Below are 67213 nucleotides of genomic sequence, written 5' to 3'. Positions count from 1 at the left end.
AGGGGGCTGTGGTCTGGACTGGGGGGCACAGGCAGTGCCAGCTCTAGGTTTTTTGCTGCCCCAAGCAAAAACATTTTTGGCTGCCCCCCACCCCAGCCCTGGGCTCTCCCCCCGTCCCCCAACTGCACCCTCCTGCCGCCCCAGCCCTGGGTCACTGGTAACTCGCTCCCAGGGCGGGTCCTTCAGCAGGAATTTTGGATGTGCACAGAACACAGACAGGATTGGTTCCCATATGGTTACAGAACTGCAGTAAAGTGGAACAATTTTCAGCTTGTGTGATTGAAGGATAGCTGGATGCATATTATAAGACAGTCCTACATAAATGAGGAAAAGTTGAGGTGCCTTCATTATTCTTTTGTTCCATTCTTTCTTTCTATGGGGAATTTGCCAATGCAATATTACTGTCTTCCTTTTAAACAAATAAAACTAAAACAAAACAAAACAAAAAAGCAATGGCTATTGAAAATAGCAATTCCAGTCCTAATAACCACTGGGAAGCATTTCTTGCTCAATTTTTCTACTTTTTCTACAGCAAGTTACAGTGGATCAGTATATTTGATTTGGGAGAAATGAAGTAACAGCTGCTCAAATTGAGCTTGAGCACTCCTGAATTTTGAGAGTGTTCAAATCTGGAAGGCAGCTGCTAGATTCCCTTTCTGAATATTAGCTAAATCTGGAAAAGAAAAGTCAGTTTCTGCTTCCATGGCTCAGAAGTGTAAATCCTCCTACATGCCCTCGTTCTGTATCTAAAGCTGCCCAGGTCCTAGTAGAGCCTCCCCTCCCTTACTTTTCATTTTAAATTCTAGTGGGATCTCCCTTGCTAGGCTTCAGATAGAGAGGTGCACTATCCATTTAGTCCACCTAATTCTTTCTTTGGGGGAGAGCCCAGGGCTGGGGCAGCAAGAGGTGTGGGGTAGGGGGAGAAGAGCCCAGGGCTGGGGTGGCAGGAGATGCGGGTGGGGGGAGAGCCCAGGGCTGGGACAACATGGGGGTGCAGGGGGAGCCCAGGGCTGGGGTGGGGGGCAGCAAAAAACCTAGAACTGGCTCTGTCCCTACCATTCATAGCAAGCTGCAGCATGAGGTTTCAGTTCTACACTCCTTCCCCCTCCTTTTCCTGTTAATTGCGGCCGAGGGAATGTTGGGAAATGTAGTTCTTTCCCTGCTCCAGGGCTGGCTCTATAGGCAGGGAGCTAACCAAGGAACTACAGCTCCCAGGGCCCCCTGTTGGTTCACAGCTCCCATGCTGGATTCTTGTGCCCCTGCAAATTTGCCGCCCCAAGCAACTGCTTGCTTTGCTGGTGCCTAGAGCTGACCCTGGTTTCTAGGTTAGGACTCGATTAGGAAGGTGCCGGTGGGTCAGGACTCAGGATACATCTACAGCTCAAACAAAGGTGTGATTGCTGCATGGGTGGGCGTTCCTATGCTGGCTTTAATCTACCTAGCACGGATAACAACATCAGTGGGGACATGCTGGCCTGGACTGCAGCACAGGCTGGTAACCAGAGTAGGTACCCAGAGTCCCTGGCGGATATTTCTGTGCAGCCCAGGTCTCTAGCAGGACATGTGCTGTTTGCTCCCCACCCATGCCCAGCCTGCTGGGCCACTACTTTTAATTGCCAGCTGTTGTGGAATTGTGCTGGTCCAATCGTTTGTGTGATTTCTCCTCCCACTCCATCTGAATGTGGCTTCACTCTATATAACCCACTCCAAGATGGGCAGGAGGATCAGGGTGAGGTTCAGCTCCACAAAGGCTGGGATCCATTGCTCTGATGACAGCGAAGGAAGAAGGACTTGAGTGAGTTGCAGGAATTTCCATGAGCCAGGAGAGAACAGTGTCACATGGGGCTGCAACTGCAAGTTTGTTTCTGGGAGGCAGCATGATCTAGTGGTTACAGAAGAGAAGAGGGGAGTCAGGACTCCTGGATTTACTCTCCAGCTCTGGGTGGGGAATGGGGAATAGTGGGTTAGAGGAGGTGGGGGCTGATCTTAGCTGGGCTCTGTACAGCACCTAGCACAATGAGGGGCCCATCTTGGTCATAGTCTAACACACAGGACACCTGGGTACTATCCATGGGTCTGGGAGGGGAGTGGGAACAGTGGGATAGAGAAGGGGGCCCTGATGCACCGGGCCCAATGGGATTGGAATAATGGGAATGGTTCTGGAGGCAGAGCTGGGTGGGAGGGGATCATAAAATGGGAAGAAGCCTTGGGAGCAGAGTGAGGTGGGAGGGGATGATGGGAGGTGCTACGTCCCAGGAGGTTCCATGGAGGAGGCAGATCCCCGCCCCATACTGTCTCCATCCATCTCCCTCCTCTCCTAATGCTGGTAGATCCAGTGACGGACATGGCCATGGCCATGAGGGGACCCTGCCCTGCACTCCTGCTGCCCCTCGTCCTGCTGGCTGCCTGCCTGGCTCTGGCCAGAAGGATGCCTTGGGTCAGTCTGAACAATATATTCAAAAAGTACCACGTGGACTTCCCACCGACCCCAGGATCTGACCCCAGCACCTACTGCAATGGAACGATGAGGGATTGGGGAATACACTGGAAGCTGCTCCACATCTTCATCCACATGCCTATCCCAGCCATCAACAGCATGTGCTTTGGGGACGGGACACCCAGCTTTGGCGGCCAAGGAAAGAGCATGAATTTCTTCCCCACCACCACCTGCGGATACAACCCACTAAGATTCTCCTACAGTGAAACAGCCATTTCCTGGAAACTCGTCATCGCCTGCTTGAATGGGCTTCCTCTGCTCTATGTGGAGAAGATGAAGGGCCAAGCCTGGGCATGGAGGGTGGCAGCGAATCCTCCTGCTTCCTGTAACCTGACTCTTTCCCTCCCACACCGGTCAGAGAACACAGCTCCTCAAGCGCCTCTAAACGCTGGTCATATTATCTAGATGTTTCTACCCCTCACCTCCTGCTGCCCCTAGTGCCCATTATACAGCATAGCCTCCCCTTCCCACACACCCTCTGCTGCCCCTAGTGGCCAATATACAGTATAGCCGCCCCTTCCCCACCCTCACCCTCTGCCACCCTAGTGCCCATAATACAGTAAAGCTGCCCCTTCCCCTCCCCCACTCACTGCTGCACCTAGTACCCTTTATATAGTATAGCTGCCCCTTCCCTGCCCCCACCCTCTGCTGCCCCTAATGCAGGGGAGGGCAAACTTTTTGGCCCAAGGGCCACATCTGGGTATGGAAATTGTATGGCGGGCCACAAATGCTCATGAAATTGGGGGTTGGGATGTAGGAGGGGGTGAAGACTCCGGCTGAGGGTGCAGGCTCTGGAGTGGGACCAGAAATGAGGCGTTCAGGGTGCGTGAGGGGGCTCCAGGCTGGGAGCGAGAGGTTCGGAGGGAAGGGCGGGGATCAGGGCTGGGACAGGGGGTTGGGGTGTGGGGAGAGGCTCAGGGGTGCAGGCTCCGGGCAGTGCTTACCTCAATCAGTTCCTGGAAGCAGCAGCATATCCCCCCTCCGTCTCCTACACGGAGGTGCGACCAGGCTCTGTGCACTGCTCCATCCGCAGGCACCGCCCCTGCAGCTCCCATTGGCCGCAGTTGCCATGGCACGCACGGAGTGGGGCAAGCCACCGACCTGGCTCCCCAGCAGGAGCTCGAGAGCTGGATTAAAACATCTAAAGGGCTGGATGCGGCCCCCGGGCCATCGTTTGCCCACCTCTGCCCTAGTGCCTATTATATAGTATAGCTGCCCCTTTCCTATCTTGTACTACCTGCTGCCACATAGATGGCATCTATAAACCAGTACTTTAATGAAGAAATATCCACCAATTCCACCTTTCTGGTATTGTGTATTCAGTGTGTCCGCTATCATTATTCTCTTCATTGTTTTGGAAATGTTGCCTTTTTCAGCAATTCTATGTACTGCCTAAACTCCACAGAACCTAATGCCTTGAAAGCAATCACTGGCTTGCTGTGTGAGATTCGGGATAGTGAGATCATGAACCACTAAATACATAAGGAGTGTGCTATAAATGTGTTGTCATTTTCCAGTGAGGTTCTCTGTGCTTTGAAGCCCCATTTCAGCCTTTTCCAAAAGGTTCGGAATAGAACCAAGGAGTCCTGACTGTTACCGCTGACCCTGCTCTAACCTACTAGACCCAATTCCCCTCCAATAGCTGGAAAAATAACCCAGGAGTCCTGAGTCTTCACCTGCCCTGTTTTAACCCACTGCACCCCACTCCCTTCCCAGGGTCTGGGTTAGAAATGAGGATTTCTGCTTCCCAGCCTCCCTTGCTCTAACCTGTTGTTCTTCTCTCATCCCAAATTTGGAACTGACACAACAGACATAAGTCTTCTTGCTTCTGGGCAGGAGCCAGTTACTAATTTAAGAAGGTCAGGAGCAAACTTTGTCTCTGAAAAAGTTTTCCTATTATTTCTCTCGTTGGCGAATTTCTTCCCCTGAAGAACCTGGCTTGTGTCAGAGACTGAGCTGGGTGGAACCTGGTTTGTGCTACCCTCAGACTCGTTGCTGAAAGCTGGGTTAGTAAAGCGGGGCGTCCCCTGATCCATCCCCAAGAGAAAGAGCATTAAACTGAGTCATTGTCAGTACTGGACTCCTCAGTGGTTGACCAGATACACCCCAAATGAGAAACCCACTGTGATGGACTGGGAATGTTCTTAATGTTCTCTCTGAATACTGAGTGTGTGCCTCAGTTTCCCCTATTACTCAAGTATCTAGGTGGTGGGATAAAGGTGTGTGATCATCGCAGAAACCCCTAGAGGGACGGTGTGCCTGCAGCCTATCTGCCTGAGCACAGAGAAGGGTTGCCACTCTGTATCCTGGCAACTGACGGCCAGGCCCCATCCTCTGCAAGGGGTCAGCGGAAGGGGCTGGAGAACAAAGAGACCAAGTGACCTCTTTGCCTGGGAAAGAAACAAAGCCCAGAGGCAGGGCAGCTGGGTGTGACTGAGGCTGGGCTGCGGGAAACTGGGTAGTCTCCTGGTTTGGGAGTCAGTGAGGGGAGCCCAGGGCTCTGGATCCCCCAAGATGGACTTTGCTGAATGTTCCTGCTTTCTGTGCTAACAAGCTCTGTTCTACTCTTTGTTCCCGATGACTAATAAGTCTTCTGTATCCCACGCTGGTTGGGAGTTACTGCTGACTGTGAAGTTGGGGGGCAGAGCACTTTGGGGGCCTGTAAGGCTTCCCCAGGTGTCCCATCCAGGGGGAACTGGCTGCAGGGCGCTCACGGGGTGACCAGGGTGCTAAACGCTCTGAGATCAGACCCAGGAAGTGCTGAAGCTGAGCAGGCTTCTTGCCCTGGTGACAGTTGCCCTGAGGGGAGACCCGCTGCACCAGAGTCCTGTCTGTACTTCACTCAGAGCAGTTCCAGATCACTGAGCCTCTGACTCCATGATACCTGCCCATAGATCACCAGAGACAAGAGTAGGACGCAGTGCCCATAACAGGGGAGCTGAGTAGTTTAAGGTGGCATGGGATCAAACCCCTCACCTATCAGCCACTCCCACAGCATTTATTGAAGGGGAGAAATGTGATGTAAGCAGAGTCAGGATGAGCTCTACCCTGACATCTGGTGGTGAATTATGGCGAGTGTGGAAAAGAACTCCAGGGGCTGATCTTGTTTGCATAGGCACACCCACCCGCCTGGCATGCAACAACAGCAACTCAAAGTGGTTACTTTGGCTGGTGTGGGATCCCCAGTCTTCTCTGTTATTGGGGCAGGAAGAATAAAGTTTTGTTACCCTGATTCTGTGAATCAAGGGCAGTGAAACTGTTGTATGACAGAAGGACTGAGTGAGTCCTTCACCATTACCTAAGTAGCACTTGCTTGACAAGGGGCATGGGTTACAAAACCCAGTGAATAGAGAGAGGATGGGGACAGGTATTTGTACCTGATGGTATGGGTGCTGCTCTGAGGGGTTGAAACACCAATTGCACTATCTCCTCTCTCCACTGTTGAATATCAGAGCTAACTTTGATTCTATTAGAAGTCTAGTTACAGACTGCTGAGCTGAATTCACTTTGGGCCAATGGTGCACTGGGGCTCCCCTACTCTGAGCTGAAATTGCTAAGAGCTGAAATCACAAAAGAGCTGAGATCAGTGAGGCTGTGTTAACTAGTGGGGGAGCCTGAAGCTATATTGCTAAGCGGCTGGCGGAGCAGCTAGCAGAGTGGAGCCTTGCGGGATGGTTGGAGTGGAGCTGAGCGACTCACAGGTCGGTGAGCAGAGCGGAGCGGAGTGGCTGGAGGAGCAGCTAGCAGAGCAGAGTGGAGCCTTGTGGGAGCAGCCCAAGGGACGGCTGAAGTGGAGCAGAGCTGAGCGGCTCACAGGTCGGTGAGCAGAGTGGAGCAGCTGCCAGAGCAGTTCGTGGGACGGCGGGAGCAGCTCATGGGACAACTGGTGGAGCGGAGCGGCTCGTGGTGAAGGCTGTGGCGGAACCCCTTCGGCCTCGGATCACGTAAGGTGCCCCTTAACACCCTGCGTGCCCCCCCCCCCCCCCGAACTCTGGGGCTGCACTGACCAGGGACAGAGACTTTGGGGGGTTGTTGGACTTTTGGGACTTTGGTGATCCTTGGGTTGCTGGTTTCAAGAACCCAAGGGAAAGGACACAGCCCAACTTGCTGGGGTGGGTTTTTGCTCATTATGAATCCTGTTTGTGGTGTTTTTCCAATTTAATGCTGATGTCATTTACCTCATGTTATTAAACATTTTCTGTTACACTCAGACTCCGTGCTTGCGAGAGGGGAAGTATTGCCTCTTAGAGGCGCCCAAGGGGTGGTATGTAATTGTCCCAGGTCACTGGGTGGGGGCTCGAGCCGGTTTTGCATTGTGTTATTGAAACGGAACCCCTAGATACAGAACCCGGCCCTTGTTGCTGCCAACTTAGATGGGCAGAAGGGTTACATTGCATTGGAAAAGATGGTGCCATCAAAAAAGCAGGATGCTCTAATGCACCTGAACTCCTATTGCCCCTTGACACCGCAATCCTGAACCCCCTCCAGCTCTGCCACCCCGTTGATACCCCCAAAGTAGTATCCTTCCAGGACTTTCAAAATCGCTCTCCACCTGGGCTCCTTTGCCCACCACCCTCTGCTCCTCTCTCTCTTTGTCTCCCTACATCTTCCTCACTGCAATTTGCAATAATTGTTCCTCTTTGCAAAAAACCTGCATCCATCAGGGACTCAAACCCAGGACCTCACACATTGGCTGTCAGAGCTACATGCCTAGACCAGTGAGTCTGGCAGCTGGGGTTTCCTCTGTGGTCTCACTCCTCTCAGATAAATCACTTGTCAGTCAGGCATCCCTGCCTCACTGCCATCTATGTCCTCCTGGCAGAGTGCATCACAGAGTATCTCTGCCCCAGGGTGATACTGAGGGGGGAGAGAACTCAGCCCAGTTCAAAGCAGTGTTTTCTCATTCACATGGGTAATAAGAACATCCTGAGTGGCTTTAAATACCATAAACAATGCAGAAGAGATCAGACACAGCTGTGAGCAGCGGCACAGGAGGCAGCAAACAGGGCTGCTAACAGGGATATTTGAGTGGGAGGTGGAAGGGGAGGCAGGAGGGCGCGGCGTGTTGTGTGTTCTGTGTCCCCAGATGCAGTGGGCAGAGACTGCAGCAGCCATGAACCAAGCAGCAGGGGTCACAATGCAGATGATTGCATGTGGAAGCTGCGGTATGTATATGGTGCTAGCAGGGGAGCCTGAACAGAGCTATGTTTGTATGAAGTGCCGCCTAATAGAGTTGCTGGAAGAAAAGATTTGAGGGTTGGAGATGCAGGTAGATACCCTGGTAGAGTTTAGAAGGGGATTTGAGCAGTTGATGGAGGAAAGGCAAGGAGGGGCTGAAGGGGAATGCTCAGGGGTTCAGGTGGAAGCAGGGGCTACAGTGTGTGAGGGGGGATTATCAGAGGGAGAACAAGGACACTGGAAGCATGTGACCATGAGAAGCAGGCCAAGGAAAAGGAGGGCCAGTGAAGGGGAAATAGAACTCAGGAACAGGTTTGGGTGTTTGGAGAACGAGAAGGGGGGGCAGCAGGTGGTATCTGAAAGTGGGAGGGTGAGGAAGAAGAGAAGAGCAGCTAGTCCCATAGAGAGGGGGGGAGGAGTTGATGGATACAGCACCAAATCTGGGCCCCGGGAGGATACAGAATGACACAAGGGGGAGTATAAGGGAAAATAGGAACAGACACAGGTTACAACTAGAGGAAACAGAGAATAGATTAGTAGATCGCAATGTCGCCAGGCAAAGGCAGGTTTACGTGATTGGGGACTCCATACTGAGGAGGTTAGGCAGGTCTGTGACAAGGGCGGACCTAGAGAACAGAAGGGTGTGCTGTCTACCGGGTGCTAAGATATGGGATGTGGACCTATGGTTGAAAAGGATCCTAAAAGGAGCAGGTAAGAACCCCTTGATAATCCTGCACGTAGGAACGAATGACACGGCTAGGTTCTCGTTAGAGAGAATCAAGGGAGATTATGCCAGGCTGGGGAAAACGCTCAAGGAAATGGAGGCTCAGATCATCTTCAGGGATTCTGCCTGTTCCTAGAGAAGGGCAGCAAAGGGCTGACAGGATTGTGAGGATAAATAGTTGGCTAAGGGAGTGGTGCTATAAGGAGGGCTTTGGGATGTATGGCCACTGGGAGGCTTTCGGGAACAGATAACTGTTCTCACGGGATGGACTTCACCTGAGTAGGGAAGGAAATAGACTTCTGGGAGGGAGACTGGCTCATCTCGTCAGAAGAGCTTTAAACTAGGAATTTGGGGGAGATGGTTGGGAGATGTCCAGTTAATCTCCATGCCAGATTCCAACATTGAAAAGGAGGGTGATGAGATAAGAACAGATATAGCCGGGGGGATGGGATTGGACATAAGAAGGAGAGGGGGGATGACCAGTAAGGGGTCCGTAACAAATTGCATAACTAATGGGAGACAGGCTAAACGGCATACATTAAGATGTTTATACACCAGTGCGAGAAGCCTAGGTAACAAAATGGAGGAATTGGAGCTCCTTGTCCGAGAAATGAAACCAGATATCGTAGGAATAACCGAAACCTGGTGGAACGGTAGTCATGACTGGAGTACAGGTATGGAAGGGTATGTGCTGTTTAGGAACGACCGGAACAAAGGTAAAGGTGGGGGGGTGGTAATGAGGTAAACTGTAAAGAAATAATAACTGATGGAATGGATAAGACGGAGTCTGTCTGGGCAATACTCACACTGGGTAAAAGAACTACTAGAGCCTCCCCTGGGATAGTGCTTGGGGTGTGCTATAGACCGCCGGGATCTACCCTGAATATGATCAGAGAACTATTTAATGTTTTTAGGGAAGTAAATACTAATAGGAACTGTGTAATTATGGGAGACTTTAACTTCCCAGATATAGATTGGGGAACAAATGCTAGTAACAATAACAGGGCGCAGATGTTCCTAGATGTGCTTGCTGATGAATTCCTTCATCAAGTAGTAGCTGAACCGACAAGGGGGGAGGCCATTTTAGATTTGGTTTTGGTCAGTAGTGAGGACCTCGTTGAGGAAATGGTTGTAGGGGACAACCTTGGCTCGAGTGATCATGAGCTAATTCGGTTTAAACTAAATGGAAGGATTAACAGAATTAAATCGGAGACTAGGGTTTATAATTTTAAAAAGGCTAATTTTAATAAATTAAGAGGACTGGTTAGGGAAGTGGATTGGGCTAACATATTTATGGATCTAAAGGCAGATGATGCCTGGATTATTTTAAGTTAAAGTTGCAGGAGCTGTCAGAGGCCTGTATCCCGAGAAAGGGAAAACGGTTAGTAGGCAAGAGATTTAGACCGAGCTGGATGAACGACCGTCTCAAAGGGGCGATTAAGAAAAAACAGAAAGCGTACAAAGAGTGGAAGAGGGGAGGGATCAGTAAGGAAACTTACCTTATTGAGGTCAGAGCATGTAGAGATGGAGTGAGAAAGGCCAAAAGCCGTGTAGAGTTGGACCTTGCAAGGAGAATTAAAACCAATAGTAAGAGGTTTTATAGCCATATAAATAGGAAGAAAACAAAGAAAGAAGAAGTGGGACCACTGAAGACTGTAGCTGGAGTGGAGATTAAGGATAATCTAGGCATGGCACAATATCTAAACGAATATTTTGCATCGGTCTTTAATGAGGCAAATGAAGGGCTTAGGAATAGTGGCAGCGTGACAGAGGGGAATAAAGGAGGGAAGATTACCATATCCGAGGTAGAAGCCAAACTTGAACACCTTAATGGGACGAAGTCGGGCGGACCGGATGATCTTCATCCAAGAATATTGAAGGAACTGGCACAAGAAATAGCAGGCCCCTTAGCAATAATTTTTAATGAATCTTTAAACTCGGGGGTGGTACCATTGGACTGGAGAATAGCTAATGTGGTTTCTATTTTCAAAAAAGGTAAAAAAAGTGACCCGGGTAACTACAGGCCTGTCAATTTAACATCTGTAGTATGCAAAGTCCTGGAGAACATTTTGAAGGAGAAAGTAGTTAAGGACCTTGAGGTCAATGGCAATTGCGACAAATTACAACATGGTTTTACCAGAGGCAGATCGTGCCAAACTAATCTGATCTCCTTCTTTGAGAAAGTAACAGACTTATTAGATAAGGGAAATGCGGTGGACCTAATATACCTCGATTTCAGTAAAGCGTTTGATACGGTACCGCACAAGGAATTATTGGTTAAATTGGAAAAGATGGGGATCAATATGAAAATCCAGAGGTGGATAAGGAACTGGTTAATGGGGAGACTGCAGCGGGTCGTACTGAAAGGTGAACTGTCAGGTTGGAGGGAGGTCACCAGTGGAGTTCCTCAAGGTTCGGTTTTGGGTCCCATTTTATTTAATCTATTTATTACTGACCTCGGAACCGAATGTAGGAGTGGGCTGATAAAGTTTGCGGATGACACAAAGTTGGGTGGTATTGCCAATTCGGAGGAGGATCGGGATATTCTGCAGGGAGACTTGAATGACCTTGTAAACTGGAGTAACAGAAATAGGATGAAATGTAATAGTAAAAAGTGTAAGGTGATGCATTTAGGGATGACTAACAAGAATTTTAGTTACAAGCTGGGGACACATCAGTTGGAAGTAACGGAGGAGGAGAAAGACCTCGGAGTCCTGGTAGACCGCAGGATGACTATGAGTCGGCAATGTGACATAGCGGTGAAAAAAGTCAATGCGGTCTTAGGATGCATTAGGCGAGGTATATCTAGTAGGGATAAGGAGGTGCTGCTTCCGTTGTATAAGGCGCTGGTGAGACCTCATTTGGAGTACTGTGTGCAGTTCTGGTCTCCCATGTTTAAAAAAGATGAACCCAAATTGGAACGGGTGCAGAGAAGGGCCACTAGGATGATCAGAGGAATGGAAAACCTGTCGTATGAAAGGAGACTCGAGTAGCTCGGGTTGTTTAGCCTAACCAAAAGAAGGCTGAGGGGGGATATGATTGCTCTCTTTAAATATATCAGAGGGATAAATACCAGGGAGGGAGAGGAATTATTTCAGCTCAGTACTAATGTGGACACGAGAATGAATGGATATAAACTGGCTGTGGGGAAGTTTAGGCTTGAAATTAAACGAAGGTTTCTGACCGTCAGAGGGGTGAAATATTGGAACAGCCTTCCGAGGGAAACGGTGGGGGCGAAGGACCTGTCTGGCTTTAAGATTAAGCTAGATAAGTTTATGGAGGAAATGGTTTAATGGGATAACGTGATTTTAGTCAAATGAACAGCGTGCCATCGCTGGTAAATAGTATCAATGGCCAATGAGGGTCTGGCTGGAGAATCTTGCCTACATGCTCGGGGTTCTACTGATCGCCATATTTGGGGTCGGGAAGGAATTTTCCTCCAGGGTAGATTGGCAGAGGCCCTGGAGGTTTTTCGCCTTCCTCCGCAGCATGGGGCAGGGGTCGCTAGCTGGAGGATTCTCTGCGACTTGAAGTCTTTAAATCACAGAATTTGGGGACTTCAACAGCAGAGTTAAGGGAAAGGGGTTGGGTCAGCTTTTGTGGCCTGCATCATGCAGGGGGTCAGACTAGATGATCATAATGGTCCCTTCTGAAAGTCTATGAGTCTATGAGATTCCTCCTGGCTTCACCGCTAAGTTACAGGAGTTAGGAACACCAGAACTAGACCCAGAAGCCGTCAGCCTACTGCCAAACATCTTGACTCCTACAGGAGATTCCACTATTTATGCATCCAAGGATTACATTTGCCCTTTTGGCTACACCATCACGCTCGGAGCTCCGGACTGGGTCAGCTAATTATCCACCATGACCCCCACCAATCTTTTGCAGGGTCACTGCTTCCCGAGGTAGAGTCCCCCCATCCCATCAGTATGGGCTGCATTCTTTGTTCCTGGATGCATGATTTCACATTTGGCGGTATGAAAAAAAGGTTGTTTGGTCAGATAGATTTTCAAATTGGTTTTTGATCAAATTGTGTCATCTTTGATAAAGAAGAGAACATTTTTGTCAAGGATATTTTTAGTAAAAGTCATGGACAGGTCATGGGCAAGAACCAAAAATTCAGCACCCATTGTAGCTTGGGCTCCAAGGTTCCACCCACCCACGATCGCTGAAAGCATTGGGTCCCCCCTGCCACTGGCAGCAACTTGGAGCTGTGGGGTCCACCCAGTGGTGGCTGGGAGCTGCAGGGAGACACCTCTAGCTGACAGCTCCAGCCCTGCTGTCCAGAGGCTGAAGCTAAAATGTCACGGCGGTCTCTGGAAGTCATGGATTCCATGACAAAATCTTATCCTTAGTGATAACTGTCCGCTTGACAGTGCAATTGGTTAAGAAGCCATCTCCTGCAGGATTTGAACCCAGGATGGCTCTGACCTAAAAGGAGAATAACATCTCCTAGATCAACTAGCCACCCAGGAATAATGTAGTGTAGTTGGCATGTGACCTCTAATTGTCACTACACGGTGCTCTCCTTGCATAGCCGGTAGATCTTTAGCACCTTCTGCTGCTGGGAATACATCATCAGCTCCTTAGGCCAACCACAGCTCAGGGCACCATTGCCAAAAAGCTGCTGTGAGCTGGGTTCAAATATAAAATGGAGAGATTCAAGCTTCTGCCTTGTAGGGGCAATTTTTACTCACCCAGGAGATGTGGGAAAGCCCCTGGGCCTGCTCCCTGTAGGAATATTAATATAGCAAAGTAATTGATTCATTGGTTGCTATTGGTGGGGGGGATCACAAAGCAATTTGGGCGAGAATCCTTGCTCAGGGCTTGGCCGAGGGTGGAGGGGATAAAATCACCAACGGGTGAAATAGACGTTTAATTAATTCATTTACTGAAGAACATCAAGAAAATATGAACTCACAATTCTTGGGTTATAAGAGCAGGGCAATAACCCCTAAGCCAACAGCCTTTGACTGCTGGGTTTCCCTGGCCTGGGTCACACCACGGTGCTCGGCTGTGATGCGATTCTTTCCTGGGAGTGTCACGTGAGGTCTCTGCACTGCAGACAGATTCATGGGGCTCCAGGGTGATGCCAGGGAAGGGGCTGTGGGTGCTGGTAAGGGAGGTAAACTCCACCCCCCCGCTACCCTCTTCCCGTAAAACCAGGACCCCTCCCTGATGCCCCCCACTCCTCCAGCCTGTGATCCCCACACTGCGCCCATTTCCGGCTGCTGATTGGGCCAAGGGGGCTGGGAGCCAGGTTCTGGTCCCAGCTCTGGCACTAACCATGGAAACTCCCCAGGCCGCAGAGCCTGCTGGGAGCTGGAATGCTTCTCTGGGCCTTGGGGGGTCTTCCCCAGCAGGTGCCCTGGGGGCAAAGAGACTCACCATCCAGGCCCCCCCCTCGTGGCTAGGCACCGCATTGCGGTCTTCTCCCCACTCCAGCCTTCTGACCCACCAGCCAGGCTGTGACCTGTTCCTCCAGCCAGGTCACTCTCAGCTCTCGCCCCTTTCGGGGTAATCCAGAGCAGTGGCCATGTAATACTTTTTATACTGGGGGTGCTGAAAGCCAGCAAAACTGCAAAGCCCCCTTTTTACCTCACCCCCCCTTACTCCTGTCCGCACCCCCCCAGTGCTAGGGTCAGGAGCAGGGCCGTGGGTCCAGGAGGGAGAGACAAGGACAGGGCTAAGGGGGCCAAGGCTGGGGCCACAGCTAGAGGCGGGCGCACAGCCCCAGCGCAGGTCCGGCAGCCGGGAGCCCTGCATAGAACCTAGGGGTGCTGCAGCACCCCGAACACCCCTAGTTCGCACGCCTGTGATCCAGAGTCCAGCCCAAACCAGAGGGAAACCACATGTCTGGTGGCCCCAATGCCAGGCCCTGTCCCTTGTCAGGGGCTCGTCGTTGGTGCCCCTGGCAGCCTGCCCTTCTCTCCCCGGTCTGGGGAGTGCTAGAGGAACCCAGACCCCTCCAGGCTCCAACCCACAGACCCTGGTTTGGGCAGTGAAGGATTGTCCCTTCAGTCCCCTGCTGCTTCCCTGGGCCGCCCCTACCTGTCCCTGCTCGTCAGGGCCTTCCCCAGGTCCCTGACCCACTGCTCCCATTGTGTTCTTGCAGCTTCTTCCCAGCTAGCTACAGACGAGCTTCTGCCAAGCTGCTCCCAGCCTCTCCGGCAGTGGCTGGGATGCATTTCACACAGTCCTCCAAGCCCCCCTAGGGCCCTTCTGGAGCGGAGATCATGCAGCCCCTCAGCCTCTCCCCGCAAGGCAGGAGCTCCCTGCTCACCTCCAAGAGCTGGAACCCTAATGTGGGCAGCTGTGGGACCTCCATGTGCGGCTCCTTCAGTGGTCCCCTTTCCCTGATTCGTCCCCAGCTCTGGGGAAGCAACAAGCCAGCCTTCTCCCCCAGCATCTCCCTCCCTATCTACCTCCCAGGCTGCTCCCCTCACACGGCTCCTCCTCCAGGTGTGCAGGGCCTGGCTGCTGTCCCAGGGCAAAGGAGAGAATTCAGCTAATATTGCCCACCAGCAGGAGTAGTTAGGAACCTGTTGGAGGGGAGGATGTGCCAGGATCTAGACAGTGAGATCAGTAACACAGCTGGATAGATAGATAGAGGGGGTGTATGGGGATAGATGTATCTGTCGATCAAGGGGTGTGCATGCGGATAGATAGAGGCTAGATTCACAAAGGGACTCCGGGGTTCTGAGGCCAAGTGTTTCGGCACCTAACTCACTAGTACCCAGGAACTCCCGGGGATTCCAAGGCCTGTTGGGCACCCCAGCTCCCTCTACCGTGAGTGGGGAGAATGAGGGTGGTGCCTGGGAACGGGATTGATTAGCCAACTGGGCGGTGCCTCACCTGAATTAGCTAATGGGAGATGACAGATGAGGGGCATTGCCTGAGCCTGCCCACTCTCAGGGTGGTTGGTGCCTAAACCCAGGCTGGAGGCAGGCGTTGTCTTTTCCTCGGAAGTCTCAGCTGGGAGCCCTCACCTGGAGTTAGGTGTGTTTCTGGCAAGAACCTGGAAGAGTGCAGGAGCTAAACCTACCTTGTAGCCCAGTGGTCAGGGTACTGTCCTGGGATGTGGAAGATCCTGTTCAAATCCTCCTCCAGCTGCGGGGGAGAAGAGATTTGAACAGGGTTCTGTCTACTCTCAGGGTGGTGCTAATTTAGCTGGAACATACAGGCCAAAGGTGTTAACAAAACCCAGTTGCTGTCCAACAAGATTAAACAAGTTCCTGGGTTTGGTACCCAGAGACCTCAGCCTACTGAGTGCGTTGGTAAATGCTCCATTCAAAATCCTTTTCACCTGTTATTAACCTGCTGTGAGTGCGGGGGACTGGACTAGAAGACCTCTCGAGATCTCTCCCAGTCCTACGATTCCATGATACAGAAAATAGGGGAAACAGTTAAAGCCTTTGAAACTTACAGTACTGAGCCAGACTTCATTTTAACTTGTTCCCTTTCCCTTGAGCTGGAGAGTTTTAGAAGGAAAAATCCCTTTGTCCAATAATCTCTTAGAAGGTATTGGAGATGGTGACAATGGACCTTGGGGGCAAAAGAGAAGAAGTTAGTTGAGATGGGCTGGAGCTGTTCTCGTTGTTGCTGTTGTTAAACCCTGATCTCGTTTCATCCCAAGTGGTGTTTGGGGCTCAGCGAGAGCTGGTAGGTGTGGCGATGCCCTCTGTGTCCCTCTCTCTGGTGAGGACATCTCTCAGGAGCAGGGTAGTGATGGCCTGGGCTCCCAGGAGATGGTGAGGGGGGCAGGTGAATCTCTCTCCTGTAGCCTCTGTCTGTTCTTCCGTCCTTTCCCCCAAAACTCTCTTGAAAGACCCACAAAGGGAGGGATGGGTGGTATAGCCCATCCCCTCGTGATCTGGCCTCCTAATTAGGCCTAGTATCCAACACAACCATTCTGGTTAATTAATTTCCAGTGTCACATGTTCTGTTTTTCCTAAGCATGGTTTCAACAGAGTCCTGTAATTATAATGATGTGACCTTTTCTGTTTTGACTAATTTAGTCTCTAGTTCTCTTGCACTGGTTTGCAACATTCTTTATTGAAAGTAACTTCCCCACCTTTTTCCATCAACATTTGTTATTGTAGGTTTTTGCGCAATCTGATGTACTTTTATACACTTTTGACAGTTGTGGTTACAATTTGGATAATTTTTTAGCCCTCTGGGCCGTGGGCTAGTCTAACATGGGATTCCCTCAGTCTCTCCGCTTGAAGCTGTACCACTTTGGATTAAATAATGAAGGAGTCATTGGAGCAGGAGGGCTCTTGGGTCAGATCTCTAACCACCAAGTTACAGAGTTATCCTCATGCTTGTGATTTCTCTGTCTCTCTCTCACACACATACTCAGTGACATCTATCTATCCCAATGGTCCCCAAACTGTGGGGTAACACTGAAGAACATTCAGGGGGGGCGCAGCGGGGCCTGGGGCTGCACCCTAGTGGGCTGGGAGGGAGCACCATCCAGCCCTGCTCTGCCCCCAGCTCTACTCCATCCCCAGACCCAGCCACAGGTCAGGCGTCGGCCTCAGCCACTGGCTCCCAGCCACAGCTCCACTCCTGGACACGGCCACTGTCTCCCAGCCCCAACCATGGCCCCTTGCTCCCAGCCATGCCTCCTGCTCCAACTGTAGCCCTCCTCGCAGCCAAGGCCTCAGATTCAGCACCAGCCCCCTCCCAACAGTGGCCCTACTCTCAGACCCGGCTTGTGACCGCAATTCCTGAGGGGGCATGGACAAAAAAGTTTGGGGACACTGAGCTATCTCCATGCACACACCACTTTGCTTATCAGTTTATTCACACCACTCAGTGTATCCCTCCCCTAGCTATCATATCTATCTGTACAAACACCTTGCCTACCCCACCCCTTAAACCTACACTCATCTATCTTTCTAGCTATCTATTCATATAGACTCCCTACCAACCCCACCCCTGAAACCTATACTTAGGCTTGATTTTTATCGGTAGATGTCAGTGAATGTCATTTCCCCCTACACGCAGAAACCATTGAAAAAATATTTCCATTGATGACACGGCAACGCCTTGCTCCCGGAGGATTTGCCATGGAGAGGGGGTGCTGAGGCTGTGTGCATTTGAGGACAGTGACTGTCCATGTGTTTAGCAGCTCCCTGGTTGTATAAACCAGGGGTCATGAGTTTACATCTCGCTGGGGCCTTCCCTGGTTGTACTGCTGGGTGAGTTTTGTACCAAGGAACATCACAGAATTAACCCCTAGGATTCCAAGCCCCCACCCAGAGTTTATCTTCACTATAGACCTGCCACAAGTGACTCAATCACTCTAGTGGTGCTTTTTGCATTAGCTTAACTTGTGTTCTGCATGTCAGCTTTACTGTCCTGCCTCCCTCCCAGCCCGGCCCCTATCCTGGGAAGTGCAAAGAGCTATTGGGGGGCATACCCCATGGCTCACAACATCACAGCAAGTTATAATGCCCTAGGATCACTTCAACAGGGTGTTAGAATAGAACATGTCTGCACCTTCTGGGGAGCAGGTGTGGGAACAGTACCAGGCGTGTGTGTACGTGTCACCCCAGCTGGAGAGAGAGAGAGAGAGTGTGTGTGTGTGTGTGTGTCCCTACTGCCTCCTGCTGGCGAGGATGGGCCCTGTTCTGTGTGTGAGTGCATGTAACAAATTTCCAAACCAGTCACATCTCACAGTCTGGACCTGCATAAACACAAACACGCTCTGCTGCTGCCAGCAGGGAATTTCAGCACCAACAGCCAATGCTCCCTCCACAGCAGCTAAAAGGAGCAATGACTTGAGCTATGCCTAAATAATCAGCTGTAGGAATTGCTAAAGCCAGTCACCTGAGGGTGAACACACACACACAGAGTCAGGCTATTAGAACAACATATTGAGGTTGCTAATTACATTGATGATCTTTCTTTCTTTCTGTACTCCTATGAACCCAGCTCTCTATCTCAGCTCTCTGTGCTCAGCCTGAATACAAGATTTAAACTCTCTCGGGCATTCCAATGGGAGTTACTCATATGATGCCAAGTTCAAATCACACCCAAGCTGCCTTTGTACTTGAAGCAGCAGCTGGTGAATGTTCAAATAGATGCAGCACTAAAGCTGGGAACCACAGCTCAGAAAAGCCAGCCCATTTCAAGGTTCCTATCACAATAGCAACTCAGTAACATTGCACGATGCTGTTACTACTGTGCCACCCGAACAAGAAAGTAAGTCTGATACTTAACAAAGAAAACAGAAATATGATCTAGGTTGAGTGTGGCCTTCTAAACAGAAGAAAGCTGAATGTCTTCCATGGCTTTATTGTTGCAAACTTTGCCCAGTGCTTAATTTGTGCCAGGGCTTGCCAGGCCTGAGCCCTGGCACCTCCAGGCTTCGCAGTTCAGAGCCCCGGCACCTCTGAGCCTGGCAGTTCAGAGCCCCGGCACCTCTGGGCCCGGCAGTTCAGAGCCCCGGCACCTCTGAGCCTGGCAGTTCAGAGCCCCAGCACCTCTGGGCCCAGCAGTTCAGAGCCCCGGCACCTCTGGGCCCGGCAGTTCAGAGCCCCAGCACCTCTGAGCCTGGCAGTTCAGAGCCCCAGCACCTCTGGGCCCAGCAGTTCAGAGCCCCGGCACCTCTGGGCCCGGCAGTTCAGAGCCCCAGCACCTCTGGGCCTGGCAGTTCAGAGCCCCAGCACCTCTGGGCCCGGCAGTTCAGAGCCCCAGCACCTCTGGGCCTGGCAGTTCAGAACCCTGACACCTCCAGGCCAAAACCGTCATCCTAGCATGCACAAGGTTGCCTCCCGTCTCTGGGCAAAGCCAAGGGGATGGACTCAGCAAGTCATAGTCCACAGGGCAGGTGGCAGCTGAGCAAGCTAGGGTTGCCAATTTTCTATGGGCACAAAACTGATCACCCTAGCCCTGCCCCTTCCTTGAAGCCCCGCCCCCCACTCACTACATTCCCCCTCCCTCAGTGGCTCGCTCTCCCCCACCCTCACTCACTTTCACTGGGCTGGTGCAGTGGGTTGGGGTGCGGGAGAGGGTGAAGGTTCTAAATGGGGATGCGGGCTCCAGGGTGGGGCCAGAAATGAGGGGTTCAGCGTATGGGAGGGGACTCTGGGCTGGGTCAGGGAGTTTGGGTGTGGCAGGGGGTGAGGGCTCTGGGTGATTCAGGGTGTTGGAGAGGGATCTGGGTTGGGGTAGGGGGTTGAAGTGCAGGGGGGTGATGACCCTGGGCTGGAGGTAAGGGCTCTGGGGTGCAGGAGGGGGCTCCGGTATTGGGGGGGCTCAGGGATGGGGGTTGGGAGGCATGAGAGGGTTCAGACTGTGGGCTGGGGGAGTAGACTCTGGGATGGGGCCAGGAATGAGGGGTCTAGGGTGCAGGGAGGGGGCTCTGGATCTGGGGCAGGGATTGAGGCTCAGGGTTGGGGTGCGGGCTTACCTCGGGTGGCTCCCGGTCAGCAGCGCAGCGGGGCTAAGGCAGGCTGCCTGCCTGTCCTGGGGCACCACACTGCATCCCAGGAGCGGCCAGCAGATCCGACTCCTAGGCAAGGGAGGCCAGAGGCTCCGCGGCGCGCGCTACTCTTGCCCACAGACACCGTCCCTCCCCCCTAGCTCCCATTGGCCGGTTCCGGTGCGGAGCGGGTGCTCGGGGCGGGGGCAGCATGTGGAGCCCCGTGGCACCCCCTGCCTATGAGCAGGACCTGCTGGCTGCTTCCGGGGCACAGTGTGGTGCCCCAGGACAGGTAGGGACTAACCTGCCTTAGCATCACAGTACTGCCAACCAGACTTTTAATGGCCTGGTCAGTGGTGCTGACCGGATCCACCAGGGTCCCTTTTCGACGAGGTGTTCTGGTCAAAAAATGGACACCTGGTCACCCTAGACCCAGCTGCAATATGAAGCTGAGATTTCACAAGACAATGCGTTCACCCACCATTGTAAAGATGCTGTGTCCTGTAGCCTATAAAACTAACCTGCTTGCTTGTATATATATATATCTTTTCTTATAGTTTAAGTATTTGATGTATTAGGCTTATAGATTTATATTAAAAGTAAGTATGGCTGTAATGCAAGATCTACCTACAGGCCAAAACCCTGTATGTTAAGCTAATGTGAAGTTAACACCTTTTGAGACCCTCACCCAGAAAAGTAAAATTAGACAAAACTCCCACGCAGATGTCTAGAGACCTTTACCTGGACCAATAGCCTTAAAGGGTGGAAACGGGTTTTTCCCACAGACTTAACAAGTACACCACAAGAGACTGATGTGCGTACATACCTGTCATCAATACGCACATACATACTAGCCTATGGGGTAAGTGTACCCTAACATTTCTGTGGGTGAGGAATAAAATTTAGGCATAAGAGAAGGAGGTCCGGCATTTGCCCTATAAAAGAGGTAACTCATCTCAATAGAGTATCTCCGTTCTCCATTATCTCCATTTTCTCCATTCTTACTTTACTCCATCTCCATTTCTCACTATCTCCATTCTCACTTTACTCTATTCTCATTTACTTCCTCCACTCTATCTATCTACGATGACTGTTACTATTAGTAGGCTGTACTTGTCCTTCTTAAACTTTAAATTTCAAGGGAACTAGGCTAAGCTTGGTTTCCCTAAGTTTTATTCTTAGGTTGATTATTAGGTTTTGATTTAAGTTTAAGTTAATCAAGTAAGCCCTAGTCAGCTTTGATAGCTCTTAGCATTTTCTAAGCACTGCATCCCTCACTCAGAAATTGAGAAACCTGAACTGCAAGGCTGGTCCTGTGTCTCTTACCACCAGGTTATCAAGGAAGGGTGTGAGTATATTAACCAAAGCTTTGTTACATATAATCCTATATTAGCATATGTATCTTTTGAATAGCAGTAATGCAATTGTAACTTTGTAACTCTGGATATTTTACCATTTACTTACTATTATTGATTTTAATAAAAAGTCTTTAATGCTATATCTGTCTCACTGTGAGCTTCCTGTCAGACCCCCGAGGGTCCTTTATAAATTCTGTGGAGCCTGATTCAGGACAAGAACTTTTATCTTCTGATCAAACAGATTGGCGAGCCTAAACCCATACTAATTAATATTAATAATAATTATTATTACATAAAATTAAATTAATAAATTAAATTCCCATATTATCCAAATTAATATTATCAGTACACACCAAATCAGGCTACAGTCCCTCCACATAAACCAGAACTTCTGCTTTAGGTACCAGACCCTATTCACTAGGGGAAAGGTAGAGTGAGCAGGGGCTAGGAACCAGTGCCTGTGCAGGTAGAGGAGAGGTCAGTGGGTAGAAGGGGAGCTGGAAGGCAGGACTCCTGGGTGCTCTCCCAGCTCTGGAGGGAGGGAGTAGGGTTAGGGGGCTGAAACAGGTACACAAGCAGGTGGGTCTTCACCATCTGGACGCTTCTCTTGGAAAGCCTGGCTTTGGGGGGATGGACTTCAACACAGTTCCCATGGAATTTGCTTGAACCAGAAAGCTACAGTCATGTATTGTGTAAAGCCAATTTCCCTCCCCTTCTGTCCAATCCTAACCCCATCCCTCCACTGCTCAACTTTACCCTCATCCTAACACTAAACCTAATCACATCCATCCACTTCAGATCCATAACCTTACATCACAAAGTTAACAAGTGCCATGAGTGCAGGGGACTGGACTACATGACTTCGCAAGGTCCCTTCCAATCTTACGATTCTATGATCATCCATGCACTGGCCAACTTTAACCTCATCCCAACAAAAGGAACATGCCCGAAGTATATCGCCTCCAGGTGACCTGCCTTAATGCCAAGCTCTTAAGAATATAATTTTAGTATAGCTACACAACTCCTTAAATATTATCTGTACACACATTTCACAGTGATTATGACAGCCAATGGGCTACTGGCTCGCAGTAGAGACCTCACATAAACCCTTCAATAAGCTATTACTAACTATCTGACCAGGGCCGGCTCCAGGGTTTTGGCCGCCTCAATCAGCCAAAAAAAAAAAAAAGCCTCAATCGCGATCTGCAGTGGCACTTTGGCAGGAGGTACTTCGCTCCGAGCGGGAGTGAGGGACCGTCCGCCAAATTGCCACCGAATTACTGGACGTGCCACCCCTCTCCGGAATGGCCGCCCCAAGCACCTGCTTGCCAAGCTGGTGCCTGGAGTCGGCCCTGTATCTGACCCACGAAATCCCTGTAAAACACTATGCAATCCCTGCGGCCTCGACCCATTAGCACCAAGAGTTCCTAGAGTCACAGCACTGAATCAGCTACTTCCTCGCAAGGACTGGTCATGTATCTCCCAAACCCTGCCTGGAAGCAGGACAACCAAAAGTCATTAATATTCCATTACTCTGTCCTAGTAGAACAATGGGTGTGCTAAGAAGTGGGGGTTGTGGTGGATAATCAGCTGAACATGAGCTCCCTGTGCAATGTTGTGGCCAAAGGGGCTAATGAGATCCTGGGATGCAGAAACAGGGGAATCTCAAATAGGAGCAGAGAGGTTATTTCACCTCTGGATTTGGCACTGGTGCAATTGCTGCTGGAATCTTGTGTTCAGTTCTGGTGTTCACAATTCAAGAAGGATGTTTATAAATTGGAGAGGGGTCAGAGAAGAACCATGAGAATGATTAAAGGGATAGAAAACATGCCAATAGTGATAGTCTCAAAGTGCTTAATTTAGTTAGCTTAACAAAAGGTGAAGGGGGTACTTGATCACAGTTTGTAATTACCAACATGAGGAAAAATATTGAAAAAGGGTTCTTCAATCTAGCAGACAAAGGTCTAACTTGTTCCAATGACTAGAAGTTGAAGCTAGACAAATAAGGCACATATAAGGGAAATAAGGTATAAATGTATAACAGAAAGGGTAATTAACCATTGGAACATTTTACAAAGGGTCATCATGGATTCTCCATCTGTAGGGGAAAGGTTACGGAAGCTTGGCAAGGAGCTAAGTGGCGGACCGAGTATGTGACTGAATGTGAGCGGAAGATGCAGGCTGTGCAGTTGAAGGCCATCAAATGAACCTTGTCCAGCAGATCCTGCCAAAATGTAGTTTAGTATAGTTCAGCATGTTTTTGTCTGTAAACAAGTTAGCTTAGATAATGAGTAAGATTTATGAATGCAATGAATGTAGCCAGCTGTTGACCCCATGTAACCTTGAGATAAGCGCAGGGGGACATAGCATTGCAGCGGACTCCCTTCAGTGGAGTCCTGCCTGGCCAGCTGTCCTGGATGGTCAGAATCCCCCGCAGCCCCTCCGCGCGCCTCAGGGACTCCCCACACAGCTTGGAGAGTAAGTTCTTCCTTCAGTAAAGCCTTGCTTTTTACTCTCAGGCACTGAGTGTCATTCTTTCACTGGTATCACGGCCCCCCTTGCGGGCACAATTGGTGTCACGAACAGGATACCAGCGTGAGAATACCTCTTTGGGGGAGGAAGGATAAGGGGGAGGGAGAGAGCCGCATCCCCGGGTGGCCCGCCACGGGACGGTGGGCTCCGGTGGCTCGTAAGCTGGTGGGGATGGTTGCCCCCGCTGCATGGCCGGAGCTTGAGCAGGAGCCGGGGGTTACCCCCGTTAGGCTGGAGAAGCTGATATCCAAGCTCTGGCTGGATAAAGCAGGACCCGCAGAGCGTAAAGCAGCGGGAGATCTGGGATGGGTTTTCCTGACTGCGCTCTGCACGGTGGACGAGGCGCTGCTGGTTCAGCGCCAGAAGATAGGACGGTTAGAGGCTGATTTGCAGCAAGCAAATGAGGCACATTCACTGACCCAGAAGGTCATCACTGGTACAGCTGAATGGGCCGAGCGGTTGAAGCACCGATGCCCGGTCATGGCAGCTCTCATTGCAAACCGCCGGCAGCGAAAGGGAGGGAGGTGGGACGTGCGCCCCCTCGCCGTACGTGTACTGGTGCGCAAAACCGATTGGGACCCAGAGATCTGGGATGGGGACATCTGGGAAACAAGTAAAGATGAGTTCCCCGGGGAGGGGGACGGCGGGAAGACAAGGCTCTACCCGCAACTGCAGCCCGTTGTCGAGACGTGGTCGAGGGGCTGCATGGGGATAATGATAATATGGTGGGAAGGGATACTATCCGGGAATTTAAATCCTCCAAGATACAGGACTTTGTGCAGTGATTCAAGCAGCGCCCCAAAGAATCGCTGCTGGCATGGCTGCTCCGATTGTGGGATGAGGGGGCGGATGCGATTATCCTTACCCCCGCTGAGCTAGGCAGGATGGGCTCGCTGACCACAAACCCCCTCCTTCATAGGAGCCTTAAGGCAGGGGCCGCCATGACGACGTACTTTCCATATCCTTCCCTTATGTCATGGTTAACCATGGCTATTAAGACCATTTGGAGTTTGCCCGCAGACATGGATGATGGGTTAGAGCAGTGGGCTTCCATCCCAGAGGGGGTTAGCCAGCTCCAACAGCTGGAAATGCTCACCGGCATATTTGCCGAGGACTTTGAAGGGCCTGTCACTGTGGAGCTGACCCGCACCATTCGTACCCGGCTCCTGCAGAACGCCCCTCCACCCCCACCTGAAGGCGATGATCCTCCTGATGGTTGGAGGGGCCATAGGATCGGTGGGTGATGCGGTACAGCTCATGATGCAATTGACAGAGATTGATGGTATGATGAAAACCACCATGCTGCAGCAGGTGAATGTAAAGCAAAAGGAGAGGGTTAGCCACAATACTATGTTCAAAGACTTACTGAAAGCGGGGACCCCCTTAGAGGAGGTAGATGGAAAAACCAACGCTGAGCTGTTAAGGTGCTGGTTATGGCTCAAACTGGAACAGCGCACCAAGGACAAAGGGGGGCCCCAAAACAAGGCAGATGGCACCCCTCAGCGGGCACAACCGTCTGCCACACCCGCAGACTATGTTAAGTGGAAGCTGCTGGCCCAATACTGTTGGGGTGGCGGGTCCCCCCCTGCCCCTCCCCTTGGAAGTGAGGCGGTTTGTAGTGGGGGACCACCGCCCTTATGTCCCAGTAGAGATCTACTGGCCTAGCGGGGGGCGGCAATGAGTAATGGCCCTCGTGAATACAGGAGCGAAGGTGATTATACTGCATGGTACCCCACCCCGTCGGGGCCGGTCGATAATGGTGAGCGGCCTCGGAGGGGCGGATGTTCGGGCCTCGCCGATGCAGTTAAGGCTGGCCATTGGAAAAGCCCCTCCTATGCGGGTCACCATTCTGATCACCCCATTCATGAGTACATATTGGGCATAGATCTCCTCCGAGGGCAAACCCTGGATACTCAGTGGGGACCCTTTTCCTTTGGCCGCCCACTGTATGTCCGAGCGGTCGTAACCATGCTGCAGGGGCATCCGCGGTGGGACCCCATGGTGCTTCCGACTCCTACCACAGTAGTCAATACCAAACAGTATCGAATACCTGGTGGGCACGAGGAAATAACCGCCACCGTTAAAGGATTGCTCCAGGCAGACATCATCCGTCCCACTATGAGCGCGTTCAACAGCCCAATTTGGCCAGTCTGCAAAAAGGACGGAATCTGGCGCATGATGGTCAACTACCGCAATCTGGGTCAGTTCCTGACATGGTCTCCATCATGGAGCGACTCGCAAGGCGAGTAGGGCAGTGGCATGTGGTGGTGGACTTGGCGAATGCCTTCTTTTCCATCGCCATTGCCCCACAGAGCCAAGATCAATTCGCCTTTACATGGGAGGACCAGCAGTATACATTCACCGTGCTGCCCCAGGGCTATAAACATAGCCCTACCATCTGCCATCAGTTAGTTAACCGAGACCTGGAGCAAGTGACTCTGCCAGAGGGGGTGGTTTTGGAACACTATATTGATGATGTTTTATTGAGTGGGCCCCACGAGACGGCACTTTCTGAGGCTAAGAACAATGTTTTGCAGGTCCTGGCAGCCAGGGGGTGGGTCGTCAACCCTAATAAGTTCCAGAGGCCCAGCCAGGAGGTGATCTTCCTGGGCACACTTTGGTCAGGGCCTCAACATAAAATCCCACCAAAGGCCATTAAAACGATTATCCACTTCCCAGAGCCCACTAACGTAAGCCAAGCCCAAACTTTCTTGGGCCTTTCAGGATACTGGCGCACATTTATTCCCCATCTAGGGTATATCCTGCAGCCCATACAAGCAGTAGTCCGGAAGAAAGCCACATTTAGTTGGGGAGCCAAACAGCATGCCACATTTCAACAGGCTAAAGAGGCACTCAGCCAGCATGCAGTACTGAGCCCAGGTAAACGGGGCACCCCCTTTGAACTTGAGGTAACAGTGGTTGACCACGTGGCCTCGTGGGGCTATGGCAGCAAACCTCGTCTCGGAAGGAGCCCATAGGGTATTGGTCGCGATCCCTACGAGGCTCGGCTGAGTGGTATACGCCCCTTGAACAGCAGCTGCTCACAGTAGTATGGGCCCTCCAGCAAACTGAGCCCATAACAGGCGCGGAGCCTGTGAAGGTGCGTACTCCACTTCCAATTATGGGTTGGGTCCGGGATGAGAGCCCGCTTATGCGGACTGGAGTAGCCCACGCCCAAACCCTATGGAAGTGGAAACACTACCTGCAGCTCCGTATGCAAATGACCCAAGCGAATATTACCGATACGCACGCGTGGCTCCTTGGTGCTGTCACCTTCAAGGAACTGCCCTCTGAAGGGCAGCATGCATATGCCTCCCTGGTCGAGGTACCCCAGCCACCCTGTGCGGAGGCCCCCCCCACGCCTCCTTAACCGAACAACAACAAGAAGCCACGTGGTTTACTGATGGATCAGCTTCATATAGGGGAGCAGAACGCTGGTGGCGAGCAGCCGCGTACAACCCCTGCCTCGAGGAAATACTGTTTGAGACCAGCCCCGGCCTGTCTAGCCAGTGGGCTGAGCTATGAGCAGAGTTTATAACCATCACTGAGAAGCCAGGGCCCCTCTTTATATATACAGATAGCTGGGCAGTCTACAAAGACATCACGCAATGGATGGCCATCTGGCATGTGGCTAGCTGGAAGGGGCATGACAGACCCCTTTGGGGGTACAACATGTGGCCTGCAATCTGGGATGCCTGTAGTCAGAGGCCCATTGCTGTTCGTCATGTAGATGCCCACCTGATAAGGGAAGCAGACAAGGCCCGGTTCAACAGAGAGGTAGATGACATGGTCACAGTCTACACAGTAGCTGCCCCCTGCCTGGCCGAGTGGATACACCAGAAAGGCGGTCACCTGGGGGGGAAAAGACAATGCAATGGGCCACCAATCGTGGGTTGCAGACTACGATCGATGTGCAGCGGGACGCTCGTCAGCACTGCCCACAGTGTACGAGGCTCTCCCCCCGGCGCTTGAAAACAGAGAAGGGGTACCTGAAGCAAGGCCAAAGACCTGGGGAAGTATGGCAGGTGGACTACATTGGCCCGCTGCCTGAAAGTCAGCGGCATAAGTACTTGCTGACTGAAGTAGACACGTATTCTGGCCTGCTCTTCATATACCCATGCGCAAGTGCTACACAGGAGCAGACTATAAAGGGGTTAGAAGAACTTATCCGCTATTACGGATCCCCCCTTGAAGTGCAGAGTGATCAGGGAACCCATTTCACGGGGATGGAAGTAAGAGAATGGGCTAGGGGGCGAGGAATTGTGTGGGTGTTTCACATCGCATACCACCCGCAGGGCGCCGGGCTCATTGAGCGCATGAACGGTTTGCTTAAAGAGCAGCTACGCAAACTGTCCCCCACTGAATCCTTGGCCGGATGGAGTCATAACCTCCGCCAGGCTGCAGCCGCACTCAATGACCGTCCGCTGTATGGCTCCACCCCATATGCCAAATTTAAGGCGGAGGTCATTGAGCGGCCCCGTGTGCTGCAAGTGCAGTGTCTGCACCCACAAGCCCACCTCCCCATTCGGGCCACCCCGGGAAGTGCTGGTCTCAATCTACGGGTCCCTCAAAAGAGCCTCACTCTGCAGCCTAATAGCCGAAACCTCGTAAGTATTGGCTTAGCCATTGGGCTCCCACAAGGCTATTATGGGCGCATTGCCCCACGCGGTAGCCTGGCCCTCAAGGGCATAGATGTGGCGGCAGGAGTGATTGATGCTGACTACATGGGGGAGGTTAAGGTGTTTTTGGTGCACAATGGCCCAAAGGCAATAACCCTCTCCCAAGGCGAGGGGGTTGCACAGCTGATTTGTGAGCACATTGGATTGCCTGACATGCAGGAAGTGGAGGCGCTTACGTCCACTACTCAAGCAGGGGGGTTCGACTCGACTGGGCGTGCAGTTTGGGTCCATGACCCCACCAAGCATAACCCGCTTGAAGGGGAAATCCTAGCCGATGGCCCCGGAGATACTCACCTCATGTTGCTAAAAGGGGAAGATGCCCCAATTTATGTGCCCTCTAAGCGTCTCTCTTCCAGGCGACCATGACCGCTGCACTGCAGTTTGCACAACCCCATGGAGCACCCCGGGCACGCCACCCGAAGACCAAAACCTGTGTGATGTTCCTGTGACACGCTCTCTACAGCCTAATCCTTGAACTAGGTTTGATTGCGACTGGTGCCCAAGTCACATGGCACCACAATTCTGCTGTCCAGTGGATGCAGTCAGTGGCACTAGCAGGTAACAAGTCAGACTGCTGGTACTGCGCACACTGGCATCCCGTGGGCTGCAGTACCGTGGAATGAATCCTGGGTCCTTAACGATACCACCTTTCTCACCAAGTATAATGAAACACCCCCCCTACCGATGCCAAGGGACACCAGTGGTGGTATTGGGGAATGCGCATTGGTGTGTGCAGCTATCTCCAGCAATGGACGCCATTCGTCCTGTTGGAGAACTTCCCCTGTCCTCGTGTGCAGTAGTAGTAGAATACTTGCCAGGCACCAAGCAATTTAATGTCACCGCCAGCCTACTGGGATTGTACAATGAGTGGATGGCTGGGGAGACGTGGGTCTCAAGTGACAATTGTTCCGGTTCTTCTGGAACTAATTTGACCTATTTGAATGGCACCACCCTCTGCCATCGGTGGTGGCACTGGGGCGAGTGGGGACTACATATCCGTGGATTTTTGTACTAATTCAACACCAACATACCCGTATGGAAAACGCCCCTCAATACGATTAGACGCGGGCATATCCCGCGCACCCATTATTGGCCTCAGTGTAACCAGAGCTCCGACAGCTGGTGTCGCAACACCTCAGGCAGCATATGGCTCCCCACAGCAGGGCTGCCAGGGTTGTACTGGCTATGTGGCCGCTGGGCATATAAAACCCTACCCAAACAATGGTACGGACAGTGGACACTGGGACGGCTTCACCCCTATTTGTATGGAATGCACACTATGCACGCTTGTGCAGTGCACAATTATATATTGGTGACACGTTCACGACGGAGCACAAACCCCATTGTGCAGAGACCCACAGGCTTTCATCAATTCGTCCGCGCTTTCCTCCCCTGGCTAGGGGTGGCCGAATTAGAGCGCGCTATTGTAAATATTTCAGCCACGTTAGAGATTATAGAAAATGATACCATAGATGCAATCCACGCTTTGCAATTAGAGGTAACTTCTCTATCGCAAGTAGTATTGCAAAATCACATGGCGCTGGATTATTTATTAGCTGCCTAAGGTGGTGTTTGTGCCTTGATTAATGAAAGTTGTTTTTATTTGAATCAGGATAAGCGCATTGAAACTGATGTTCACAATATGATGGACCACTTGAAAGTGTTACATGATGTAGGCTCTGAGGCCTCTGCATGGGATGACTCTTGGCGATGGCTCACCTCCTGGCTTCCAGATCTCGGTGCCTGGGGGAGACGCATCGGACTCCTATTATTAATGGGACTACTGGAATTTGTATGTGTATTTGTCCTCCTACAATGCTGCATAAATTGCTTCTCCACCCTCCTGGCCCGGCTGGCAACACCCAAACCGGTGCGCGCGCTCACCGTGCGCTGGTGGCAGTGACTAAACTAACACACCTCAGTCCGCCAAGGGGTGGAGTTTAGGGGACAGGTTGCGGAAGCTTGGCGAGGAGCTAAGTGGCGGACCGAGTATGTGACTGAATGCGAGCAGAAGATGCAGGCTGTGCAGTTGAAGGCCATGAAATTAACCTTGTCCAGCAGATCCTGCCAAAATGTAGTTTAGTATAGTTCAGCATGTTTTTGTCTGTAAACAAGTTAGCTTAGATAATGAGTAAGATTTATGAATGCAATGAATGTAGCCAGCTGTTGATCCCATGTAACCTTGAGATAAGCGCGGGGGGATATAGCATTGCAGCGGACTCCCTTCAGTGGAGTCCTGCCTGGCCAGCTGTCCCGGATGGTCAGACTCTCCCGCAGCCCCTCCGCGCACCTCAGGGACTCCCCACACAGCTTGGAGTGTAAGTTCTTCCTTCAGTAAAGCCTTGCTTTTTACTCTCAGGCACTGAGTGTCATTCTTTCGCCGGTATCACGGCCCCCCTTGCAGGCACACCATCATTGACAAGTAAGAGCTCAGCAGGTCCAGCCCCCTGTGCTGAGACAGGACCAAGAAACCTAGACCATCCCTGACAGGTGTTTGTTCAACCTGTTCTTATAATCCTCCAATGACATGGAATCCTCAACCTCTCTTCCTCAGCTTAACTACCTTTAGAGTTAGAAAGTTTTTCAGGTTCCCCCTTTAGTCTTCTTCCCTCAAGGCTGAACATGCCCATTCATTTTAACCTTTCCTCATAGCTCAACTTTTCTAAATCTTTTATCCCTTTTTGCTGCTCTCCTCTGAACTCTCTCCAATTTATCCACATTTTTCTTAAAATGTAGTGCCCAGAATGGGACACAGTACTCCAGCTGGGACCTCACCAGTGCCAATTACCTCCCACATACAACTCTCCTGTTAATATGCCCCAGAATATTAGCCTTTTATGCAACTGCATCACGTTGTTGACTCATATTCAATTAATTATCCACTATAACCCGCAGATCCTCTTCAACAGTATTAACACCCAGCCAGCTATTCCCCATTTTGTAGTTGTGCATTTGATTTTTCCTCCCTAAGGAAAGTACTTTGCACTTGTCTTTATTAAATTTCATCTTGTTGATTTCAGACCAATTCTCCATTTTTGTCAAGGTAATTTTGAATTCTAATTCTGTCCTCCAAAGTGCTTGCAACCCCTCCCAGCTTGGTGTCATACACAAATTTTATAAGCATACTCTCCACTCCATTACCATGGTCATTCATTAAAATATTGAATAACACCAGACCCAGGACTAAACTCTGCAGGATCCCATTAGATACACCAGCAAATCATTGGTAACTACTCTTTGAGTATGATCTTTCAACCAGTTGTGCACCCACCTTATTGAAATTTCATCCAGAGCACATTTTCCTAGTTTGCTTATGAGAAAGTCATGTGGGACTGTGTCAAAAGACTTACTAAAATAAAGATATATCATGTCGGCTACTTCCACCCTATCCAGTAGCTCAGTAACTCTGTCAAAGAGGGAAATTAGGTTGGTTTGGTATGGTTCGTTCTTGACAAATCCATGCGGGCTATTCCTTATAACCCTATTATCCTCTAGTGCTTATAAACTGATTATTTAACAATTTGTTCCAGTATCTTTCCAGGTATCGAAGTGAGTCCTCTTTGCTCCCTTTTTAAAGGCAGATACTATGTTTGCTCATCTCCCGTCCTCTGGGACCTCTCCCATCCTCCAGGAGTTCTTGAAGATAATTGCTAATCATTTCAAGATTACTTCAGCTAATTCCTTAAGTACTCTAGGGCAAATTTCATCAGGCCTCAACAGCTTGTATATATCTAACTTACTTAAGTATTCTTTAACCTGTTCTTTCCCTAGTTTTGCTAGCCTTCCTTTCTCCTTGTTGTTAATATTAAGTGTAATCAGTATCTGGTCACCATTAACCTTTTTAGTGAAGACAAGCAAAAAAGACATTAAACATATCCGCCTTCTTGATGTCATCAGTTATTAGCTCTCCATCCCCACTAAGTAGAGGATCTACAATTGTCTTCATCTTTCTCTTGCTCCTAATGTATTTCTGGAACCTTGCCTTATTACCTTTTATGTTCCTTGCCAGATGTGACTCATTTTCTGTCTTAGCTTTTTGGATTTTGTCACCACATGCTTGTGCTATTTTTTTGTACTCCTCCTTAGCAATTCATCCATGTTTCCACATTTTCTAGGAATCCTTGTTGATTTTCAGGTCATTAAAGAGCTCCTGATGGAGCAATATTGGCCTTTTAATATTCTTCCTAACATTCCTTTGCCTTGGGATAGTTTGTGGGTTTGCCCTTTATATTGTTTCCTTGAAAAACGTCCAGCTCTCCTGAACTCCTTTATTGATTCCTTTTATTTTCTTCCCATGGGATGTTATCTATCAGTTCTCTGAGTTTGTTAAAGTCGGCTTTTCTGATGTCTACTGTCCTTATTCTGCTGTTCTCACTCCTTCCTTTCCTTAAAATCATATATAATTTCATGATCACCTTCACTCGTATTGCCTTCCATCTTCACATTCACAATAAAGTCCCCCCTGTTGGTCAGAATCAAGTCTACAATGGCTGTGCTCCTGATTACTTACTACACATAGAAGAGATACCAGCTGAACAGGGACCCCCATGACTCCTAAACAAAATTAGGACATTAGCTACTTCAGGAGCTTTTTGGAATACAAGGAAATATGGGCTCAAGGCTCCCATTCTGCATGGTAATTATCCCTGGTGGCCTCAACCCCAATTTGGCGGCTCCATCAGTCTACATGCCAGGAATGCTCAAGGCAATAACAAATTCCCACGCTCCTGTAGCATTTTCCAATCTTCAGAGACTCATTCTATGGGATGGGCACAAATATAAGTAGAGAGAGAGAAAGAGAAGGGTGTGTACAGAGATAGATGGATGGAGAGAGAGAGAGTTGAATGTTTATAGGGATAAATGGATAGAGAGACAGATGATTGTGTATGGAGATAAAATAAAATAAATAAATTAATGGAGATAACCCATCTCCTAGAACTAGAAAGGACCTTGAAGGTCATTGAGTCCAGCCCCCTGCCTTCACTAGCAAGACCAAGTACTGATTTTGCCTCAGATTCCTAAGTGGCCCCCTCAGGGATTCAACTCACAACCCTAGGTTTAGCAGGCCAATGCTCAAACCACTGAGCTAGCCCTCCCCCTCTCTAGATAAACAGAGAGTAGTTTTTATATTGATTTAGCTATTATTCTCTTGCAGTCCCTGGATTCAGATATACCAACATAACCAGGCATTATACCAGTATAACATACTCCTTTCTGTTGATGGCAACAAGCTATACCCATATAAGCACCTTTCTACTAGTATTCACATGCCAAAAAGGAAAATCCAAAATGTTTGTGTTTGTTTCCATGTCTCATGCTTGGGCTTGTCTGTGTGTTTGTGTTGTGTGTGTTTGTGTGAGTCTTGTGTGTTTCATGTTTTGCCTTGTGTGTGTGTTTTATTCAGTTAAATCCCTTGCTTATGTGAGTCTTGTGTGTCTCATGGGATGTTTCTTGTGTGTGTCTGTGTTTTCTGGGTTGGGAGCATTTTGCGTGTCTCCTCTTCCAGCTTGTGTGTGTGTTTGTATCTGTTGTCAATGTGTTTGTGCTTTGTGCGGTTGTGCCTCTCACTTGTGTCATTCAGAGTGTTTTTGGTCTCCAATATTATTTCCTTTGTATCTTGTGTGTGTATCCGAGTGCATTTCTCTGAGTGTCTCTTTCCACATATCACCTTCCTTCCCTTGCCTAGTGCCAATGGGAGATCAAGCCAAAACTTCAACCCAACTTGTTCCCTATGAAATCTCAAGTCCTCTCTCTCTCTCTTAGTTTGTCTTTCCCCATCTCTCTCTCCTTCATTTTTAAAATTCCAAGGGCACATTTCTGTCCATCAGAAATAGGGCAGACACCCAATGACATCCAATGGGAGTTCTTTTTCCTTCAGATAATTACTCTTATACTTCAGGAAAAGAATAAGTTATCACTTAGATGCCAGGATTTGTCATATATGTCATTACATCAGCTTTCATCATTGCTAATTCAGTGCTTAAAGTAGTAGTTAAGTAGTTTTGTTAATTAGGGGGTTCTGAGTGCAAGTCATTTTGGTGCCATTTTTAATTTGTGCTGGAGAAGTTAGATCTCCTGGAAGATGGCTAAGCTCCTTTCTTCCTGTTGTAGCCTTTATTGGTTATGGTATTGAACAATACTGATAACACCTTTTAAACTTTAGCATTAGACAAAAGTCCAGTCTCCATGGCTAGGCCAAGATTTAGAACATTAGGGTGAACACCACCATGTGGGCTAGCATTACTATTGGAGACTTGAGGACCATGTGAGAAATCCCAATTTATATAACTGTCACAGAGACTGCAATAGTTAGAAAGCACAAAATGTCCAACACTAGTATTTCAAAGTCTTTCATACTCACATATCCATGAGGAACCCTGGAGTGTGGCAGCTGGCTCCAGTTGAGGGTCAGGAAAAGATGACTTTCAGGAATCGATTACCTCCATCCATCTGCCTGTTACATGTACACCCACCAAAGCTCATTAATATGCTTGAGATTAAACCCCTCCTGTCCTGTCCATCTTTAGGAGTGTGTCCCTGATATCACTGGGGGACTCTTCACCTGATAGGTCACTCGGATAGTTCTTCTTTCAACTTATTAACATTTACATCACCTTATCACCATAGTAACATGTGCTTCCTTAAGGAAGTCTCTAACATTCTGGTTACCAGTGGCCATCTTGTGGTGCCTACTGATCTCTCCTAGGCACATTATCCAAACTCATTTTTCATGTCATTTTTCAAAACATCAGCATACAAACGTGGACACAAGCTCAGCAAATGTATTAGTCACTAACTTATCTTTGTAATATAACCAATTTATATTAAAGCCTAAAGCCTAATTTGGCTAAGCTAAATATCCAGCAGGCCCAACCCTGTAGGCTTCTTGCACTTCAGCTTTAAACCTTCAGCTATTTTTTTACCTATTACCTACCCTGTATTTGTCTCTGATGTCCAGCTTTTATACTGGGTTAATTTATTTGTTGTAAACTGCACTGCACTGCACTGCAGTGTGTGTGCTATCTGCAATCTTCAAATCACCAAAGAGATGTAGATGGTTAGTTTCCCCTAATTTTCATTGCTTCCAGATTCTTTAGTCTTGAGCCAGTCAATGACCTCTGGGTCAGCGCTATGCAGCTTGAGAAGACCTTAAGGGAGCATAAGTGAAAAGAGCAACCATCCAGTCAGTGTGCAGCACCCTATTCAGCACCATGGGTGCACAATGGGCTGTTCCGGATGCCCCAGATACTGTTGCTCTTGGCACAATGGACACGGTGTCACACCTGAACCTGTTAAGCTGGCGCCAGAGGCAGCATGGTCATCATTAAAGTTCAGCACTGCTTGGGGAGGGGAGGGGACAGTGCTGTAGGCCAGGGATTGAGGGGCACCAGCAGAGCTGGGAAAGAGGAACCCAGATGTGGCATAGCAGGAGGTTGTGGGTCAGCCCTAACAGGAATTGGCAAAGCTCTGTGTGCAGCAAAGCAGGTCAGCCCGACCACTTCATGCTCATTTCATGACTAGTGATTTTGTGTTTGTGTTTGTTTTTTTGTGAAATGCACTTTTTTTTGGTTCTTTGCTGCAAAATCAACATTTTTTGTACGGAAAAAAAACCCCAAGCAAACTGGCCAACAGCTCTCTTCACAACCTAGATCTGCATCAAACTGCGGATCTTTTTTTTTTCTCTTAGTTTGGTGACCAAATTCATTTATATTCATCAGAATGAAATCAAATATAGAATTATCCTGAACAGAGTGTAACACTTGTGGAGAATTTTCCCCATACTTTCGAGAAACTCCAAGGACATTTTGCTAGTGGCAGCCTGAGACCTCTGGCATTTGTCCTTCCCCTCCCCCTCCCGCTTCCCCCCAGCAATTCCTCCTAGATTTCATTGTACACATTATAGCTAGATGTTTAAGCAGCAGCTTCTTCTCTTCTCTTGGCCTAATAATGAGAAAGCTGAGAGGTGAGTTATCACAGTCTATAAATACCTGTATGGACAGGTATTTATTGAGAGTAGGTGATACTTTAGTCTAGCAAAGGCAGACTGTGATCCAATGGTTGGGAGCCAAAGATGGATAAATTCAATGTACAGAGAAACTGCACATTTTTAATAGGAAAGGAAATTAGCCATTGGAACAATTTACCAAAGGAGCTAGAGGTCCCTTTATCATTTTAGAGCAACCCTCAGTGTCTTTCTAAAAGTTATGCTCATGTTCAGGCAGAAGTTCTGGGCTTGATGCAGAATCCCTGGGGGAGGTTCTCTGGTCTTTCTTATGCAGGAGATCAGAATACCGCATTGTTAGGGGGCCCTGTAGCCTTGAAATATATTAATCTAACAACCAGTCCCTACCCTGTTTGAATGCATATGACAATTTTAACTGACAGCAACTTCCCACTAGGGGAAAGATATTCCATACTTGCCCAGGTGACAGCTTGTGGAATCTATATGAACCTTATGAATTCTGAGTGATTGTATGAACTCTATGTCCAACTGCAACCTTCACCATGTGTTGAATCAGCCATTTGGAAGCAAGAACTGGTCACGTATCTCCCAAAACCTGTCATGAAGAAGGACAACCAGAAGTCATTAATATTCAGTGACTCTGCTTTGCTAGAACAATGATATGCTGAGGCGTGGGAGTTGTGGTGGATAATCAGCTAAACATGATCTCCCCGTGCAACATATTGGTCAACAGTTCTAATGCAAATAGGAGTGAAGAGGTTATTTTACTTCTGTGTTTGGGACTAGTGCAATGGCTGGTGGAGTACTATGTCCACCTCTAGATGGTTCAGAGAAGAGCCTTGAGAATTATTACAAGATAGAAAAATGCCTTATAGTGATCGACTCAAGGAGCTCAATTAATTTAGCTTAACAAAGAGAAGGTTAAGTGGTGACTTGAATCCAATTGATAAGAGCATACATGGTGAACAAATATTTGGTAAAGGATATTCAATCTAGCAAACAAAGGTATAACTCAATCAAATAGCTGCAAGTTGAAGCAAGACAAATAAGGCATACATTAGGCAAGTAAGCTCCACCCCACCCCTTAAGATTAAATAGGCCCAGGTTTTTTTAACCTGTCCTCATAGGTCGGTTTTTTTAACCCTTTTGTTATTATTATTATATTTTATTTATGGAGATATCCTATCTCCTAGAACTGGAAGAAACCTTGAAAGGTTGAGTCCAGCCCCCTGCCTTCACTAACAGGACCAAGTACTGATTTTGTCCTAGATCCCTAAGTGGCCCCCTCAAAGATTGAACTCACAACCCTAGGTTTAGCAGACCAATGCTCAAACCACTGAGCTATCCCTCCCTCCTCTGGATGTGCTCCAATTTATCCACATCTTTCCTAAGGTGCGGAATCCAGAATTGGACACAGTGCTCTAACTGAGCCCTCCCTAGTGCCAAGTAGAGTGGATCAATTCCCTCCAGAGTCCTACGTACAACAATCCTGTCAATACACCCCAGAATGATATTATCCTTGTCGGCAATTGCATCACATTGTTAACTCATATTCCATTTGTAATCTACTATAGTTCCCCAATCCTTTTCAGCAGTCATACTGGCAACTAGCCAGTTATTCCCCACTTTCTAATTCTGCAGTTAATTTTCCCTTTCTAAGGGCTGGTCTACACTGGGGGGGGATCAATCTAAGATACGCAACTTCAGCTTACGTGAATAACGTAGCTGAAGTCGAAGTACCTTAGATTGACTTACCTGGGGTCCACACCGCGCGGCATCGACAGCCGCGGCTCCCCCGTCGACTCCGCTACTACCGCTCACTCTGGTGGAGTTCCGGAGTCGACGGGGAGCGTGTTCGGGGATTGATATATCGCGTCTTAACGAGATGCGATATATCGAACCCCGATAAATCGATCGCTACCCGCCGATAAGGCGGGTAATGAAGACGTACCCTAAATGAAGTACACTGCACTTGTCTTTATTGAATTTCAACTCAATGATTTCAGGCCATTTCTCCAATTTGTCAAGGTTGTTTTAAATTATAAGTACTTCAACCCCTCCCAGCTTAGTGTAATCTGCAAATTTTATAAGCTTACTCTCCACTCCATTACCCAGGTATCAAGGCTGCTTCCCCACTCTGAACTTTAGGGTACAAATGTGGGGGCCTGCATGAAAAATTCTAAGCTTAACTACCAGCTTAGATCTGGTCCGCTTCCACCACTCCCAAATGTGCTAATTCTCTTCCCTGGGTATTAGGGACACACTCCCAAACAAAGAACACAAACAAAAGTCATAACTATAAAGGGAAGGGTAACAGCTGTCCTGTGTACAGTACTATAAAATCCCTCCTGGCCAAAGACTCCAAAATCCTTTTCCCTGTAAAGGGTTAAAAAACTCAGGTAACCTGGCTGGCATCTGACCCAAAGGACCAATAAGGGGACAAGATACTTTCAAATCTTGAGGGTGGGAAGGCTTTTGTTTGTGTTCTTTGTTTGGGAGTGTGTTCGCTCTCGGGACTGAGAGGACCAGACATCAATCCAGGTTCTTCACATCTTTCTGAACAAGTCTCTCCTATTTCAAACTTGTAAGTAAATAGCCAGGCAAGGCGTGTTAGTTTTTATCTTCATTTTCTCAACTTGTAAATGTACCTTTTTGCTAGAGTGTTTATCTCTGTTTGCTGTAACTTTGAACCTAAGACTAGAGGGGAGTCCTCTGAGCTCTTTAAGTTTAATTACCCTGTAAGGTTAATTTCCATACTGATTTTACAAAGATAATTTTTACCTTTTTCTTTAATTAAAAGCCTTCTTTTTAAGAACCTGATTGATTTTTCCTTGTTTTAAGATCCAAGGGGTTTGGATCTTGATTCACCAAAAGTTGGTGAGAGGAAGGAGGGGAATGGTTAATTTCTCCTTGTTTTAAATCCAAGGGGGTTGAATCTGTATTCACCAGGAGTTGGTGGAAGAAAGGAGGGGGGATGGTTAATTTCTCCTTGTTTTAGATCCCAGGGGGGTTGGAACTGTATTCACCAGGAGTTGGTGGGAGGAAGGAGGGGGAATGGTTAATTTCTCCTTGTTTTAGATCCCAGGGGGGTTGGAACTGTATTCACCAGGAGTTGGTGGGAGGAAGGAGGGGAATGGTTAATTTCTCCTTGTTTTAAGATCCAAGGGGTTTGGATCTGTATTCACCAGGGAATTGGTGAAGGTCTCTCAAGGCTACCCAGGGAAGGAAATTAGCCTTGGGATGGTGGCAGCGGACCAGAGCTAAGCTGGTAGTTAAGCTTAAAAGTTTTCATGCAGGCCCCTACATTTGTACCCTAAAGTTCAAAGTGGGGATACAGCCTTGACAGTACTGTACACAGGAGGGCTGTTACCCTTCCCTTTATAGTTATGACACGCCCCCCCAAATCACAGATAGTGTTGGACAGCCGGTTCCACATTGGCTGTGATTTCTTCCTGGAGCTTTAGGAGAAAACAGAGTTAATAAGACACATGCACCTTTAGACATACTACTGATTATATAAAAACTAACAATATGTTCCACATTCCAAGAACAATGTTTAACCAGTTGATTCTGGGAAACTTTCCCGGGAGAGTGCATCAGCCACTTTGTTAGAAGCTCCTGAAATGTGTTGTATTTCAAAATCGAAATCTTGGAGAGCTAAATTCCACCAAAGAAGTTTTTTGTTATTCCCCTTGGTGGTATGAAGCCACTGTAGCGCAGCATGGTCTCTTTGTAGTTGGAAACGCCGTCCCCAAACATATGGGCGTAGCTTTTCCAGCGCGTACACAATGGCGTAGCATTCCTTTTCGCTGATTGACCAGTGGCTTTCCCTCTCAGACAGTTTCTTGCTGAGAAACACAACAGGATGAAATTCTTGATCTGGTCCTTCCTGCATTAAAACTGCTCCCACGCCCCGCTCGGACGCATCTGTGGTTACTAGGAACGGTTTGTCAAAGTCTGGGGCCCTTAGCACAGGGTCAGACATGAGTGTCGCCTTAAGCTGGTTAAAGGCCTTTTGACACTCATCAGTCCACCGAACTGCATTTGGCTGTTTCTTTCTGGTTAGGTCTGTCAGTGGGGCAGCGATTTGGCTGTAGCATGGTACAAATCGCCTATAATATCCGGCCAAGCCTAAGAAGGATTGGACCTGTTTCTTTGACTTTGGAACCGGCCACTTTTGGATAGCATCCACTTTGGCCTGTAGGGGATTTATAGTTCCTTGACCCACCTGGTGCCCCAGATAAGTCACTCTGTTTTGGCCTATTTGACACTTTTTAGCTTTAACAGTTAGTCCTGCCTGTCGGATGCGCTTGAAGACTTTTTCCAGGTGCTCTGCGTATTCTGCCCATGAATCAGAAAAAATGGCCACATCATCAAGGTAGGTAACTTCAGATTCTCCCAATCCCGCTAGGAGACCATCTACAAGTCTTTGGAAGGTGGCAGGTGCATTTCGCAACCCGAAAGGAAGTACATTAAATTCATACACCCCGGCCTGGGTGACGAAGGCTGACCTTTCCTTAGTGGGTTCATCTAGTGGTACTTGCCAGTACCCCTTGGTTAAGTCTAAGGTAGAGGTGAATTGGGCATGTCCCAATTTCTCCAATAGCTCATCTGTACATGGCATTGGATAGTTGTCAGGACGAGTTACAGCATTTAGCTTACGGTAGTCCACGCAAAAGCGTATTTCCCCATCTGGTTTGGGAACTAGAACCACTGTAGATGCCCATGCACTCTTAGAGGGGTGGATTATACCCATTTGTAGCATTTCCTGGATCTCCCTGTTTATAGCAGTTTGGGCATGAGGTGACTCCCGGTAGCGTGGGATTCTAATTGGGTGAGCATTACCTGTGTCAATGGAGTGGTATGCCCGTTCGGTCCGTCCTGGGGTGGCTGAGAACATTGGCGCAAAGCTAGTGCACAGCTCCTTGATATGCTGCCGCTGCAGACGTCCAAGGGTCTTGGAGAGGTTCACCTCTTACACGCCACCATTACTTTTTGCTTCATAATAGACACCTTCAGGCCACTCCGCGTTATCTGTTTCCTGGGCTGTAAACTGGGAAACCTTTAATTCTCTGGAATAAAAGGGCTTAAGAGAATTAACATGGTATACCTTAGGCTTTATGTTGGAGGTGGGGGATGCTATGAGATAGTTAACAGCTCCTAGGCGCTCCTGGACCGTGAATGGTCCTTCTCACAATGCTTCCATTTTATGGGCCTGGAGCGCCTTTAAGACCATGACTCGGTCTCCTACTTTGAAGGACCATTCTCTGGAATGTTTATCATACCAGGCCTTTTGCTCTTCCTGAGCATCCTTTAGGTTTTCTTTAGCAAGAGCTAAAGAGTGTTGGAGGGTGCTTTGTAGGTTGCTTACAAAGTCTAGAATGTTAGTTCCTGGAGAAGGCGTAAACCCCTCCCATTGCTGCTTCACCAACTGTAATGGCCCCTTAACCTCACGGCCATACACAAGTTCAAATGGTGAAAACCCTAAACCGGGATGTGGTACAGCCCTGTAGGCAAAAAGCAACTGCTGCAACACTATGTCCCAATCATTGGAGTGTTCATTTACGAATTTACGTATCATGGTCCCCAAAGTTCCATTAAACCTCTCCACCAGGCCATTGGTTTGATGGTGGTAAGGGGTGGCAACCAAGTGATTCACCCCATGAGCTTCCCACAGGTTTTTCATCATCCCTGCCAGGAAATTAGTTCCCAAATCTGTAAGGATGTCGGAGGGCCAACCTACCCTGGCAAAAATGTCTGCTAATGCCTGGCACACACTTTTAACCCTGGTGTTGCTTAAGGGTACTGCTTCCGGCCATCGGGTAGCAAAATCCATGAAAGTCAGTATGTACTGCTTTCCTCTGGGGGTCTTCTTTGGGAAAGGACCCAGAATATCCACAGCTACTTGCTGAAATGGGACCTCAATTATGGGTAGTGGCTGGAGAGGGGCTTTGACCTGGTCTTGGGACTTTCCCACTCGTTGGCACACCTCACAAGACCGGACATAATTAGCAATGTCCTTGCCCATTCCCTCCCAGTGGAAGGACTTCCCCAACCGGTCTTTGGTTTTGTTCACCCCAGAATGGCCACTGGGATGATCATGGACTAAGCTCAAGAGCTTTACCCGATACTTAGTGGGAACTACCAACTGTCTTTGAGGATGCCAGTCTTCCTGGTGCCCACCAGAAAGAGTCTCCTTGTATAAAAGTCCTTGTTCTACCACAAACCGGGATCGGTTAGAAGAGCTGAGAGGCGGTGGGGTGCTCCGTGCCGCCACCCAAGCTTTCTGAAGGCTGTCATCTGCTTCCTGCTTGGCCTGGAACTATTCCCTTGATGCTGGAGACGTCAGTTCTTCCTTGCACTGTGGACTTGGGCTTGGTCCCTCTGGAAGCAATGCAGGAGCTGGGGCTGTTTCCATTGACTGTGAACCGCTGTCCACTGGTGCACTATGTTGTATTTCAGGCTCTGGCTGAGCCTCTTGGGTAGGGTTATATGCTGCTTCTGCCAGTTTAGGCTTGCTGGTGCCCTCTGGCGTTGGAGTTGTAGACAGGTTTGCAAGCGCTGGACTCAGTGGTTGCATTGCCAGTTCCGGTTCTGGGACTGGCTTTGGTTGGGTCTCTGGGATTGGATCCACTACGGCTGTTGCAGTCGTTGGCAGGGGATCCGGTTCCACCACCTTTGGCTGGGTGTCTGGTAACACAGACGGGGCCCTGGGAGACAGCTCAGGAACAGGGATGGGGGTGGAGGCTTGCTTAGCCTGGCTGTGGGTGACTATTCCCACCCTCTTGGCTAACTTCACTTGATTGGCCAAGTCTTCCCCCAGCAGCATGGGGATGGGATAATTGTCATAGACTGCAAAAGTCCACATTCTTGACCAGCCCTTGTACTGAACATGCAACTTGGCTGTAGGCAAGGTTACAGACTGTGACATGAAGGGTTGAATTGTCACTGGAGCCTCCGCGTTGATGAGTTTGGGGTCCACTAGGGATTGGTGGATAGTTGACACTTGTGCCCCAGTGTCCCTCCAAGCGATAACCTTCTTTCCGCCCACTCTCAAGGTTTCCCTTCGCTCCGAGGGTATGAGAGAGGCATCTGGGTCTGGGGATCTTTGGTGTGATTGTGGTGTAATGAACTGTAATCGGTTGGGGTTCTTGGGGCAGTGAGCCTTTATATGTCCCAGTTCATTACATTTAAAACATCGCCCTGCTAAGGTATCACCGGGGCGATGTTGGTTGGTGGAGACTGGTATGGTGGAGTGAGAAGGCGTCTGGGGTTTCCCTTGGAATGTGGGTGGGGCCTTGGGTTGTCCCCGGTGGTAAGGTTTTGTTTTGGGTTGCCCCTTCTGATATTCGCTCCAACTGCTACTAGTTTTTTTCTTTTCTGCCACCTCCACCCATTTGGCTCCAATCTCCCCCGCCTCGGTTACAGTTTTGGGCTTCCTATCTAGGATGTACCTTTCTATTTCCTTAGGAACACCCTCTAAAAACTGCTCCATTTTTACTAGGAAAACCAGATCTTCCAGAGATTTAACATTTGCTCCTGATACCCAGGCATCACCATTTTTGTCAATGTGGTAGGCATGTCGGGTAAATGACACGTCTGGTTTCCACCTTAGAGCTCTGAACCGCCAATGGGCATGCTCGGGTGTTAGCCCCATTCTGATTCTGGCCTTGTTTTTAAAAAGTTCATAACTGTTCATGTGTTCCTTAGGCATTTCAGCCGCCACCTCTGCTAAGGGTCCACTGAGCTGCGGCCTCAGCTCTACCATGTACTGGTCTGTAGTGATGCTGTACCTAAGGCAGGCCCTTTCAAAATTTTCTAAGAAGGCCTCAGTATCATCGACTACCTTCGTAGGTGGGGAATTTTCTGGGATGGGAAGTGGTACCTGGAGAGGTGTTGCTAGGATTGGCTGGTATATCCGGCCTAGCCCTTGCTAATTCCAAGTCATGCTTCCTCTCTTTTTCCCTCTCCTCCATCTCTTTTTCTTTCAGCTCCATAGCTCTCTTGTGGGCCTCCTCTTTGGCTTTCTCTTCAGCTTCTTTCTTGAGTTTTTTTAATTGAAGCAGTCTCTGATGTTTTTTTTCATTTTCTTCTGCTTCTAGTCTGGCCAGTTCTAGTTTGTTAGCTACTTCTTTGGTAGTCATTTTCCTGTTTTCTTGTGCTGGGCCACCCCCCTCTGCAGTTGACTGAAACTGGGATACACTCAGCTCAGGCAATAGAGACTTTCTAACTAGCTATCCCCGAGATATAGAAAGAAAAAAAAAAACAATTCAGCTTGTAAATTCTTTTTGCCAGCTGTTTGCTCACAGCTTGACTCCTTCTCTTAACAAAGGCCTGGTCTACACTAGGCGTTTATGTCGAAGTTAGCGCCGTTAAATCGAATTAACCCTGCACCCGTCCACACTGCGATGCTATTTAGTTCGACATAGAGGTCTCTTTAATTCGACTTCTGTACTCCTCCCCGACGAGGGGAGTAGCGCTAAATTCGACATGGCCATGTCGAATTAGGCTAGGTGTGGATGGAAATCGACGCTAATAGCTCCGGGAGCTATCCCACAGTGCACCACTCTGTTGACGCTCTGGACAGCAGTGCGAGCTCGGATGCTCTGACCAGCCACACAGGAAAAGCCCCGGGAAAATTTGAATTTGAATTCCTTTTCCTGTCTGGCCAGTTTGAATCTCATTTCCTGTCTGGACATCGTGGCGAGCACAGCAGCACTGGCAACGATGCAGAGCTCTCCAGCAGTGATGGCCGTGCAGTCTGGGAATAGAAAGAGAGCCCCAGCATGGACTGATCGTGAAGTCTTGGATCTCATCGCTGTGTGGGGCGATGAGTCCGTGCTTTCCGAGCTGCGATCCAAAAGAAGGAATGCAAAGATCTACGAGAAGATCTCTAAAGACATGGCAGAGAGAGGATACAGCCGGGATGCAACGCAGTGCCGCGTGAAAATCAAGGAGCTGAGACAAGGCTACCAGAAGACCAAAGAGGCAAACGGACGCTCCGGATCCCATCCCCAGACATCCCGTTTCTACGAGGCACTGCATTCCATCCTCGGTGCTGCCGCCACCACTACCCCACCAGTGACCGTGGACTCTGAGGATGGGATACTGTCCACGGCCGGTTCCTCAGACATGTTAGGGGACGGGGAAGATGAGGAAGGAGATGAGGAGGGCGAGGCAGTTGGCAGCTCTCACAACGCTGATTTCCCCGACAGCCAGGATCTCTTCATCACCCTTACAGAGATCCCCTACGAAGCGTCCCCAGCCATTACCCCGGACACAGAATCTGGTGAAGGATCAGCCAGTAAGTGTTGTAAACATCTAAACATTTATTTTTAACAAAACAGGAATATTAACAATTAAAAGAATGGGTTGTTCATGATTAGTGTGCCCTAGGCGCTTAACGGTTTAGTAAGGGGCAGTGCAAGTTTTGAAAAGAAATCTAGCAATGTCCGGTTTTCAGTGATTGTCCTGCACAAGCCGCTCTACTGTGTATTCCCTGCTACTGCAGCTACAGTAAAATGCGGTCTATATGTGCGGGGATAGAGCAGTAATCCTCCTGGGACATCTCGATGAAGCTCTCCTGGAGGTAACTTGAAAGCCGTTGCATGAGGTTCTTGGGGAGAGCGGCCTTATTGGGTCCTCCGAAGTACGACACGTTGCCGCGCCACGAGATTATCAGGTACTCGGGGATCATTGCTCTGCACAGCAGGGCGGCATACGGCCCTGGTCTTTGGAGGCTTTCCCGGAGCATTCTCTCTTTGTCGCTCTCGGAGATCCTCATCAGGGTGATGTCGGCCATGGTGACCTGCTTTTAATTAGGTAGGGGAATGTTAGTGTTGGGACTGCTTTCCCGTTCCTTTACAGAACTGTCACCGCTGGTTTGCAGCCACGCGGTGGAGGCGGGAGAGGGGCAGCCGAAAGGGATCATTCCCGGGGACAGCCGCGAGGGGGTGGGACAGGGGCAGAGTTCCCGCTTGCCGGATTGCTGGCAGCAGGGACTGACATTGATTTAAATGTGAAATGAGGCCAGTGGTAATATAAAAGTTTTAAACTGCCACAAGTGTACGGCTTACCATGTCTGCCTGCAACAGAAATTCCGTTGTGCTGCCTCGCTTCTCAAATGTGCTGTTCAAGACCCCAGGCACAGAATGCGAAGGCCGAGAATTCGACCTTGTGCTGAGTGCGCATGTGAAAGGTGCTGTGCATGGTCTTGTTCACAGAGAAAGACTATGTTCTTTGTTCACAACTACATTTATCTTTCAGAGGAATTCACTCCCTTTTTCCCATTTCCACAGCCCCGTCTGCGACTGTCTCACAACCTAGCCTGGAATCACACTCCCAGAGGCTAGCGCGGATTAGGCGTAGGAAGAAGAGGACACGGGAGGACATGTTCTCTGAGCTTATGGCCTCTTCCCAAGCCCAGGCAGCACAGCAGACCCAGTGGCGGGAGAACTTGACCCGAATGCACCAAGCCAACATGGATCGGGAGGAGAGGTGGCGGCAGGAAGACCAGCAGGCGACTCAAACGCTGCTTGGACTACTGAGGGAGCAAACGGACACGCTCCGGCGCCTTGTGGATGTTCTGCAGGAACGGAGGCAGGAGGACAGAGCCCCGCTGCAGTCCATCTCTAACCGCCCTCCCCCGCCACCAAGTCCCATACCCACCTCACCCAAAGTGCAAAGAAGGAGAGGCGGCAGAGTCCCTGCTAACTCTCACTCCACCCCTGCAGAGAGCTCTAGTAGCAGAAGGCTCTCATTTCCCAAAATTTGAAAAGTTCTTTCCTTCCCGCCTGACACAAGCCCACGTCCAAGTTTCACCTCCCAATGCCATGTGTAGTTGATAATAAAAAATTCGTTTCTGTTAACTACTGTTTCAATCATGTTCTTTTGGAGGAGGAGGGGAAAGGGGGTTGGAAATTGGACAGGACAGTCTCCTTTGGCAGGGTACATAGTCGGGGGCAGGCACAGCAGCAGGGCACATACACAGTGCAGTGATGCAGTGACTAGTTGCCCCGGTTAGTCTGGGAGGTTGTTTTGATGTAATGTTGGGGGGGGTGGGTTGCTCTGTGACTTTGTGGCGGGGGAGGGCAGTTACAGATCTTAAGCGCCGGTCCTTAGACAGGATCACAGAGCCACACAGCATGGGATCTGTAACCGTCCTCCCCCTGCCACAAAGTCAAATAGACCTCCCATACACACAGTCCCGATCAGGAGGGGTGACAGGCTCCGTTGAAACAAGCATCCCACCGCAGCGGAGCCTGTCAATCCTTGAGTTTAGAAGCTGCATTCGCATCACAACACTAGACCCGCCCCGCACCACAGTCTGCGTCCCAGTTTTAAAAAATTCCCGCTAAAACAGTATTAAAGAAAACGGTGTGCTTTAACAAAGTAGAACTATTTTTATTTCGACACGTGTGTTGGAGGGGGGGTGAAGGGGGTATGTAACTGGATAGGATAGTCAACATTACCTGGGTAAAGAAACGGGGGCAGGTTTAGCTTCTCAGTACACAAACTATAAAATCACAGGTTACCCTGCTCACTCAGGAACTTTGCTTTCAAAGCCTCCCGGATGCACAGCGCTTCCCGCTGGTCTCTTCTAATCGCCCGGCTGTCTGGCTGTGAGTAATCACCAGCCAGGCTATTTTCCTCAACCTCCCACCCCGCCATAAAGGTCTCCCCCTTGCTCTCACAGAGATTGTGGAGCACACAGCAAGCTGCTATAACAATGGGGATATTGGTTTCGCTGAGATCACAGCGAGTCAGTAAGCTTCTCCATCTCCCCTTGAGACGGCCAAAAGCACACTCCACCACCATTCTGCACTTGCTCAGCCGGTAGTTGAAGAGTTCTTTTTCAGTGTCCAGGGCGCCAGTATAGGGCTTCATGAGCCAGGGCATTAGCGGGTAGGCTGGGTCCCCGAGGATGACTATAGGCATCTCCACATCCCCAACAGTTATTTTGTGGTCCGGGAAGTAAATACCTTGTTGCAGCCGTCTAAACAGACCAGAGTTCCTGAAAACACGAGCGTCATGAACCTTGCCCGGCCATCCCACGTAGATGTTGGTAAAACGTCCCCTGTGGTCCACCAGTGCTTGCAGCACCATGGAAAAGTATCCCTTTCGGTTAATGTACTGGGTGGCCTGGTGGTCCGGTGCCAGGATAGGGATGTGAGTTCCATCTATGGCCCCACCGCAGTTTGGGAATCCCATCGCTGCGAAGCCATCTATGATCGCCTCCACGTTTCCCAGGGTCACTACCTTTGGCAGCAGTACATCAACGATTGCCTTCGCTACTTGCATCACAACAACCCCCACGGTAGATTTGCCCACCCCAAACTGGTTCGCGACTGACCGGTAGCTGTCTGGCGTTGCAAGCTTCCACAGGGCTATGGCCACTCGCTTCTGTACACTCAGTGCAGCTCGCAACCGGGTGTCACTGCGCTTCAGGGCAGGGGACAGCAACTCACAAAGTTCCAGGAAAGTTCCCTTCCGCATGCGAAAGTTTCGCAGCCACTGGGATTCATCCCAGACCTGCAGCACTATGCGGTCCCACCACTCAGTGCTTGTCTCCCGTGCCCAGAATCGCCGTTCCACGGCATCAACATGACCCATTGCCACTGTGATGTCCTCGGCGCTGGGTCGCCTGCTTTCTGACAGGTCTGTGCTACTCTCAGACTTCAGGACATCACCGCGGTGCCGTAGCCTCCTTGCCTGACTTTTCTGCATCTGCCTCAGGGAAACCTTTATGATAAGCTGCGAGACGTTGAGAGCGGCCACAACTGCAGCGATGGTCGCAGCGGGCTCCATGCTCGGAGTACAGTGGCGTCCGCGCTGTCAATGACTGGAAAAGCGCGCGAACTGTTTTCCCGCCGGCGCTTTCAGGGAGGGAGGGCGGGAGTGATGGACGGATGACGACAGTTTCCCAAAAGCACCCTCGACTCATTTTGTTACCCAGAAGGCATTGCCGGCTACACCCAGAATTCCAATGGGCAGAGGGGACTGCGGGAACTGTGGGATAGCTGACCACAGTGCACCGCTTCGAATGTCGACGCTATCACCGTTAGTGTGGACGCACAAAGTCGAATTACTGTCCTTAGTGTGGACACACACGTTCGACTTTGCAATATCGATTACAAAAATTCGATGCAAGTAAAATCGAACTACTCTCGTAGTGTAGACAAGGCCAAAGACCCTTGTTAAAAAAACTTATCACCTCTGCCTTCAGGCAAGGAGAGATAAGATATGCCTCTACCTACAGCTCTGCTTTCCAAGCAGCTAGAAAGAAGAAAAGAAAATCTTACTGGCTTTTGGTTTAAAATGATCCCACCGCTCTGCCACCATGTCAAGGCTGCTTCCCCACTCTGAACTTTAGGGTACAAATGTGGGGGCCTGCATGAAAACTTCTAAGCTTAACTACCAGCTTAGATCTGGTCCGCTGCCACCACTCCCAAATGTGCTAATTCCCTTCCCTGGGTAGCCTTGAGAGACTCTTCACAATTCCCTGGTGAATACAGATCCAAACCCCTTAGATCTTAAAACAAGGAGAAATTAACCATCCCTCCTCCTACCTCCCACCAACTCCTGGTGGATCAAGATCCAACCCCCTTGGATCTAAAAACAAGGAAAAGTCAATCAGGTTCTTAAAAAGAAGGCTTTTAATTAAAGAAAAAGGTAAAAATCATCTCTGTAAAATCAGGATGGAAACTAACTTTACAGGGTAATCAAACTTAAAGAGCCCAGAGGAATCCCCTCTAGCCTTAGGTTCAAAGTTACAGCAAACAGAGATAAACACTCTAGCAAAAAGGTACATTTGCAAGTTGAGAAAACAAAGATAAAAACTAACACACCTTGCCTGGCTGTTTACTTACAAGTTGGAAATCTGAGAGACCTGTTCAGAAAGATTTGGAGAGCCTGGATTGATGTCTGGTCCCTCTCAGTCCCAAGAGCGAACAACCCCCAAAACAAAGAGCACAAACAGAAGCCTTCCCCCCACCAAGATTTGAAAGTATCTTGTCCCCTTATTGGTCCTTTGGGTCAGATGTCAGCCAGGTTACGTGAGCTTCTTAACCCTTTACAGGTAAAAGGATTTTGGAGTCTCTGGCCAGGAGGGATTTTATAGTACTGTACACAGGAGGGCTGTTACCCTTCCCTTTGTAGTTATGACACCAGGTCATTAGTAAAAATATTGAGTAGTAGCAGACCCAGGACTGACCCCTGCAGTACCCACTAGATATGCTCTCCCAGTGTGACAGTGAACCATTGATAACTACTCTTTGAGTACAGTCTTTCAACAAGTTCTGCACCCACCTCATATTAATTTAATTTATACCATATTTCCCTAGTTTGCTTATGAGAAAGTCATGTGGGACTGTGACAAAATCCTAATTAATATCAAGATATATTATGCTTCCACTTGGGCAGTAGCCCTGGTCAAAGAAGGAAATTAGGTTGGTTTGACATGATTTGTTCTTGACCAATCCATGCTGGCTATTCCTTTTAACTCTATTATCCTCTATGTGCCTACAAATTGATTGTTTAATAATTTGTTCCAGACTCTTTCCAGGTATCAAAGTTAGACTGACTGGTCTATAATTCCCTGGGTCCTCTTTAAAAACAACAAGGAGTCTGGTGGCACCTTAAAGACTAACAGATTTATTTGGGCATAAGCTTTCGTGAGTAAAAACCTCACTTCTTCGGATGCATAGAGTGAAAGTTACAGATGCAGGCATTATATAATATATAATATATAAGCATTATATAGTCTTTAAGTGTTAGTCTTTAAGGCGCCACCAGACTCCTTGTTGTTTTTGTAGATACAGACTAACCCGGCTACCCCCTGATACTTGGGTCCTCTTTCTTCCCTTTTTTAAAACAATAGTTACTATGGTTTCCATTCTCCAGTGCTCTGGGACCTTACCCTTCCTTCATGAGTTATTGCAGATCCTTGCTAACAGTTCTGAGATAGCTTCAGCTAGTTCCTTAAGTACTCTAGGATTAATTCAATCCTGCCAAATTTAATACTTTTAATTTACCTAGATATTCTTTAACCTGTGGGCTTGTGTTCCTTTCTCCTTCTTGTTAATATTAATTAAGTTGAGTATCTGATCACCATTAACCATTCTAATGAAAACTGAAGCAAATAGGGATTAAACACCTCCACCTTTTTGATGTAATCAGTTATTAGCTCTCCTTCCCTGCTAAGTAGAGGACCTACAATTTCCTTCATTTTTTGCTTGCTCCTAATTATTTAAAGAACCTCTTCTTATTGCCTTTTATGTCCCTTGCTAACTTATTTTGTACCTGAGCATTTCAGATTTTGTCCCTATATGCTTGAGCTATTCTTTTGTACTCCTCCTTATCAATTCATTCATTTCCCCCCTATTTTGTAGGATTCTTTTTTTGATTTTCAGGTCATTAAAGAGCTCCCAATGGAGCCATATTGGCCAGTTACTATTCTTCCTAGCATTCCTTCGCACTGGGATAGTTTGTTTCCTTGAGAAACTGCCAGCTCTTCTGAAATCCTGTATCTCTTAGAATTTCTTCCCATGGGACTTTACCTACCAGTTCTCCAAGTTTCCATTGTCTTATCTCACTCCTTCCTTTCCTGAGAACCATGAAATCTACCTTTTCGTGATCACTTTCACCCACATTGCCTTCTACCTTCACATTCACAATCAATTCTCCCCCATTGGTCAGAATCAAGTCTAAAATGGATGTGCCCCTGGTTACTTCCTCCAAATAGAAGAACTATTGGCTGAACGTGGAATATGACCTCCTTAGTGAAACTAGGACATTAGCTAGTTTGGAAGCTTTTAAGAATGCAAGGAAAGATGGGCCTTTGACTCCCAATCTATATGTTAATTATACGTGGTGGCCTCTTCCCTAGTTTGGCAGTGCCATCAGAACTACCTGCCAGGAATTCTCTTGGCAATAACAACTTCCCATGGGCCAAGAGTAACTACTAGTCTTCAGAGACTCCTACAGTGGGATGGGAAAAAATGTTAGTAGATAAAGAGGAATATGGGTGTGTACAGGGAGGGACTGGTGGAGAGAGAAAGAGAGGGAGGGAGGGAGAGAGAGAGACAGGTGTGTTTGGGGATGGATAAACAGAGAGCAGTATCTGTACCAATTTTACTATTATGCCAGTACTTCTATTACTGTGGATTCAGATATAATAGTAAAACCAGGCTTTATACCAGTATAGCTGATTCCTTTCTATTGAAGGCAATAAGTTTTACCAATGTAAGCCCCTTTCTACTGGTAATCAATGAACAATAAGGAAATCACAAAACTCTGTGTGTGTGTGTGTGTGTGTGTGTGTGTGAGACATCTTTCCATGTATAGGCTCATGTGTGTATTTGTATGAGTCAGTCTTGCATGTTTCATGTTTTGCCTTCTGTTTGTTTGTATACTGTGTATTTGAGTCCCTTGTTTATGGAAGTCTTGTATGTCTCATGTTATATTTCTTGTGTGTGTGTTTTGTGCATATGTGCTTCTTGCTTGAGTGCATCTTGCATGCCTCCTCTCCCTTCTGTGTCTGTTTAGATCTTTTGGCGGTGAGTTTGTGTTGTGTGCAGTTATGCTTCTTGCTTGTGTGAGTCAGAGCTTTGGCAGTGCCCCTTGTTGCTTCATGTGATGTGCTTCGGTCTTGTGTCCCTTAGTGCATCGCTTTGAATGTTCCTTGGTCCCAAGAAAATGTAATTTACTCTGCTCATCTGTCCATCTCTTCCACAGTGTCCTTCCCCATCTCACTCTCCTTTCGTTATTAAAATTCCACAGGAACATTTCTGCTCCTCATAAAAAGAGCAGACATCCAATGGGGGTTCTTCTTCCTTCAGAGAATCACTCTTATCCTGCAGAGAAAGAATAATGCATCACTTAGATGTCAGCATGTGCAATTTACATCAGCCCATCACCTATTGTGATATTCTGCCAACAACAGATGTTTACGGTTCCATTACTCAGTGGTTCAAACGCTCGTTCTGGCAATTGGGTGGTGTGGGCTTCAAGTCTTGCTGTGGCCACATTTAATTTGTGCTAGGGGCATTTGATCCAGTGGTGCAGGCTACTTTCTTCTCTTCCTTTATTGACACCAGCAATTCACCAAAGCAATGTAGACACCCAGTTTCTCTTATTTTCATGGCATCCAATTCCCTTAGGCACTTTTCAGGGTGGTTGCAAGTCAGGATTGAGGGGCACCGGCAGAACTGTGTGTGGAAGAAGCATGGTAAATGGACCTTTAAATTTACCCTGATTATAAGATCAGCTGTGAAGAGCAAAAATTGATGAAATGTCCAGTCACATAGAACAATAAGAGTAGATTGGGAAAGGTGCAAATTGTGACCGAAAGACCGAGTTAGTCCAAACAAAATGGCCTCCCAATATAACTCAAGACCCTGTATTAAGATCAAACACAAGAAGTGTGGGACCAGAAATCAATGGACCAAAACTAGTGTGTCATAAATTAGTCCTAAATGGTGACCAAAACAATGAGGCGGGGGGGCTGTTCCATCCATCCCTCCCTTTGAGGTCCTTGAAAAAGACCAGTTTGGGAGATAAATTGAGAGAGGAGAGGAAGAAAATGCAACAATTACCGACTGAATGCAGGGGAAGGAGCGAGCTTTACCATCATGGCTGCCACAGTGGCCATCTCCTGGAACCATGGAATCCAGCATGACACCCCTGGGCCTCCTTCATCCTAATCCCACGAGACATCTTGACCAAACCAGGCAACAGAGAGAGGGACCCAGATGACATGGCCACCCACCTCAACCAGTTCCGTCTAAGTCTCAGCCACACCTGCGAGATGAGATTTTGTCTCCCCCCGATCATGTATCCTTTTCATTCTCTACCTTAGTTCTTCTCTTTCCTATCCCTCTCCTTTGTCTTTCTATCTAATAAGAGTCCGACTTAGCCGGCCAAGACTGGATATTTGGCAACACTGCTGTGAGCCTGTGTCCTACACAACCCGATGCGGGTACCAGTTTGCCAGGTCTCTGAGTGACTGATCAGACCGTGATGCCAGGCCTGTGTTTCTTCAGCTGCATAGCTACAAAGGAGAGCCAACACTAGAGACAGAAGCTGCATTTTCTCTCTTTGCAATTCCCTTTCTTGCTGTCCTGTTTTGTGTGTTTGTCTTGTGTTGTCTTCTAGAAAAAAGAACTATAACAGCAGCTGCTCCAGCCCATCTCAGCTAACTTCTTTTCTTTTTCCTAAAGGACATTCTTACCACTTTGGAGACTTTGGGATGGGGGAGGGGGAGACGTTCCTTCTAAAACTGTCCAGTTAAAGGGAAATGGAAGAAAGGGAGGCTATTAAAATGAAAGCCTTACTGAAAACATCTGAAATATAAAGAATTGACTGTGATTCCTCTCTTTTTCTGTCTCTTTAAGAACTTTTAATGATGTGTTCGCCATGGGACTGAGCAGGCTGGATACCAAACCCCGAACCGTGTTTAAATCTGTTTAACGGTGGCCTGTGATAGAGGCACATTAACACCTTTGACACTTTGCGACCATGTTTTCCATCTGAATGACTACAACAGAATCCAGAGCTGGGCTAGCTGAGGGCTGTAGTTCAGGACTGGGGAGCATTGGAAGAGCTGTGAGTTTCTAGGCTAGGCTTGGATGAGGAAGGTACAGTGGGTCAGGACTCAGGGTGCAACTACACAGCAAACAAAAGTGTGACTGCGGCACGGGTGTGCGTTCCTACATTAGTTTTATTCTAGCTAACATGAGTAATAATAACAGTGGGAACAAAGTAGCATAGGTTTAGCACAGGCTGGCAACCAGAGCTGGTACCCCAGGTCGCTGGTGAGCTGGCATTGGAGCAGCTATCCTTCAGTGAAGTCTGTGCCGCCCACTATCCTTACCCACACTAACGATTAAAGCTGGAATGTCTCTGCCCACCTGCTCTACAATCAAACCTTTGCTTGCTGGGTAGACACACCTTTAGATGTTTTTGTGGAGTCCGCCTCTCTGGCAGGACACATGCTGTTTGTTCTCCACCTATGCCCTGACTGCTGGGCCACTGCTTTTAATTGCAAGCTGTCAGGAAATCATGCTAATCCAATTGCTTATTAGACTTCCTCGTCCAACTCCTCCCCCTCCATGTCTGGTTGAGCTCTATATAACATACGCCAAGATGGGAGGGAGGATCAAGGTGAGGTTCAGCTTGGCAGACACCAGGATCCATCTCTCTGACAACAGGTATGGAGTGCCAGTAAGTCAGGACTCAGGATGCATCTACATAGCAAACAAAAGTGTGAAGTCTTGGATACAGAACAAGGCTGGGGCGGGGGGCGGCTGGACTAAGTTGGGGGTGAGTTACACATGGCACAGGGGCAGGGCAATATCAGTCTGCCTCTAAGACTCAGGACACCTGGGGTCTATCCATGGGTCTGGGTGAAAATATTGGAAAGAGTCCAGCGGACGGCAACAAAAATGATTAGGGGGCTGGAACACATGACTTATGAGGAGAGCCTGAGGGAACTGGGATTGTTTAGTCTGCAGAAGAGAAGAATGAGGGGGGATTTGATAGCTGCTTTCAACTACCTGAAAGGGGGTTCCAAAGAGAATGGATCTAGACTGTTCTCAGTGGTACCAGATGATAAAATGAGGAGTAATGGTCTCAAGTTGCAGTGGGGTAGGTTTAGGTTGGATATAAGGAAAAACTTTTTCACTAGGAGGGTGGTGAAGCACTGGAATGGGTTACCTAGGGAAGTGGTGGAATCTCCTTCCTTAGAGGTTTTTAAGTTCAGGCTTGACAAAGTCCTGGCTGGGATGATTTAGTTGGGGATTGGTCCTGCTTTGACAGGGGGTTGGACTAGATGACCTCCTGAGGTCCCTTCCAACCCTGATATTCTATGATTCTATGATTCTATGAATAGTGGTTAGAGGATGAGAGGGTGGATCTTGGTCAGGGTCTGTGCAAAACCTGGCACAGAATGGTGCAGGAATTATTGGATGTGAAGGGGCTCTGGGGACAGAGTGGGGTGGGAGGGGATCATGGGAGTGGGAGGAGGTAATGGGTGGAGTTCCATGGAGAAGACAGAGCCCTGCCCCATGCTGCCTCCATCCATCTTCCCCCTTACCCCCATTGCAGGTCGATCCAGTGACAGACACAGCCATGGCTCTGAAGGGACCCTGCCCAGCTCTCCTGCTGCCCCTCGCTTTGCTGGTCGCCTGCCTGGCCCTGTCCAGCGGGGATCCATGGAATCTGCTGAATGACATATTCCGGAGACAGCACGTGAACAACCCCAAGAACGAAGCCATCAACAACAAAGTCTACTGCAACATGATGATGTGGGACCGGGGCGTATTCTGGAAGTACACCAACACCTTCATCCATGCGCCCATCAGCACTATCAATGCCGTCTGCAAAGCAGATGGCATACCCGTTGGGGGCTTCAAACGCAAGAGCAAGAAGGAGTTCACAATCACCACCTGCACATTTAACTTGGGGACCTTCTCTTTCAACGGACTCAGTGGCAAAAACAAGATTGTCCTCGCCTGCTTGAATGGACTCCCTGTGAAATTTGTGAGGCACATTTAGGACCCAGCCAGGGTGTGGAAGGCAAGAGGGGGACCCTGCTGCTTGCACTAACCCTGCTCTGTCCCTTCCACATTGGCCACGGCACCTGGCTCCTCACCCACCTCTAAACACTAGTAAGATGGTATACGTGTTTTCACCCCTCAACCACCGCTGCCCCTGTGCCCATTATACTGTATAGCCTCCCCTTCCCCACCCCACCCTCTGTTGCCCCTAATGACCATTATACAGTATAGCCGCCCCTTCCCAATCTCCACCCTCTGCTGCCCCCTAGTGCCCATTATACAGTATAGCTGCCCCTTCCCTGCCCCTCACCCTCTGCTGTTCCTAGTGGCCACTACTGTATAGCTGGCCCTTCCCCATCTTGTTATCCCTGCTGTCACATGGCGGCCATCTAAAAACCTATCCTTTAATTAAGAAATATTAATCAGTTTCATGTTCTTGTATTGTGTATTCAGGCTGATCATGAGCAATCCTCATATATGTCAAGATTAAGTGTTATTGGTCATTTGCTTCACTTTTTTTTTCTCTGTTTCTCTGTGCTCCCTAAATGCAATAAAGCCAGATACAGGCAAAAGAAATCATTGTCTTGTTGTATGAGACTGGGGATAGGAAGAATATAAACCACTGACCACTTAAGTATGGTGCTGGAAACATGTTATGGTTTTCCAGTATTTCTCTGTGCTTTCAAGGCCAGTGTCAACCTCTTCCCCATTGCTCAGAATAGAGCCCAGGAGTCCTGACTGCTACCACCAGCCCTGCTCTAATCACTAGACCCCACTGCCCTCTGAGAGCTGGGAATAGAACCCAGTAATCCTACATAAGAAGATAAGAATGGCCATTGTGTGTCAGAGCAGTGATCCATCTAGCACAATACCTATCTCCAACAGTGACCAGTGCCAGATGCTTCAGAGGGAATGAACAGAACAGGGCAATTTATCAAGTGATCCATCCCCGTCATCCAGTCCCAGCTTCTGGCACTATCAATCAGAGATTTAGGGACATCCAGAGCATAGAACTGTGCCCCTGACCACCTTGGTTAAGAGCCATTGGTGGACTTATCCTCCGTGAACTTATCTAATTCTTTTTTGAATAAATAGTTTTAAGTGAGGTGAAACTTGGGGGCTATGCAAGACAAATCAGACTCATGAAAGGGATACAGTAGTCTGGAAAGGTTGAGAGCCACTGCCCTAAAGTTTCCTAACATTATGTTAACTTTTTTGATTCCCACTGCACAATAAGAACATAAGAACGGCCATACTGGGTCAGCTCAAAGGTCCATCTAGCCCGTATCCTGTCTTCCAACAGTGGCCAATGCCAGGTGCCCCAGAGGGAATGAACAGAACGGGTAATCATCAAGTGATCCATCCCCTGTCTCCCATTCCCAGCTTCTCGCAAACAGATGTTTTCAAGGAAAAATAGATTGAGTGGGGGGGGGGCATGGTGACAGACTGATAAGTTGATGTGTGTGGGAATGGACAGACAGATAGAGTGGTAGGAATGGAGTTAGGCAGGTTGATGTGTATATGTATGGATTCGGGACCTTCTCTTTCAACGGACTCAATGGCAAAAACAAGATTGTCCTCGCCTGCTTGAATGGACTCCCTGTGAAATTTGTGAGGCACATTTAGGACCCAGGCAGGGTGTGGAAGGCAAGAGGGGGACCCTGCTGCTTGCTCTAACCCTGCTCTGTCCCCTCCACTGAGAGTGGAGGATATTGTGATCGATTTATAGGTTGATGGGTCCAGGGATGGATAGTTAGAGTGAGTGGAATGTTTGGTGGTGGACTGATAGGTTGATGTGTCTGGGGTGGATAGATATTTAGAATGGTGGGTACAATGATAGATTGTTAGACCGATGTGTCTGGGGATGGGTAGATAGACAGACATGAATGCTGTGATGCCAATGTCATGCCAGGACCTTTCCTTATTTGTCTGCATGGTCCTGAGCTGCCGGGAAGGACACACACTAACATCCCAACGCTCATACATACACTAATGTCACACACTCACACACACATATACTAATATCACACAAACACTAATATCACACACACACAAACAGTAATATCACACACAGACACACACACACAGTAATATCACACACACAGACACACTAATATTGCACACCCAGTCACACACAGATACACTAATATCACACACACACACACACAAACACCAATATCACACACAGATACACTAATATCATGCAGACACACACACAGATACACTAAAACCATACACATACACAACACCTTTAGGGAATGCTGCAAATACAGACATTGGATGAGCTAGGCATCTAAGGAAATTGGCAACATGTTTAAGCTGACCACTTTATTTGTACAACGTTGACTGTGCGTGTGTGAAAGGCGCACTGTGTGTGCGGAATGCTGAGGTTAGTGTGAGTGTGTGAAAGATGTACTCTGTATGCTTGTGCAGAATGGCTGTTCATGTATGTGAATCAGACAGTGTGTGTCTGTTTTTGTGGGTTTTTCTATCTACCTTTGAGCCCCTAGACATCCCTGGACACCCAACCTCATCACAAGGCAGAGAAAAGCAACACACAGCTTGTGACTCCTCACTGGGGGAAAACAAAGCCAAACCAGATCTGCAATCCTACAGGCGATGAAACCCAAGTAGTTTTTACCTCCATGTAGCTCGTCACGGTCAGCCCACTACCCCCACCTGGGGTTAAACTTGTCTAGCCACAGAAAGGGAAACTACAGTGCCTTGCTACTGGAGGATTTCACCTGGAGAGGGTGATGTAGAGTCTGTGTGCATCTGAAGACAGCTGCCTTCCACAGAACCCCCGGGAGTGATGTGTGCATCTAGCAGCTCCCCGGACTTTGCCACAAGCCCATGGGCAAACCAACTGGCATTCCAACCCAACCCAGACTGGGGTGTTTGCCACAGAAAGCCCTGGCTGGGAGTCCAGGGGAAATCACTGCAAAATATCACCAAGTATCAATCTCCATCTGTCACTCTTTGAGAGCTAATTCTACAGACAGCAGCTGGCTGGAGACAGTGCCAGTGTCACCCCACGTGAGCCGCATCACGCCCAGCCGGCTCCATAACTCAGGATTTAGCATCCTGCCTTTGTAAACTGAGCGTTGAATGTTGTGTAACCCTTCTGCCAGGCCGAGTTGATAGCAGCAAGGTCTGGGTTCAGTACATAGGGGTCCCCTCCCAACAGCGTAACACAAAACCAGCTCGAGTCCCCACCCAGTGACCTGGGAAAATCTTACACACACCCCTGGGCGCCTTGAAGAGGCAATACTTCCCCTCTCACAAGCACAGAGTCTTGGTGTAGCAGAAAATGTTTAATAACATGAGGTAAATGACATAGCATTAAATTGGGAAAACACCACAACTAGAGTTCATAGACCAAACCATGAGCAAAGACCCACCCCAGCAAATTGGGCCATGTCCTTTCCCATTGGTTCTTGAAACCAGCAACCCAAGAATCACCCAAAGTCCCAAAAGTCCAACAACCCCCAAAGTCTCTGTCCCTGGTCAGTGCAGCCCCAAAGTTCAAAGGGAGGCATGAAAGGGGGTTAAGGGGCAGCTTACGTGATCTGAGGCTGACCAGCCGCCTCTCCGTGGGGTTCCGCCGCAGCCTTCACCACGAACCAGTCCACTTCCACCAGCCATCCCGTGAGCCGCTCCTGCTGTCCCACGAACTGCTCCGCTCACCGTCCCGTGAGCCTCTTCAGCTGTCCCCGCAAACGGCTCCGCTCCACTCCACTCGCCGTTCCTTGGGCCGCTCCAACTGTCCCCACAAGGCTCCATTCTGCTAGCCGCTCCTCCAGCCGTCCCCACAAACTGCTCTGCCAGCCGCTTAGCAATATAGCTTCAGGCTCCCCCACTAGTTCATACAGCACTCAGTAATCTCAGTGCTATAGCTCTTTTTTGATTTCAGCTCTTAGTGATTTTAGCTAGTAGTAGGGGAGCCCCACTGCTGGTGCTCCATTGGCCCAAAGTAAATTCAGCTCAGCAGCCTGTAACTAAACTCCTAATGGAATCAAAGTTAGCTTTAACATTCAACATTGAAGAGAGGAGACAGTGCAATTGGTGTTTCAGGCTCACAAAAGGGGCCCACACCACCAGGTACAAATACCTGCCCCCAACCTCTCTCAATTCACTGGGTTTTGAAACCCATGCCCCTTGTCTAGTGAGTGCTACTTAGTTAATGGTGAGTCCCTCTGTCATACAACAGTTCCACTGGCCTTGATTCACATAATCAGTGTAACAACATTTTATTCTTCCTGCCCCAATAACAGAGAAACTGGGGCTCCCACACCAGCCAAAGTAACCACTTTCAGTTGCTGTGGGCTTATGCTAGGTGTGTGGGTGTGCCTATGCAAACGGGATCAGCCCAAGGTTCTTTTCCACACTCGCCATAATTCACCACCAGATGTCAGGGTAGAGCTCATCCTGACTCTGCTTACAGTTGTGAATTCAAATCTCGCTAGGCCTTGTAGGGTCAGTGGGAGTTTTGTACCAGGGAATGTCTGAGATGTAACTCCTCGGATCCCGAGACCCCACCCAGAGTTTATTTTCTCTATAGACCTGCCACAAGTGACTCAGTCTCTCTGGTGGTGTTTTCTTCATGAGCCCAACTTGAGTTCTGCATATTGTCTCCAGTGTCCTGCCTCGTACCAGCCTGGCCCCTAATCCAGGGAAGTACAAAGAGCTTGTGGGGAGCCGGGCGTACCCCAGGATCACAATGTCACAACCAGGTGCAACGCCCTAGGATCACTTTGTCAGGATGTTAGGACAGAATGTGTCTGCCCCTTCTGGGGAACGGGTGTGGGAATGGTGCCAGCCATGTGTGTGTGCGTGGAAATGATAGCAGCCATTTGTGTGTGTGAATGTGGCACCCTCAGTCTGTGTAACAAATTTCCAACCCATTCACATCACACAAACTGGGCCTGCATAAACACACACATGCTTTGCAACTGCCAGTAGGGAATTTCACCACCAACAGCCAACGCTTCCTCCACTGCAGCTAAAACAAGCAATGACTTGAGCGCTGCCTAAATAGTGAGCTGTAGTAATTGCTAAAGCCAGACACAAGAGGGGGACACACACATACTGTTGATAAATTGCATAGTCAATTGCTTGACCACTGTTTGGTATTGTATAAAATATACCTTGGAACATAAGTAAAGCTTGAAGCACAACTTTTATTTAAGTTTGGCAAATCAGTATTTTTAGATCCCCGTTATGACTCAGGTTTTCCAAGGCTTGTTTTGCCTCATCTATGTTATTGCTAATTTGAATAATGTGTGTGTGTGTGTGTTTTCACTCTAGAAATGTTTTTAAATATAAAGTAAATGGATTAGTAGGCCCATTAAAAACTGATAGGTGAGTTTTACCTTCATTCTGGATTCCTATTGGATAATGGATTTATTCTGAAACACTAGAACAGGCATTATTATTATTGTAAGAGTGCTACACATATAAGGAATAAAACAGAAATTTGGAGTAATGACAGTATAAGTGAGGCCTCCAGATATAAATTCCTGTCATTAGTTACTCCACAGTACTGTTCATTCCTATTACAGGTCACCTTTACTGCTGGCTGTCACCACCTAGTAAGCTTCATTGGACAGAAGTGACTAGCTTCTCCCCAGTCCCATTATACTGGTCTGAGCCTTCATGGCCACACACTGGAATTGCATTACTTTATAATGCCTGCACAGTCGATTGCATACTCAGTTGATCATATATGGTAGGCTGAAGTATAGTTGACCAGTGTTATTTATAATACCATTTATATTTTTTTCTTTAGATGCATAAGGGTCTCCACTGGGCACTGATATATTCTGATGTTTCCATTCTGTGGGAAGCATCCATAAACAACTTAAGTTGGTTAACGTGATAAAAAAAATTGTGTGTTTGTTTTGAATTTCTCTTATTTTTAATAAGCCTAATTTATATACAGAAGAACTTACTTTATTTACAATGCAATAGAGGCCAAATCATTTATAACACAATCTATGCTTTGGTACAGCCTATGGCAGAAGCATTCCCTGGCTTTTACTCTTTCATTTTTTTTCCTTTGTGAACATAAATTTTTGCTTTCTGTTCTGATATTTCCAGCGCTTTAGCACACATATGCACGTTTTAGATGCTTTTGAAGTTTTTGCACAAAGATATTCATTTTTACTTCCTTAACACACGAATTACTAGTTTTCCATAATAAATATAGAGCTTGACTGCTAAAACAGATGCTCACAATGGATTCTGGGAGATGTATTGCTCTCCCCCTCTGGTTTAGCAAGAGTTAGCAATAGAATTTTTACACACGTTTTTTAGAGTTAATCTATTTGTGGTAGCAATTAAACTTTTATTAAATGTTTGGAACCATAAACTTTAATTAACTAATACATTTTCCTTTAAGACAGCACAAAAGAAAATAGTATAAATTTTCAAGCCAAAATGAAGTTGCAATGCAGATTTATTCAAAGACTTTGACTGTAATAAACTTTTATTACATTTGCTTCTGTGTGGGAGACAAAGGAAGAAACATTACAATTAGTTTGGTTAGCTTTATCATTTGCAGCCTCACTAGACATATATCAGAGGGGTAGCCGTGTTAGTCTGAATCTGTAAAAAGCAACAGAGGGTCCTGTGGCACCTTTGAGACTAACAGAAGTATTGGGAGCATAAGCTTTTGTGGGTAAGAACCTCACTTCTTCAGATGCCATCTGAAGAAGTGAGGTTCTTACCCACGAAAGCTTATGCTCCCAATACTTCTGTTAGTCTCAAAGGTGCCACAGGACCCTCTGTTGCTTTTTACTAGCCATATAGACATATATATGTGTCTAGTGAGACTGCCAAATGATAAATTATATATATATATCTCGTTATAGTTTTAAACATAAAGGAAAAGCTTAACCTGGATGTAGGGTTATATTATTATTAGCTCCGAGAGAGAAGTGGGATTCTGTGGGTTTGAGCCAGGTTTGGGAACCAGGACCTCTGGTGTTTATCCCAGTTCTTGGGGGTTGCTATCTATTCCCGCAAAATCTGAATTTGTTCCCTGTTTTTGTCTGCACTTCAAACTGATCACAGGAATGAGCTCCTTTGCCACAATTAACTCTTTTGGGGCAACTCCAGACATGTTTTTACGATGTTTAGCTTGTCTTTAGCCAGTAATTTCTTTCCCTTTTGCTGGCTGCACCTCACCTGGCAGTCTCCTAGTGTTCCCTTCATTTCTTATAAACTGTAGACAAGAGGGGTGTTCCAGTTGCGATATCTTCTACTTGCTGTTTAATTTTCTACTTTGATAGTATTAGTGTTCTAGTTTTAACCATTCTCTTTCTTCCTTTCTTTCTTTAATATTTACTTCAAATAATGAATGCCAGGGAGCATTTTTGTGCTTTGTGTCCCACAAATTCTAGTTACGTATTTTCTTACAAAAGATTCAAGAGCTCCTTTATTATTTTGGGGCATTATTATTGCTAATTTTAAGGCCCTGGCATTTTGCCATTTCAGCCTTTGATGTATCTGGGCCTTTTGCCCAGAAAGTTTTACTTGTAATTAATTTGTATATATTCTTAAAGTTTGGCTTTTCACTCAGGAATTCCTAAGCACTGGTGTTTGCCTAAAGTACTTTATCATGCATTGTCTATAAAACAGTTTATTTTAAAAAGGCATTTCGCCATAGTAGCACTTACTATAAAAATCCCATCCCCCTTCCCAAGGGCTGGCCTAGCTGGCTGGGCAAATGTATATGAAATTAAAGAACATTAGCATCCCCCTGCTTACTTAATGTTATAACCCTCCAAGTATTTAGGTCACTATCCTGCACTGCTTGTCTCCTCATCTCAAAAAAGATATACTGGCATTAGAAAAGGTTCAGAGAAGGGCAACTAAAACGATTAGGGGTTTGGAATGGGTCCCATATGAGGAGAAATTAAAGAGGCTAGGACTTTTCATCTTGGAAAAGAGGAAACTACGGGGGGATATGATAGAGGTATATAAAATCATGAGTGGTGTGGAGAAAGTGAATAAGGAAAATTATTTACTTGTTTCCATAATATAAGAACTAGGGGCCACCAAATGAAATTAATGGACAGCAGGTTTAAAACAAATAAAAGGAAGTTCTTCTTCACACAGTGCACAGTCAACTTGTGGAACTCCTTGCCTGAGGTTGTTGTGAAGGCTAGGACTATAACAGGGTTTAAAAGAGAACTAGATACATTCATGGAGGTTAAGTCCATTAACGGCTATAAGGCAGGATGGATAAGGAATGGTGTCCCTAGCCTCTGTTTGTCAGAGGGAGGTGATGGATGGCAGGAGAGAGATCACTTGATCATTACCTGGTAGGTTCACTCCCTCTGGGGCACCTGGCACTGGCCACTGTCAGTAGACAGGATACTGGGCTGGATGGATCTTTGGTCTGACCCAGCATGGCCATTCTTATGTTCTTATGCTTGGTTTGACGGACATTTTAGCTAAATAGCTTCTGGTTTGGCTTGCCAAATTGTTGATAAATTCTATAATCACACACATACACACAAAGTGTATGACCAAACTTTGGTTTGTTATAAAATATAGTTGAGAGACCAATAAATAATCAGGCAGGTTTATTTCTACAAAGTCAATACTAATATAGTACAGGAAAAAGGTTCTATAGGAAGAAGCTGTCTCGTGCAGAGACGTTACATGTACCTTATACAGAAGGTGTGCTCCCAAATTTACATATTTCAGGTGGTATTTATACAATGATTTTACAAGTTACATATCTCTTTACACATCACACACTTGAAGGCTCCATTCATTGTATCAGCTGGTGACCCGCCTGGCAATAACCTCCCACATTACTGTACTAGCTGCCTGTTTTCAGAGACTCCCACAGTGGGATGTGCACCGATGTAAGTAGGTAGTGCTAGAGATGAGTGTGTATGGGGAGAGCTGGTTGGAGAAAGACAGAGATATATAGCAGAGGTGATGCATAGGGAGGGCATGCAGGCTCAAGTGCCCCCCTCCCCGATTGGTCTGCTGGGGTGGGGGAGACAGAGAGGCTCTGTCCTTCTCTCCCTGTGCCTCCCCCCAGCATGTTCCGCCGCTCTCCCTGGCAGCCGGGTGGGGAGGGGGCTGGAGCTGCTTCTGCCTGGCTGGGAGACAGCAGACTGCCCCCCACCTGGACCCTGCTGTCACGGACAGGGGCTGAGCGAGCCAGAGCCCCCCCTCCATCCCTGGCATGCTCCAGCCCTGTCCCCAGCAGCCGAGCCCGGGCAGGGAATGGGCTGCCATTGCCAGGGTCTCTCAGGCAGAAGCAGCTCATCCCGCTCCCCGCCTGGCTGCCAGGGAGAGTGGCCGAACATGCCAGGGGGGAGGCACAGGGAGAGAAGGCGAGAGACACCTCCCCCCTTGCCCCAGCAGGTAATGAGGGGCATTAGCATGGCAGACCCATGCTGGTAGAAGGGGGGGGTCACTGGGCAGAGGAGATACATGGGGCGGTCACATGTCCTCCCCTTTGGAATGCGCCCCCCTCCCAGTAATAGGAGGCATCAGTTGTGTGTGTATATGAGTGTGTCTGGGTATGGACAGTAGTTTTGGTACTGATTATCTGTTATCCCCCAGTGTGGGGTATACCAGTATAACCATGCTTTATACCCATATAACATATTCCTCTCTATTGATGGCAATGACCTATACCAATATAAGCACCTTTCTACTGGCATTCACTTCCCAAAAAGGAAAATCCCAAACTCTCACTTTTGTGAGTCATATCTTTGCATGTCTCATGTTTGGGATAGTGTGTGTGTGTATACGTGAGTCAGGCTTGTGTGTTTCATATTTTGCTTTGTGTGTGTTGTGTGTAGTTGAATCCCTTATTTCTGCATGTCTTGTGTGGCTCACGTTACGTTTCTTGTGTGTGCTTTTGTGTTTTGTGGGTATGTGACTCTTGCTTTGGTGCATCTTGCATGTCTCCTCTTCTATCTTGTGTGTGTGTGTATTTGTATCATTTGTCAGTACATTTGTGTTATGTGTGCTTGTGCTTGTGTCAGTCAGAGCTTTGTCTTTATCCAGTATTGTTATCTCTCTGTGTTTGTGTCGTATGTGTATCTGAGTGCATTCCACCGAGTTTCTCTTTCACATACCACCTTCCTTCCCTTGCCTAGAGCCAATGGGAGAGCAAGCCAAAACTCCAACCCAACTTCCAATACAACTTGTTTCCTATGAAATCTCAAGTCTTGGCTTTGATCCCAAGAGAAAATAATGTATACCACACCTCTCTCTCTCTCTCTCTCTCTCTTTTTCTGTATGTATTATTTTGTCCTT

General features: G+C 48.3%; 2 protein-coding genes across 4 annotated transcripts; both read left to right on the top strand.

Moving 5' to 3' along the window:
- Nucleotides 1-23420: 23420 nt before the first annotated feature.
- Nucleotides 23421-57455, top strand: LOC122173202 (ribonuclease-like). Of its 3 annotated transcripts, XR_010592202.1 has the most exons (3): nt 23421-23669; nt 28759-28960; nt 30015-30760. XR_010592202.1 is itself a non-coding variant. In XM_042847181.2 (2 exons), exon 2 carries the CDS (start codon nt 56493-56495, stop codon nt 56916-56918), a length of 426 nt encoding a protein of 141 aa, XP_042703115.1. In that variant the 5' UTR covers nt 23421-23669; nt 56469-56492; the 3' UTR covers nt 56919-57455. The 3 variants fall into 3 exon arrangements, 1 of the variants encoding a protein (XP_042703115.1); XM_042847181.2 differs by lacking the exons at nt 28759-28960; nt 30015-30760 and adding an exon at nt 56469-57455; XR_010592201.1 differs by lacking the exon at nt 23421-23669 and having other exon boundaries at nt 27593-28960.
- On the top strand, nt 44698-47233 carry LOC135975272 (uncharacterized). Its single transcript, XM_065565568.1, has 2 exons — nt 44698-45669; nt 46664-47233. Exons 1-2 carry the CDS (start codon nt 45093-45095, stop codon nt 47137-47139), a joined length of 1053 nt encoding a protein of 350 aa, XP_065421640.1. The 5' UTR covers nt 44698-45092; the 3' UTR covers nt 47140-47233.
- Nucleotides 57456-67213: the final 9758 nt, after the last annotated feature.

Source organism: Chrysemys picta, chromosome 13 (assembly GCF_011386835.1).
Source record: "Chrysemys picta bellii isolate R12L10 chromosome 13, ASM1138683v2, whole genome shotgun sequence".
Lineage (NCBI taxonomy): Eukaryota > Metazoa > Chordata > Testudines > Emydidae > Chrysemys > Chrysemys picta.
Note: the sequence above shows the minus strand (reverse complement) of the source record. Positions and strands in the feature narration are given on the sequence as shown.

Bases quoted from the DNA above. Each gene is read 5' to 3' on its own strand.
- LOC122173202 (XM_042847181.2), top strand. From the start codon at position 56,493: ATGGCTCTGAAGGGACCCTGCCCAGCTCTCCTGCTGCCCCTCGCTTTG.
- LOC135975272 (XM_065565568.1), top strand. From the start codon at position 45,093: ATGCAGAGCTCTCCAGCAGTGATGGCCGTGCAGTCTGGGAATAGAAAG. The intron at 45,670-46,663 runs GTAAGTGTTGTA...CCATTTCCACAG, and splicing joins ATCTGGTGAAGGATCAGCCA to CCCCGTCTGCGACTGTCTCA.